Source organism: Cottoperca gobio, chromosome 4 (genome assembly GCF_900634415.1).
Source record: "Cottoperca gobio chromosome 4, fCotGob3.1, whole genome shotgun sequence".
NCBI classification, from domain to species: Eukaryota; Metazoa; Chordata; class Actinopteri; order Perciformes; family Bovichtidae; genus Cottoperca; species Cottoperca gobio.
The window spans coordinates 22,853,288-22,925,376 of record NC_041358.1 but is presented as its reverse complement, the minus strand read 5'-3'; the positions used below and the strand labels follow the sequence as shown (position 1 = coordinate 22,925,376).

At 38.9% G+C, this 72,089-nt stretch overlaps 5 protein-coding genes and 1 pseudogene across 5 annotated transcripts in view; 1 reads left to right on the top strand and 5 right to left on the bottom strand.

Moving 5' to 3' along the window:
- Positions 1–4,054: 4,054 nt before the first annotated feature.
- On the bottom strand, positions 4,055–5,783 carry LOC115007335 (granzyme B-like). The gene is made up of 5 exons (XM_029430146.1): positions 5,704–5,783; positions 5,402–5,561; positions 5,059–5,191; positions 4,578–4,805; positions 4,055–4,479 (listed from the first exon to the last, which is right to left on the bottom strand). The coding sequence occupies exons 1-5, from the start codon at positions 5,759–5,761 to the stop codon at positions 4,327–4,329; spliced, it is 732 nt and encodes a 243-aa protein (XP_029286006.1). The 5' UTR covers positions 5,762–5,783; the 3' UTR covers positions 4,055–4,326.
- An 11,145-nt stretch (positions 5,784–16,928) lies between these two features.
- Positions 16,929–26,179, bottom strand: LOC115007265 (cystatin-A1-like). The gene is made up of 4 exons (XM_029430052.1): positions 26,137–26,179; positions 17,491–17,579; positions 17,302–17,403; positions 16,929–17,092 (listed from the first exon to the last, which is right to left on the bottom strand). Exons 1-4 carry the CDS (start codon positions 26,162–26,164, stop codon positions 16,949–16,951), a joined length of 363 nt encoding a protein of 120 aa, XP_029285912.1. The 5' UTR covers positions 26,165–26,179; the 3' UTR covers positions 16,929–16,948.
- Positions 26,180–34,730: 8,551 nt separating this feature from the next.
- On the bottom strand, positions 34,731–36,796 carry LOC115007259 (granzyme-like protein 1). The gene is made up of 5 exons (XM_029430045.1): positions 36,638–36,796; positions 36,288–36,447; positions 35,983–36,115; positions 35,577–35,804; positions 34,731–35,471 (listed from the first exon to the last, which is right to left on the bottom strand). Exons 1-5 carry the CDS (start codon positions 36,693–36,695, stop codon positions 35,319–35,321), a joined length of 732 nt encoding a protein of 243 aa, XP_029285905.1. The 5' UTR covers positions 36,696–36,796; the 3' UTR covers positions 34,731–35,318.
- A 2,507-nt stretch (positions 36,797–39,303) lies between these two features.
- LOC115006980 (ovochymase-2-like) lies at positions 39,304–45,957 on the bottom strand (annotated as a pseudogene).
- Positions 45,958–63,687: 17,730 nt separating this feature from the next.
- LOC115007629 (Rieske domain-containing protein) lies at positions 63,688–67,004 on the top strand. The gene is made up of 3 exons (XM_029430574.1): positions 63,688–64,053; positions 64,367–64,482; positions 64,981–67,004. The coding sequence occupies exons 1-3, from the start codon at positions 63,864–63,866 to the stop codon at positions 65,101–65,103; spliced, it is 429 nt and encodes a 142-aa protein (XP_029286434.1). The 5' UTR covers positions 63,688–63,863; the 3' UTR covers positions 65,104–67,004.
- A 159-nt stretch (positions 67,005–67,163) lies between these two features.
- Positions 67,164–72,089, bottom strand: part of cilp2 (cartilage intermediate layer protein 2) — an 18,705-nt gene continuing 13,779 nt past the window's right edge. The window contains exons 9-10 of the mRNA XM_029429852.1: positions 71,226–72,089; positions 67,164–71,135 (exon numbers count right to left, since the gene is read on the bottom strand). The exon at positions 71,226–72,089 is cut by the window's right edge and continues 1,563 nt beyond it. Of these exons, the coding sequence (XP_029285712.1) occupies positions 71,236–72,089 (854 nt within the window). The 3' untranslated portion in view covers positions 67,164–71,135; positions 71,226–71,235. The remainder of the gene's footprint in view (positions 71,136–71,225) is intronic.

Sequence of the window (72,089 nt, the reverse complement as noted above, 5' to 3'; positions counted from 1 at the left end):
TTTAGTAACGTTGACCTGTGGACATTATGCCTTTCAGACTTGATTATAACTTGTTTGTAATTCTAACTCATCCTATTTAGTTACACATTTCCTGCCCTGCCATATTCCAAAGCAACAATCATTTATATTATAATATTTTCAGCACCTGGCCTACGTACCACTAAACAGGTGAAGTGTCAGGAGTCCCTCAACCCTAAAATTAACCAAACTATGCAGAAAATGTAATGCAAAAGCAAAGTGTCCAGTGAGGGATTTTGTCAAGATTCAGTGCTGCCACCCAGTGTACTATTGTAGAATAGCATCAGTTTGATCAAGCCACTTACTGTAATATCTGTAGTCACCCGTTTCTTTGGCAGAGACTATTTTAGCAGCATTCTCATGCTCAAATCAAACCTCAAGTAGATGTATCTACCATTAAACGCCCTGCATTTAAAATAGCATTCAAGGTTTTACATGTAAACTCTTAATCTGAAAAGTACTAACTGTAGTTGTAAAGTAAGTATAGTGGACTAACAAGTAAAGATATTCTGGTGTTGTGGATGCAGACTCATTGGCATAGCTAACTGAAACACTGAAACACTGAAATGGAGCCATCACTTTATTATTATTATTAGTTCCACTTGTGCCGTGCGTGACTTTTTTGCTAGTGTCAGTCTGCTGAGAAATAGGTAAGGGGCAGTGCTATCAGGTATATGTTAAAATGTAATCAATGAATTCCTACAATATAAGCTACACTACATCCTTGTTTTCTGCCAGTTTTAGTGCTACTGTGTCAGCCGTACGCTATTTGTTTGCATAAAGTTACTCTCGCTAATTATCTTTCCCTTTACCTGCTCAAATTGCCAGATAGGAATATATTTCAAGCTGTTAAAAACCAATTGTCTGAACTCTGTTTAGCTAGCTAACATGACACATAACATTATCATGGCTAAGTTTTTTTATCAACTGAAATAGTGAATACAACATTATTGTGTCAGGACTAACAGTGTTGATGCTAACGTTAACTAGTTAGCATTAGTTGCTAAGAGCATAACGGTTTGAAGTTTAGCCGTTAGGAGTATTGTGGTGGGTAATCTCCTACAGTCCTATGTCAGGGGTGGGGAACCTTTTTCCTATCAAGGGCCATTTTATTTTTTACAACATCCTTTGAGGGCCATAGTAATTATTAAACTCATAACCTCAGCACATTTTTTTTAAGACACAGCCCATTCATTTCACTTTTCTTTTATGCTGTGCAAAAAAGCAACTTTTTTATCCATGTATCTTTCCGTTTTATCAGTAGTCAACAATCCTTTATTAGTCCCACAACGGGGGCATTTATCTTGTCACAGCAAAAGAACATATGAAGTAAAATTAAATAGAATAAAAAATAATATAAGTACCAAGAGGTTGATAGAAAATAAAGTGAATATTGTACATGGCAGTGATAATTGCACAGCAGTGGTGGAACAGTCTGTTCTTGGTGTGGTGGTCTACCTCTCTACCTCTCCATGTTTCTATGTTACGCTCTGCAGAGAGCTGCTTGTTGGGCCAAACTCCGCCGAAGAGCGTTAACTTGATCCAAACGCACTCGTCCTTTCAGCTCGTGCAGTTTGGCATGTTTCGTGCAGGAATGACGGTTGAGATTATTTTTCTTCACCGCAAGCGCGTCCGCACAAACTAGACACACTGGCCTTTTACTTCCACAAAGAAACATTCCGCATCCACCTTTCTCTGTTTTACACTCGCCATGTTGAAAAGGCAGCAAACTAAATAAAAGTCTAAAAAAACAATAAAGCCACATTTCACCACACAATTTAACCCACAAATCAAATGAACCACGACCGTTTAAGAATACCACTTGTTTGATAAATAGATGTTGAGGGGGTTATTTTCATAGTAGCTGGTCTTGGTAAGTTGATTCCCGTTATGTTTTAAGTGCATATACAGTAGGCAGAAGCACAGGTGCTTAGATATCTCTAATATTACTTATATTGTTTTTAAAAAGCCAGTATATGGTGCTTTATACTAATATTGAAAATATTAAGAAAACCTTCCAGGTTTTGTCACTTTTCCGTGGTGAAATATTCTCGAGGAGGTCATCTGATTATACATGGGGCTTAAGATGACAAACATGTTTTAAAGAAGCACACAGGAAGCACTTCTTAGTAATATTTTCAATAAAGCTGTTTGAAGAAGTACTCGAGTAAAAGTACTAATACAACAATGTAAAAATACTCCATTACAAGTAAAAGTTTCCACTTAAGTAAAAGTACAAGTAGTTTTGGCAACATATGCTTAAAGTAACGGGATTCTGCTGTTTATATTTGACATTATTAGATTGTTGGCACTGATGCATCATGTGTAAGTATAATTATATTTTACTGTTGTAGCTGCTCAAGGTGAAGCTAGTTTTAACCACTTCATGGGCAGTTAGGTAGTTTTCCCCCCAGTGGTGCTCAACCTAGGGGTTGGTAAGTGAAATGATTAATTGGAGAGAAAATAAGAAAAAACTCATTGCTGACACCTAAATCAGCTTTACAGTATATCTTCTTAATATTTAAAAACATACAGTTGTTTATGTTAATCAGTATTTTTTAGGGGTATTTGTTTTGTGCAAAAATATTTTGGGCCTTAAACAGTTATTCAAATTCAAACATCTGGTTTGGGGGGAAATCTTGGTGGAACTGCTAACAACACACAGAAATCAGAAATTTGACAAAGGCCCCCAAACAGTTACTGCTTTTTTGTAAGAGGGTAACGAGCCAGAAATGGTTGGAAGTTATGGTTCAATGCGTTGTATTTCATAAGCTCATCATAGCGATGTAAAACATACTAGTAAAGTCACAAATAACTGGAGCTTTCAGATAAATGTTGTAGAGTAGATGCGTAAATAACATACAATGGATGTACTCAAGTACAGTACTTGAGTAAATGTACTTAGTTACTTTCCACCACTGCTGGCTATTAGTCGTTGTTTCGCCTACATTTATAGGAGTCAGGGATGACATGGAGATCCACTACAGAGCCTGCGGAGCCGCTATGGTAAGTAGGTTGTTATGTAGCGTTTCCACTGTTAATGTGCAACTATACAGAAATATGAAAAGTCATCATCATGCCTTGCTACGACTTTCTGACAACTCTTAAAGCACTTGTCCCCATTTATTAATAGGATAAATGTTTAACGTTCCCTTAAATACGTTAAATAATTTAGTGGTACAAGATCTAAAATGGCCCATGGCTTATATTGTTCTTCAACATAACACTATATTACTCCAATATAGCTGTGTTATGAAACATTGTGCTTTAAGGTTTAATGACTTTTTATACTTGCGTAGCAGTGTCTGTACCCATATCTAATTATATCTTAACCGCGGACAACCACAGGATCATTGCAACTTGGAGCAATATTTTTTTTCTCAATGTTTTTATTGTTATATCTGGAAATTCAATAAGGCATACTGTATCAAACATTAAGATATACTTGTTCTGTTCATATGCACTTTCAAAGCCACTGATACATTTACAGTACATCAAGCACTAGGTAAGGACAATCAGCACTCAATGAATCAGGCCATTATACTAGAGTGGCTACACAGAAGGCCCTCCTGAGTAAAGAAGCATGAGGTCATTTTGTGATTGACAAACAACTATTTGGGGATGCAGCAGTGCTAGACATTTTAAATGCTTTAAATGCTTTTAAATGAGAAGAAAGTTTCAGCTCTGACTGAATTGAACCTCATTGCTGCACATATGCCCTTTGTACACAAGGAGGCAGTGTTAGCCAAGTACAACAGCAACAAGAGTTTATTGTTTAAACAGATGGTACAAAACAAACAGAGAGAAACCTGTGTTTTCATTTGATCGAGTCAAAAAATAATGTGCACAAAGAGTAATGTATTTAATGTTGTATTTAATTAAGAGCAGGATGACTTATAGTATCTAACATCAATAGACATTACATGTATTAGACAGCAATAAACAGCAAGTCTACAATTATTTTTCAGATTTTAAGCCATACTTATTTGTGTGCTTTTTAAAGTGTAGCATTGAGAAAGCGTTTGTGTGCCTGGTTTATATTTGCTTAGAATAATTTCAAGTTTATTCACACTAAATTTAGTTGTCAAGTTCCCCAACAGCAGGAAAACAATAAACAATAAAATAATTTGTATAATTTGAAAACATCAAAGTGAAGCACATTTTCATTAAATCTGTGTAAAGCAAGCAAATCCAGACTTTGGTCTGACCGAATAAGTTGTGATAATAATATCTCAATTATCAGCTCTCCAAAGTGTCACAAACAGTACATTCAAATGTTATGATTTGATCTATCAATAGTTACACGTCTCAGATTTCCATAATCAAATCAATCCAGCTTCTGTATTCAGGAATCTTAGTATAACTATGTATTGTTGGGCCTTCTGGTGCGGGTGTGAAGTTGAAGGACACCACCCCGTATGCCTTTCCATCTTCGCAGATCAGTGGACCACCAGAGTCTCCCTGGAAGTACATGCACAGTATGCAGACATTGTTTCAACACCAAATTAATTATAATTGTTGACCAACGTTTGTTTGTCCGTGTGATGTTACAAACATACCTTCCATGGTCCAGTCTCTCCCTTGGAGCAGTATATGTTGTACGCAACACACCGCTGATCGTCAATCAGTGTTACATTGGCTTCTCTAAGTACCGGAGACATATAAGTGGTGGTCCTGTCAGCTATTCCCCAGCCGGAGACTTGACATGATGTTGGCAGAGAGCCATCACTTTGGCTTGCGAGAGCAATGATTCCCACATTGTTGTTTAATTTTGCCTTGGAGCTCAACTTAAGGAACAGGGACAGACACATATACACATAATGAAGCTGAAATATCAATTCCAGTGCTCACATTTGCCTGTATAATACATTTCCTGATGAACTATTGTTCAGTGATGATCATGCAAACTGTACTTCAACCCTCATATTGATTAATACATTTAAAAGGACATTTTCAAATAACAACATGAGAAACAAACATTGGAAATGACTAAAATAGAATAAAGCTAATTTCTACTTTTAAAGGCAATACTTTTCTTACCTTAAGAAGCATTATATCATTAATGTGATTTGTTTCATCGTAGTCTTTGCCTGGAAATGAGTGCTCCACCTTTATGTTCTGTATTATCTCGTCTTTACTGTTCTTGTGAACTCCTAGTTTGACAGTGTAGGAGCTGAAATGACAAAATTAAATGCAAAACATTATCTAAGAATTAAACAATATTTTTTGAATAGAAATATTAAGAGGTTGGAATTTATATCACAATTATTGAAGCCATCGTGACACTAATTTTCCAAATTGATCATTTGTTGGTGTTTTGTGAATTGAAGTCTCAATGCATTATCGTTAGGATAAATCTTAAAGATAAAGTGTGTAAACTGACCTGGCTTGGCAGTGGGCTGCAGTCATCACAAAATCCTCACTCAGAAGGAAGCCACCACAGCGTTTTATTTTACCACTCTCCATGTGCCCCTCCAAAAGCACCATGTATGGCCTGCTATGTGCATCAGCCTCGTGACCTCCAATGATTTTGCCTGTATGAACTGAGGGGAAATGTTTTACGTGTACATATATACATATATATACATATATACATATATACATATATACATATATATATATATATATATGTGTGTGTGTATATATATAAACCTATGATTGAAGAAGTAAATGTACTAAACTTACCTTGACCATGAAGAGTCAGCGCAAGTACCAGTATGAGCAGTTCACAGTGGATAGACATGGTGGCATCACAGTTCAGCTGAGCTACTGAAAAGCAGTGGCTCACATCTCTGACAATTTCAGTCTTTAAATGCTTCCTTGTGTTGTGAGGGGAAAGGAAGTGTTTGTGTACTGCTTTGAACCACATGTATGAGAAGGCTTGAGGTGCAGGGCATGACACGATAGATTTTAAAAGTACAAGTCTAAAGTCCTTAGAAAATTAAGTACTAACAGTATTGTGCATGTGGTTGACATACACAATACTATATTTTGCATTATACTGATATATCTGTGGCAACACGTAGAGCCCCAAATGAAACATTATTTTAATCATGCAAGGGGGTGCATAGAAATATGACTTGTGGAATGTGATCGCTGAGCTATATATAAATCATTCACAATAATGATGCTCCGACAATAGAAAGAAATTCACATATCTGAAAACTCTATATCAAGGCTGCTGCACCTCAGCCCTGTAATAAAATCATCTCATATTAAGCCTCACAGTTATATGATGAACGTGAAATTCAGATAGTTGCCTGAAATCACCGGATGAACTGTAGTACAGACACGTAAGGAAGTCTACTATGCCAACACGACTGCAGAGTAAATTGAAATATTGAACGAATGTTTATGATAAAGCGGATCAAGCCTGCGCTTTATCGGAGGTGGTAAAGTTAATGGTGTGGACAATAAGATACACAATGGTGATAATTATGCCTGATCAGAAGTGTTTCAGTTAGTTTCTGTTTTCAATACAGAATGACTGAGAGCCTCTGCTTTATGGTCTTCTGCCGGCTGTACAGATTTATTAATATTCATATCTCGATGTCCAAGAAATTGCCAATTTCTTATTTTCTATGATCCTCAATAACATTGCTGCAAAATAGGAGGTTGCACACTGCTAGGCAATAGGCATAGTCAGGTAGGCATTCACATGAACGTGCATCACTAATACCGTGCGGGTAAAGACTGGGCTTAAGTTGGGCTGGTGCAACTGACTTAAAGTCCATTCTAATGACTGGTCTTAACAAAGACAGACTAAGCAGTTTGCACCAGGCTTAGTAAGGCAGTTGGTGCCCCCCCCGCTTCTGCTTATTAGATGGAGGTGGTTAGGGAGGTTTTGTACATGACAATGTGCCAATGGCACTGGAAGTAGAGCCACATAGAAAGCCTGACAAAGGATGTTACACTCTAAAGAAGATACGATGATCTAAAAGATAGCCTAGCAAGAGACATATTGTTTACATAATAATAATAATAAATTGTATTTATAGGCGTACTTTTCATTTGCGTAAACAAAACTCAAAGTGCAATCATCATCATGCTGTTCTGAGAGAAGACGCTGTGACCACTAGGCTGCATGTTGAGTTAATAAGTAACAGTACCCAACCTCGAATTTAGATCTAATAAACATCTTGATAGAGTTTGGACTACACAAAACTCCTTACATTGTGACATCAAGAACATCACTATCATAAAGAGACAGATGCAGTGAGATATTTGGGGTTCACTAAGGAAAATAACAGGAAGCCATGAGAGCTGTGATTGATGAAAGTGTTGTTTGGCCATTCCTTCCTACTACCAGCCACTATAAGACATCTAACACAGTATGAATCAGAACATCACGCAAGTGTAAGACCATTAAAAATGTCCCTGTTTGTAAATAACCTTGTTCCTAGTTGTATACTCAGTTGCCCACCCAGTAACAATGACAGCAAGGATTATTATACTGGCTGCTGGCATGGAGTGTTGTCATTAGCATTAGTATAAGCTAATGCTAATGACAACACTCACACAGTTTGTTGAAATCTCTGCCTTCAGCTACATTTTTTATATCCAGCTGAGTCATTTTAATTCATGTTAAAGGTTTATACATATGCATATAATGACCACAGACATAATGCTAAAGTACGTAGGCTAAAGCTAGTAGCTTAATGTAAACAATTCAGTGTTATGAAGAAGTATGATGACATGGACATAATGTAAAGAAACAGCACTGCGTGTGTATTGCTGAGTAGAGCTATCTTAATATAGGAATACATGACAACAGTTATAGTTATGCTTTAGGTTCATACAAACAGTATTTTCTAATGTCACCTGTTACACCACATATAAATATATATAATATAGTATAATAATATACTATATCTTATAGCTGATGACATGCACCATGCCTTTGGAAATTGTGCCGGTTACTATTGTAGGTAGTTAGCTAGTCAGGCCGGCATGCTATCATTTGCAGTTCACGTTGAAGCAGATAAACAATCACTTGAATCTATTCCTTATACTTTTGCTCTTGTGTTCTTGGTTTTGGAAAGATGATACAAAAAGAGACACCACTTTATAAACATTTTTAGATACTGAGTATTGCTCTTTTAAGAGCCAGGTGGAGAAATTTGTAATTATGTTTGCTTATCTCTTGTCAGTAAACTAGGGACTACAGCTGTAAGTTAGCATATAGCTAACTCTGGTAGAGCTAAGAAGCTAAGCACTGCCCTTGTCAAATAAATGAATAAAACACTGGGCCTTTAGTGAACAGTCAAATGTATGGTGTGTTGTGACAGTGTATTCATGTATTTGCATACAACTTCTATTTAATCAAAGTGTCTTTCATTTTAATTGAATGCAAATAAAATCTTTATTTTTGGTAAGGCAGGTTTTGATTCCAGATTACTCTGGGTCTCATGTATCTTGGTATCTCTTGGTCACATCTCTTGAAATGTTCTTAATTCATTAATCTTGTTTTCAATCAACAGGAAGTGTAGATTATATCATGAACAATTTCCTCTTCATGAGGTGTGAAGCAGCAGTGTATCTCTGCTTGGTTGACTCACAGTCTTTCAGGTCTTATTTTCCGTTAAATATGTTCAGAGGCCAGAATGGATCCCATGCCATTCACTTTCTTCTCATTTAAGTATGCCGATCAGTATATTGGAATGGCAGGAACAAATGAATTAGAGCTGGTAATAGAGGGATAAAAAATGGTTGTGAACTATATGACAAAAACATGGTCCTCAGGAGAAGCGTGATTGCTCAGTGTGGAGTTTACATAATCTTAGTCTGGCTGTTATACTTTGCTTAAGATTGATTGGGCCCCAGATAGGTGTGTCTATTTGAGCTCCATTCAGACAGTATTGAGCTGCTGTCCTGACAAACTCAATAAGGCCTGGATGATTTAAAATGGGTCTTCGTCTTCATTTGCAATTGTAAAGCTCACACCATGAAGAGACAAGGCCCACTTGAAGAGAGTGGAAGTTGTAGTTTGTACATATTATGTGACGAGCAGTTGTGGGTTCCTGTGGTGCTCTGGGGATGATACAATTCTAATTCTAAAAGTTATTTCCCTTTTAAAAAAAAAAAAATCCTTTCTATTTGTTTTTGTTTGTTAGATTTTAAAGGCAATCCAACTTCCTCCAACTTCCTTTAACAATTATTTTTGAATCATCTAGTCTCTGGGGTTGGGGCTGAGGTTACAGTTTTTTACAATTGCTAAAACACTAAACCCCATTCTCTGAACCAAATGATCAGTTTCCTAAACCCTTTTTTTCGAATCAACCTCTCTTTTAGCAAAACCTTAAACAAGTTCAAGTAGTTAGACACTATGTGCAAAACTCTAAACACATTCTCCTTTACTATAAAACACAATTCCCACTGTGATGCACATGTGTTAAAAAATGCCAAACACAGGCAGCAAAAGTTACAACACAGTGGTCATCGTTTAAACACAACGACTCAAAACTGTACACACTTGTTTCTAATGATGTGATCAACCGATTTAACACACTATATAAGCATGTTCAGAGTGCACATGTGAATACCGACAATGGATGAAAACATTTTGAGAGGCAGAGGAGGAAGAGGTGGAAGAATAAGAGGAGGAAGAGTACAAGTAAGAGGTGATGGGCCAAGAGGAAGATATGAAGGCCGAGGAAGAACCAGAACCATCACCTTCAGATGCAATCCGGGCAACGGTCACAGACCATGTTCTTGTTCATGGCTTGACAATGAGGCCATAAGTAATTGGGGGGTTCTCCACCATCATGCAACCCTGGGGCCTTACAACACCGAGCATCTTCTCACATATCTGAGTGGTCTTCGGGATTTTCTGATTGAGGTTCAGGTTCCTCATCATGCTGGGCATCCTATTTATGTTGTAGTTTGGGACAATGTCAGCTTTCACCGTGCAGTCCGCATACGTGAATGGTTCAACATCAACCAGCGCTTCATAAATGTTTGCCTTCCACCATACAGCCCATACAGAGGAGTTATGTTCTGCGTGGCGCTGGAGGGTCTGTGACCGGAACCCCTACACCAGGGTAAACCTCCTACAGGCAATGGCATTGGCCTGTGGTGACATAGGCGTGGGTGCTTGTCAAGCCTGGATCCATGCCAGAGTTTTTCCCCCGTTGCTTAGCAAGAGAAAACATTGCGTGTGATGTAGATGAAGTCCTCTGGCCGGACCCAGAACACAAGGCGTGATGCTGCTGAGGCAGAATGAATCGTACGTTGACGTTTTCTGCAGTTGGTTTTGGAATGTGCTTTTAATATACCTGTAATGTGCTTTACATTTACCTGTAATGTACTTTACATTTACCTGTAATGTGCTTTACATTTACCTGTAATGTGCTTTACATTTACCTGTAATGTGCTTTACATTTACCTGTAATGTGCTTTACATTTACCTCTAATGTGCTTTACATTTACCTGTAATGTGCTTTTCATTTACGTATGAAGTTTTCTTTGTTATTTGTATAAGTGTCACAGTCTTGATTTTTGTATATCCTGTTTTATTTTTGAAGTGTTTTAGCCTCTCTCCCCAGCTGTGTCTCGTTCCCCTCGTTAGTGTCTGTGTGTATATATCCCCGTCTTTCTCAGTGTTCCCTGTCAGATCGTCATCTAAGTGTCACCCTTGCATATGTCTCCTCGCGCTTCCTCGTTTCATCCTGGCTTGTCTTTTCAGTTTGCTGTTTACCTTTTGTATTTTTGTTGTTTTGTAAAGCTTTTTGGAATAAAGCCCTCTTTTTGTTAATCTCCTCGTCTTGCATTTGAGTCCTCACCTTTTCGCTACCGTGACAATAAGTTGGGATAATTGTACTTTTGTTTAGTTTTGCAATTAAACTAAATCAAACTACATGCACTGGATGCAGTGTTTACATTTATTGTATGTAGTGTCTAATGAATGCTCTGTAGGTTTTTCTATTTTGACTGGAAAAGTGTATGATCTGAAAGCATTGTTTGATTTGTTCCAGAGGAGTCTGTGGTTTTGTGAATGTAGCTTGAGTTTTGTGTTTTGTGTTTAAAGTTTTGAGAAAATGGGTGAAGGTTTCAAGAAATGTGTTTTAGCAATTGTAAAAACTAAAGCTTTACAGGCATTATGATTTTTTCTTTTGATTTAATCCTTTAGAAAATACTATTGAATATAATAATGCGTAGGATGTCATGCAGAGCTATTGTACTGGATTGTATTTGATTAGCATGTGTATGGTACACATGAACATAGTGAAACTGATGTAGTCGGGAAGCCGTTTGTGACATGTTAAGGTTGGAGAGAAATGAGTTTGAATTAGGATCCTAATGGAGCTGCATGCAACTCATTCTATGAGGAGACTTTCGGTTATCCAGCAATGTAGTTAATCTGAGGGATATTCATCAAATGACATTACAGTTCATTTAGCTGACTCTTTTGTCCAAAGCGACTTATAATAAGTGTAAACAATCATGAGGATACAACTCAGAACATCAAGAATCTTGCAAGTACATTCGCTTCAAATAGGTACAATCCTTTACGTGCAGAACAATAGCTTCAAATAAGCCAAACAAAAGTGCAACATGCAGAAATGTTCAGCGGTCTGTTGAATCATGATAAAATGATTGAGCTCTAGTTGCATGGAAACATCAACACTCATATCTGCAGCTGGAAACTGTGGTGTCCGTGGTTCTTCAAGATCGTAACACTATTCAAAGAAATGTCTGGGTTGTGGGTTGTGTCAGATAAACAGCCAAGAACTTTTGTGATCTTCTTAATACATTTATTCAGCTAAGCTCATTTCATGTAGCCACATAGTAGTATGCACAAAAGGTGAGAGGAGAACCAACAAGGTCCAAAAAAGATATTTCTAAATTGGGGAATGTTTCAGATATATGTGCAAAAAAAGATTTGAATGAAATCTTGGTCCTTGTTTAGAAAACAATGACCTGACAGCCGGAGGTATTGGGGCTTATTTACAACCAAAACCTTCAAATCCACTTTAGCTGCCTTGAATTTGTATCCAAAACCATTAAAAGTGTTCACACTTGATCCTTTTGTAACGGATTGATGAGGGAGAAATGTTTTCCTATGATTTTGTTATTCTATATTTGTAATTTGTCAACATGCGTTGCGATTAAAAATGTGCATTAGAGTGTTTGTTTGTTTCCTTTGTAGCGTGAATTGCTACATTTTGATCCCACGCTACACCTTGTTTTTCTTAGTGTGTTATCCTGAAGTTCCTCTGAAATGTTGAGATTGAAATAACTACTATGTGCTGTTTTTTATGAAGATGTTTGATGATCACCAAGAGAGAATATAAGCATGTCTAATGTTAATCTTTGAACTAGTCGTTCTATGATACGCAAGTTTAACATTACAAAGTTTGCACTGCACATTCACTTGTTTATTTTATCAAAATAATTCTGAATATTACTCTTATGCCTGGTTGCCATTCTGCATTTAACATTCGATCGAGCGACGTCTGACTGAAAATCGTTATCTGTTATCTGATCAAACATTTTTGCTATATTGATATTGAGTCTCTCTATCTGTCTGTCTATCGCTCTCTCTGTAACATGCAGTCACGAAACTTTACAGATGTGTAGTTGAGATCAAAATGAAGGTCGAGTTTGAAAATGGAGGCCAAATGTGAAGATGGGTGTAGTATGAAAAGTAAGGGTATGAAGTGAGGAAGGGGCCATTGGGTAATTTCCCCCCCGCCCACTTTACATCCCTTGCCCGATTTGGCGTTGCGAATGGTCTGAATATCGCAAGATGGTCTCTCCTTGAAACTTTTTACATTGAAGAAACTTGTGATGATGCTCCTTTAGACCACTTGCTGTCAAATAACGATCAAAGCCATTCCAGTAAATAGCCTTAGTTTCATAACTGGTTCATCTGGCTCGTCGCAGAATTCAGAAGACATTTTTGGGAGGGCTGTTTTATCAAAGCTCCCCACACCCAAATGGTGACAGCTGAAAATCATTAGTATCTGGTATCTTACATAAATTATTTAAAAAAATTGATAATAAAAACATTGAGATTCTGCACTTATAGAGGGCGTGCACGTGACCTCACCATAGTTGCCAAGTCTGTTAATTCTCGTAAAGGGCAGTTAAGTTTTGTTATATTAATTCAACTAACACACATAAAACATGGCTTAACTGAAACCGCCTTTAACAAATATACAACATTTAGTTACATTATAACTCAAAAAGGATGACAGACAAGGCCAGTTCTTCTCATGAGCACTCTGCGCTCTTGAAAAGAACTGGCCTCATCTTGCCAACGTAGTAATCACATGGTGTACGTGCTTAGCAATGTTGAAAAATAGCATCTCCCGTAGGATGTGGTTGGAAGTCAAGATAAAATAGATGGCAATCAAATTGTTAGTTCAAATACTGCTGTAGAAGGGTAGACTTGACAGTCCAGATACAACAGGTCGATCATCACCATGATGGATGGTCTGTACAAGCTTCTGCTTTTTCCTGTTCTGGCATGCCTCGGACGAAACGGTAAGTTGCACATCTGACGACTTTCATTCAGCCTGCAAATGGGATGTTAACTCATTTGAACTCCTTTTTATTTTCTTCATATGTTTTATAGTACTTGGGAGTGAAATCATAAATGGGGAAATAGCCTCAGAGGACTCGATGCTGTATATGGCATCGGTGCAGGAGAATAGAACACACGTATGTGGAGGATTCCTTATCAGTGAAGACTTTGTCGTCACTGCTGCGCGGTGTAATGTGTGAGTTACACTTCCTCTTCCAGCCATCATTTTTTTATTTTAAGTTATAGAAACTCACTTTTTTTTTTTAAAGGAACAAATCATTTGTTGTTTCTTTGGATTGTTAGCATAACTTGAGAACATCCACTGACAACCTCTCATTTTTGCAGGGGTTTAGAAACCACATGGGTAATTCTTGGCACCCAGGATCTGAAAAAGGTTAACGTAATAAATAGAGCGATTGTAAAGAAGTGCAAACCTGCTCGTAAGAACAACAATGAATCGAATGACATCATGCTCCTCAAAGTAAGTTCCTTCAACCCAGTAGTCCGATGGAATTTTTACAGTCAAGTCATTTGCATTTGGTGCTTTGGTTGGTTTGATACATTTTAAACAATGAAGTGTTATTTCCTGTGAGGGTAAATGTAAAGAGCGACGCACCATCACAACCAGTGCATATATACTGTAACTCTGCTAACACTAACCTTCATTTAAATGATTCCTCAGCTTAAACTCCAAGCAAATGTTTACCTGTAGCCTGATGAAGAGTAAGACCGTGACTAGACAGACACACACTTTTTATGTTTTGCTTTCTGATTTTTGTGTCTCCAGCTACTTAAGAATATTAGAAAAGAAAAGAAAGTACCAACAATTCCACTTCCAACACCTGATATGAACGTACAAGAAAATGAACAGTGCCTTGTAGCTGGATGGGGTTTCACTGGTCCTGGTACTACACTTGATAACGAGCTAAGAGTGGTGAATGTGACTGTCATTAATCAGCAAGAGTGTAAACAGAAACTGCCTGCTCTCCGTGCCAATGTCATCTGTGCAGGTGGATATGATAAAGGATCCTGTAAGGTATGTGTTCTATCCTTTCATAGAAAATATGTTTTAGACAAAAAACAAAATAAACGTCATACATCATCTTGAATGAACACATAAAGATATTTCCTGCTCACAGGGTTATGCTGGTGGTCCTCTGGTTTGCAACGGGAAGGCTGTTGGGGTTGCGTCTTGCTACGAGAAGGAATGTAAATGCAGAACTGGAGCCCTCGTCTACACACACATCTCAAAGTTCCTTCCCTGGATCAACAAGGTTCTCGAGAAAAACGATTGTTAAATGTAACAATCTTTCACAAAGCTTTGTTTCAGCACTCTTTAATTGTATTTGAGAGGGGAAGTTGTGTCCGAGTGGCTTTGTCAGTATTTTGCCTAATAAATAAAAATGTCTCAAATGTCGTTTTCTCTTTCTTTCTTTCATCAGAAGACATAAATGGGGTTCAAATCACTTTTAATATAGCAACACATGTATCATTTACCTGCAACTTGGACAGATGTTCATTAAGGAGTTTGGTCAGAGAAGCAGGTCAGCGAGGACACTCAGGTTAAGGGGTTTACAGAAAGGCAGATTATTACAGAAGCAGTGTGTTGAAAACAATACAATCAGGAAAGAAAAAACAGAGCTACGTATTTCAACTTTTATAATCATAACCTCACCGTTATTCAATTTACTATCATGCCCAATGTGTCCTTAGCATAAAGCTATGTAACCTCAGCTTACCGTAGTGAAGGGCCTATTACAATGTGAGGAAGCTATAAGTTCCAAGATATGAATGCAACCTAATCGTTCCACTAATGGAATTATTAATGAGAATCAACTAAGAATGAAACAGTCCTACTGTTCAGTAAATCGCATACATTATCACCAAGAACAAGTTGCATTGGATTCATTCAGGCAAGAGGAACAGTTGTAAAATATAGTACCAGTAAGATATTAAAAATTAACATATTTATTTATTTGATGCAGGGGGCAGTATAGCTGAAAAAAGGTCAAAGGTCATCCACTTTAGCTGCTGTTTTTGTACGTCTCTGGCCTATAGCAGTATCCACAGTCTATAAGATCAATTTTGGATCCATTTTCATGACACTTAACTTGAAGTGTAATGTCTTGTGTGAACATCGACACTTCAGGGTCAGTTCCCGGGGAGCAACTCAGGGTTAAGTGCCTTGCTCAGGGACACAATGGTGGCAGCCCCCAGACTCACAGTGTTTGGAACCTGTACCACTAATTAATATAACTTTTTTTTCTTTTTTTAAACAATATTAAATAAGTGCAGGTTTTTATTTGTATTCTTTTTCATTTTGTTTATCAGTTTTTTCTCCTCTGTTGTAGTGTTGTGGCGACAGAAATCTCAGACGTGTGCATCTCTAAACTTATAAATAATCTGAGTCTCATATATAAGTCATATTTTTTCCTTCCTTGTCTCCAGTTAAAGCTAATGCAATCAGAGCTGAATGTTGAAGAGGTTGTCAAAGACAGAAGTCTGAAGGTATGCTCACTGTTCTCAGTACTGTCCTATAATCTCACACAAATGCACTCCACTACACGCCTCCGAAGGTGAAGTGAAGCTCCGTCCAATGAGAGCGGCTGCTACACTCGAGGTCCAAATCCAGACTTGAACGGAGACTGAGGGTCCTGCCTGCAGGCTGCAGAGCACCCATACCTCTCTGACCTCTTCTCAAACACTTATATTCCACTGTGATTGTTGTGTTGCATTGCCACAGCTGTAAAACCGTCAGTCGTGTGCTTCTTTAATGAGAAGAATTGTACGACAACGTATTTTCAAGTGACGTGTTGTCTGTGTTTTAAATCAGTTGTGAGTCTTTTGAAGAACTTGGTGCTTCTACTTCTAAGTGGTACAGTTTAATCCACTCTGTTATGACCTCTTGTACGGATTGAAAAGTCTTAACAACTGTCGTGTGGATTGACTTCACATTTTGTGAGGACTTAAAAAGAGTTTTTTCCTTCTCCAGGGCATCTACCAAGTAACTGACGCTAAGAAAATGTTTCCTGGTTTGTGTATTCAGAACTCACAACATGAGTAGTTTAACACAAACTAAAGCGGTTTATTAACCTTTTTATGTATTAATGTGTAACTATTTCTTCCAGCCAACACAACGTCTATTATAGGAATCAGACTTCACAAAAAAAAAGCAAATGCTGCATTTAAAAACCACAAGAAATATAGAGATTGTATGAAATTGTTTATCCTTTTTATTTCTTTAGAAGGCAGTGCATTCAACTTGCTGCTTCCCAACACCAAATATATTAATATCTCTGAGTGAATAGAATCAACATCAAATCATTTCAGGATAAAGAAGCAGAGCATTTTAATATGAGACTGCAGCCTGTAAGTGTTTCACTGTTGAAACAGGTTGTGTGATCAGTTGGTAAAAGGTACGAGGGGGTCCTCTTTGGTTTTGTCCTGCTCCACACCGACCAGCACCTCTTGCTGTTGCACCTCGTCTCTGAGTTTTAGGTGTTGGAAAACACTCAGATGAATGTAGTCCTTCCCTCCAACAAAAACCTGCAGGAAAAGGAGGAAACTGTGACATCTGAAAATAAATTCATCTGGATCTTGTGTTGCTGAACAGTGAGGATCTTCTACCATCAGATGTGTTTAACTGGTGTTTACGCTCCTGAGTTTTACATGACATTAGATTCAACTGGTTTTTAACATTAACTTGTATATTATACAAAGACACGCATCCTTCTTTCGAATATCACAACATTTACCTTGAAGAGGAAGTTTTCTCCATTCACAATCTGATTCCTGTATTCAACTGCTTTGTATTCCACATAGCTCTTGCCAGTCTTTTGCTCCACTTGGACTTTCACCTGCGTATGAATGAAATGAAACATGTAAATCCAGACCAAAAAGTTGTGTGTGGAGGTTGTGAAGAATGAAGGTAGATTGAAACTCACCTGATCACAAATGTTCTGGGTTTCCTCAGTGGCATCCTTTGTCTCACTCCATCCTCCAGGTTTAACTTTGTGAAACATTGTCATAAAGTCTGTTGAAGTGAACAGAGAAGTCAAGTGTCTGCTCTGATGTGTCTCAAGTGTTTCAACTGTCAAGTATTCATTTATTTATACAGATTAACCGCCCCTTGATACTCCTGACCTACAGTGTTGTTCCTCTCTGATGAATTCTAAATTCTATTTGAGGATACAAACTAGAGAAGTAAGATAAAAAGAAGAAAGTTTAAAATCTTATGAATCAGATTTCGATTGTGTCGGCCAGATCTAACACTCAAAGGTTCATAATGTTTTGAGGCCAAATGATGCACCATTAAGGCAAGAAGTCCATCCTGCTCATGTGACCGGCTGAACTAAAACATCCCCACACAGGGGCTGATTCTGAGTAGTTTGCTTGTTACATTAACATTCAATTCAAAACAACAACGTCCAAGTCTTCTGGAGATGTTCAAACTAGTGATTGTTTTGTGTCTCGACAAAGTCATTTCATTATAGTCCATATATCCTTTTGACCACTTTCAAATCAACCAAAAGTATGTAGCATCCCATAATCAGAAACTCCCCAAGAAAAAAGCAACAAATGGGAGAAATCAGCTTCCTGCATATCACTTTATTATAAAGGAGTATTATCTATAGTGTTTATCCCTGGTTAGCGTACCGAGTTAGGCGGGGGTCTGCAACTCAAGATAAGCCACCTGCAGGGGAAGGCACCGCGCCTATAGACGCAGGAGAATGTGACGCTTTTTTTAGTTGACGAAATATTTAAAAAAACATTTTATTTCAGTGTCACAATATCACCTCGAACTCCAAGATAAGAGATGTTCCCTTTGAAAGATTGTCCACTGTGCAACAAAATATACACGTTCCATGTTTTGTTTTGTCAAAGCTACAGGGAGCCACTACAGAGGGGTTAAAGAGACACATGTTGCAGACCCCTGCACTAGGCCATCACCACCCACCAACATTATACTTTTAATACAGCTAAAAAACTCATTTGCATGTTAGAGAAGAATTTGTTTTTGTCTGCAGTGTGTTGCATTACCCAAAACCACATTCTTTCTAAAGAACGCTCATTTTAACACAGACATGATGTAACCCGCTGAAAAGAGGAAAGTGAAATAACTCTTATAACACTTTGCAATTTGGCTTAAGATAAGACAATAATTGAAAAAATACTGACGTCCAAACTCCTTGCTCGAGTACTAATGCTAATACTAATACAGAGGAGTTATGTTCTGCGTGGCGCTGGAGGGTCTGTGACCGGAACCCCTACACCAGGGTAAACCTCCTACAGGCAATGGCATTGGCCTGTGGTGACATAGGCGTGGGTGCTTGTTCATGGCTTGACAATGAGGGAAGCAGGACAAAGAGTAGGTTCTCTGTGGCACCATCGTAAGGGCATTCAGAGAAGACAACAGGTACAGTTAGAGATGGCTTGAATTTAATTCTATGGAAAGGCTCCATGAATAAATTTTTGGAGATGAAGCAGGGTTCAATATGACGAAGAGGAGAAGGGGAGGCAGGAACATAATTGGCCAACGGGCCATTGTGGAAGTCCCTGGCAAGCGTGGTGGCAATGTCACCCTTTGTGTGGCCATAAGTAATTGGGGGGTTCTCCACCATCATGCAACCCTGGGGCCTTACAACACCGAGCATCTTCTCACATATCTGAGTGGTCTTCGGAATTTTCTGATTGAGGTTCAGGTTCCTCATCATGCTGGGCATCCTATTTATGTTGTAGTTTGGGACAATGTCAGCTTTCACCGTGCAGGCCGCATACGTGAATGGTTCAACATCAACCAGCGCTTCATAAATGTTTGCTTTTCACCATACAGCCCATACAGAGGAGTTATGTTCTGCGTGGCGCTGGAGGGTCTGTGACCGGAACCCCTACACCAGGGTAAACCTCCTACAGGCAATGGCATTGGCCTGTGGTGACATAGGCGTGGGTGCTTGTCAAGCCTGGATCCATGCCAGAGTTTTTCCCCCGTTGCTTAGCAAGAGAAAACATTGCGTGTGATGTAAATGAAGTCCTCTGGCCGGACCCAGAACACAAGGCGTGATGCTGCTGAGGCAGAATGAATCGTACGTTGACGTTTTCTGCAGTTGGTTTTGTAATGTGCTTTTCATTTACCTGTAATGTGCTTTACATTTACCTGTAATGTGCTTTACATTTACCTGTAATGTGCTTTTCATTTACCTGTAATGTGCTTTACATTTACCTGTAATGTGCTTTACATTTACCTGTAATGTGCTTTACATTTACCTGTAATGTACTTTTCATTTACCTGTAATGTGCTTTACATTTACCTGTAATGTGCTTTTCATTTACCTGTAATGTGCTTTTCATTTACCTGTAATGTGCTTTTCATTTACCTGTAATGTGCTTTACATTTACCTGTAATGTGCTTTACATTTACCTGTAATGTGCTTTACATTTACCTGTAATGTACTTTTCATTTACCTGTAATGTGCTTTACATTTACCTGTAATGTGCTTTACATTTACCTGTAATGTGCTTTACATTTACCTGTAATGTGCTTTACATTTACCTGTAATGTACTTTTCATTTACCTGTAATGTGCTTTACATTTACCTGTAATGTGCTTTACATTTACCTGTAATGTACTTTTCATTTACCTGTAATGTGCTTTACATTTACCTGTAATGTGCTTTTCATTTACCTGTAATGTGCTTTTAATATACCTGTAATGTGCTTTTCATTTACCTGTAATGTGCTTTTCATTTACCTCTAATGTGCTTTTCATTTACCTGTAATGTGCTTTTAATATACCTGTAATGTGCTTTTCATTTACCTGTAATGTGCTTTTCGTAATGTGCTTTTCATTTACCTGTAATGTGCTTTACATTTACCTGTAATGTGCTTTTCATTTACCTGTAATGTGCTTTTCATTTACCTGTAATGTGCTTTTAATTTACCTGTAATGTGCTTTTAATTTACCTGTAATGTGCTTTACATTTACCTGTAATGTGCTTTTCATTTACCTGTAATGTGCTTTTAATTTACCTGTAATGTACTTTTCATTTACCTGTAATGTGCTTTTCATTTACCTGTAATGTGCTTTTAATTTACCTGTAATGTACTTTTCATTTACCTGTAATGTGCTTTTAATTTACCTGTAATGTGCTTTACATTTACCTGTAATGTGCTTTACATTTACCTGTAATGTGCTTTTCATTTACCTGTAATGTGCTTTACATTTACCTGTAATGTGCTTTACATTTACCTGTAATGTGCTTTTCATTTACCTGTAATGTGCTTTACATTTACCTGTAATGTGCCTTTCATTTACCTGTAATGTGCTTTTAATATACCTGTAATGTGCTTTTCATTTACCTGTAATGTGCTTTTCGTAATGTGCTTTTCATTTACCTGTAATGTGCTTTACATTTACCTGTAATGTGCTTTTCATTTACCTGTAATGTGCTTTTCATTTACCTGTAATGTGCTTTTCATTTACCTGTAATGTGCTTTTAATTTGTAATGTGCTTTTAATTTACCTGTAATGTGCTTTTAATTTACCTGTAATGTGCTTTACATTTACCTGTAATGTGCTTTTCATTTACCTGTAATGTGCTTTTAATTTACCTGTAATGTACTTTTCATTTACCTGTAATGTGCTTTTCATTTACCTGTAATGTGCTTTTCATTTACCTGTAATGTGCTTTTAATTTACCTGTAATGTACTTTTCATTTACCTGTAATGTGCTTTTCATTTACCTGTAATGTGCTTTTAATTTACCTGTAATGTGCTTTTCATTTACCTGTAATGTGCTTTTCATTTACCTGTAATGTGCTTTTAATATACCTGTAATGTGCTTTTCATTTACCTGTAATGTGCTTTTCGTAATGTGCTTTTCATTTACCTGTAATGTGCTTTACATTTACCTGTAATGTGCTTTTCATTTACCTGTAATGTGCTTTTCATTTACCTGTAATGTGCTTTACATTTACCTGTAATGTGCTTTTCATTTACCTGTAATGTGCTTTTCATTTACCTGTAATGTGCTTTACATTTACCTGTAATGTGCTTTTCATTTACCTGTAATGTGCTTTACATTTACCTGTAATGTGCTTTTCATTTACCTGTAATGTGCTTTACATTTACGTATGAAGTTTTCTTTGTTATTTGTATAAGTGTCACAGTCTTGATTTTTGTATATCCTGTTTTATTTTTGAAGTGTTTTAGCCTCTCTCCCCAGCTGTGTCTCGTTCCCCTCGTTAGTGTCTGTGTGTATATATCCCCGTCTTTCTCAGTGTTCCTTGTCAGATCGTCATCTAAGTGTCACCCTTGCATATGTCTCCTCGCGCTTCCTCGTGTCATCCTGGCTTGTCTTTTCAGTTTGCTGTTTACCTTTTGTATTTTTGTTGTTTTGTAAAGCTTTTTGGAATAAAGCCCTCTTTTTGTTAATCTCCTCGTCTTGCATTTGAGTCCTCACCTTTTCGCTACCGTGACAATAAGTTGGGATAATTGTACTTTTGTTTAGTTTTGCAATTAAACTAAATCAAACTACATGCACTGGATGCAGTGTTTACATTTATTGTATGTAGTGTCTAATGAATGCTCTGTAGGTTTTTCTATTTTGACTGGAAAAGTGTATGATCTGAAAGCATTGTTTGATTTGTTCCAGAGGAGTCTGTGGTTTTGTGAATGTAGCTTGAGTTTTGTGTTTAAAGTTTTGAGAAAATGGGTGAAGGTTTCAAGAAATGTGTTTTAGCAATTGTAAAAACTAAAGCTTTACAGGCATAATGATTTTTTCTTTTGATTTAATCCTTTAGAAAATACTATTGAATATAATAATGCGTAGGATGTCATGCAGAGCTATTGTACTGGATTGTATTTGATTAGCATGTGTATGGTACACATGAACATAGTGGAACTGATGTAGTCGGGAAGCCGTTTGTGACATGTTAAGGTTGGAGAGAAATGAGTTTGAATTAGGATCCTAATGGAGCTGCATGCAACTCATTCTATGAGGAGACTTTCGGTTATCCAGCAATGTAGTTAATCTGAGGGATATTCATCAAATTACAGTTCATTTAGCTGACGCTTTTGTCCAAAGTGACTTATAATAAGTGTAAACAATCATGAGGATACAACTCAGAACATCAAGAATCTTGCAAGTACATTAGCTTCAAATAGGTACAATCCTTTACGTGCAGAACAATAGCTTCAAATAAGCCAAACAAAAGTGCAACATACAGAAACAATAGAATTCAAATTCAACCTTTAGCTATCAATAAGTACTTGTCTTCCATTGCTCTCCTATCACTGCTTGAGGTGCAGAGACTCTGACCCCTGCTGCACCTGAAAGGTCATACTGAGAGACCAACTTGTGTTAATGGTTTGCATAAGGCCTTCAGTATCCACAGTCCAAAGATATGTTTTATGACACTTAAAAACATGTTCAGCGGTCTGTTGAATCATGATAAAATGATTAAGCTCTAGTTGCATGGAAACATCAACACTCATATCTGCAGCTGGAAACTGTGGTGTCCGTGGTTCAAGATCGTAACACTATTCAAAGAAATGTCTGGGTTGTGGGTTGTGTCAGATAAACAGCAAAGAACTTTTGTGATCTTCTAAATACATTTATTCAGCTAAGCTCATTTCATGTAGCCACATAGTAGTATGCACAAAAGGTGAGAGGAGAATCAACAAGGTCCAAAAAAGAATAAAATCGAGCGAATGAAAATGTCATAAATGCAAAATGAACATGAGTGGTGGGGAAAGCTGTGGGATGTATTTGCTCTTCTCTGCATGCCTCTGTTCTTTGAAACCGTTCTCATAAGTTCTTATGTGTGAGTTATTCCAAACACATTTCTGATTCTTACATGTGATTGAGTTATGCCTCCTCTGCACATATTCCTTATTTTACCTCACACTTGATAATACACAACACTTACTCAGTTACGTGTAACGCACTTAATTTAGACAAGCTGTCAGTCAGTGATCACATGACTTCACAGAATTAGTTTCATACTTGAGAGCGTGAGAAGACTGACACTCAAACCTGAAGCTGGAAACTGCGTTTTCTGTTACTCATTTGGTTTGTGGTGCAACATCGCAGTGATAAAAGCCAACTTCCCAAAAGTCACAGCTATAAAGGAGATCCATAACAAATAATTCTGTTTTTTTCTTCAGTTCATAGAACTATAGGTCACTTAAGCTTAAGTAGCTGTGTGACCTTTTTTGCTCTCTGTCCTGGTATTGTTGTGTTTTGTCTTTTGTTTTGCATCTGCTGTGTACAATTGTGTATGTCCGTTTGTATGCTTGTACGAAATATTTCTTTATTATTGTGTTATCCAAACAGTGAGAGAAGAAGGTCGAAGAATTCCTAGATATTTAAAGTGCCATAGATTCAAAAGGGAAAGTGAAAGTATTGAATAACATCAATGTCGAAGAGAGTAAATGGGTTAAAGTTAAAGACTGTGTGAAAATCAGCCCACGATCACGTTATGCATGTGCTTCAGGCTGCTGAGTCAGCAGAATTACAGGCTTTATATTTACTGAAGCAATGACAATACTTTCTTTACTGACCACATGCACTCATCACCATAAGACCATTAAAGGTTAAACCGACATACAGGGACTGGGCGAAAAAAGTCTTGGTGAAGCACGTAAAAAAGACCACAGGGTCGCTTACTGAGGAAACTGGTCTCTAAAAAGGAGTCAACTCAACACCCCAGAGACAAAAGGTTGAGTTTGCTGCAAGCATGATGCATGCTCTGCAAAGGTTTCTGCTTTTTCATCTTCTGGCGTGTCTTGGACTTCACGGTAAGATTCCCACATCTAGTTATAAGTCTCTGATCTAACAAATGCGATAATAACTTCATCCTCCTTTTCCTCTTTTCTTTTCAGCACTTGGGAGTGAAATCATACACGGTAGAAAGGTCCCGGAGAATGAAATGACGTACATGGCCTCGGTGCAGAACAAGGCAGGTGATCATGTATGTGGAGGATTCCTCATCAATGAAGACTTTGTGGTCACTGCTGCACATTGTGTTGACGCGTGAGTTACCTTACCTCTTTCAACTATTTATGATTCATGTTATTAGAAATCAAATACAAAGAACTTTATATGTTTCCAAAATATACAGCAGTTTTTAAGTAACACTACCGACAGCCTCTCGATGATCATGCACTCAGGAATCCTACAAGTGTCGTTCTTGGTACCCACAATCTCAAGAAGGCTGATCACAAAATGAGATACAAAGTAAAGACGTGCAAGTTTCCATCTTATGTGAATATCACAAAGGGGCGTGACATCATGCTCCTCAAAGTAAGTAGATATTTTATTTATTTTTAAATCTGTTACTTTCATGTTCTGTTTAATTCAGTTGTATTCTCCACAAAACTGTAAAACAAAACACTTACATAAACACTCTTCTGTTTTAGCTTGATGTCTGATGGAGGATAATAAGTATGCTATAAATCGGTCTTTGCTAGTTTTTAATTTCCACTTTGTGATTTTGTGTGTCTCCAGCTATCTCGGAAAGCTCGACTGAACAGAAGATTAAAACGTATTAATCTTCCCAGTTCTGAAATGAACATACAAGAAAACACACAGTGCCGTGTAGCTGGATGGGGTTTCACAAGTACTGGTGGTAAATCTGTTGATAAGCTGAGAGCGGTCAATGTATCTCTCATGAAGCGGCACGAATGTGAGAAAAAATGGCCGGATCTTCCTCTCAATGTCATCTGTGCAGGTGGATATCCCACAAAACAAGGATTCTGTCAGGTATGTTTTTTGTCTGTTAATACAAAATGTCATCTATTATAGAAATGCTACAAATATCTTGAAATCAAATAATGAATAAACAAATGAAGCTTCTTCCTCCTCACAGGGTGATTCTGGTGGTCCTCTCGTGTGCGACGGGGTAGCTGTTGGTGTTGTGTCTTTCAACAAAGGGGGAAACTGTTCCTACCCAGATGTACCGAATGTCTACACAGATATTTTTAAATACCTTCCCTGGATCAACAGTATCATCTCACCCTAACTCATGAGTAAAAAGATCTTGCACCAAGTGTTACTTCAGCATACATTCATTGTGTTAGAGGTTTTGTGATGTCTTATATTGCTGTCAATGCGACTGAAATTCTAAATAAAGTTTTATTTCAAATACCATGTTTAATTTCCTTCTGTAACAGCCTCATCAGAAGACGCTCATTTTGTTTTTCAATTAAAAAAATGTAAATAATAAAACTTATAGAGGGCGTGCACGTGACCTCACCATAGTTGCCAAGTCTGTTAATTCTCATAAAGTGCTGTTAAGTTTTCTTAAATGAATTCAACTAACACACATAAAACATGGCTCTCACACACTGCACTTTTTTATGCCACATTAATGACTTGGAAATACGTGTTTTTCATACAATGTGCATTTATATAGCATTGTTTCTAGTCTACCAACCATTCAAAGTGCTTTACAATGAATGCCAACATTTACCAATCACACACACACACACACACACACACACACACACACACACACACACACACACACACACACACACACACACACACACACACACACACACACACACACACACACACACACACACACACCTTGATAGCGACGAAATCCAGGACACATGCAGAGATCTAATCCAAAATGACAATCACACACAGCAGAGGATCTCACTCAGACACAGGTAACCCAGGGTCAGAGATGTGGAAGACAGGCTCGAGGTCGGGGACAGAAGGCTGGTGGGTACGAGGCGGGTAGGTCGGAGACAGGCAGGGTTGGTAACAGGAGATCAGTCCGGGGGTAATCGCTGGAGAGTCTAACATAACGTAGAGAACAATCTGGCACTGAGTGAGTGACTGGGAGAGGGCTTGATTGGGAATTGGCAGCAGCCTGAGCACACGGTGAGGTGATGAGGTGGGAGTGGCTGGCTGGTGAGGTGAGGTGAGAAGGAGGCGGGGTGTGGAAAGGTACCGGGCTGAGGTAGGAAGCACTGGAGCAGACTGTGACCGAACCCGCCCCCCCCCCGCTCTCGAGGGACAAATTCCAGACGTCCCAAAAGTAAAAAATCCAGCAGGATGGGAGGAGGGGGTCTGGGGGTCTGGAGGAGGGAGAGGGTTGCTCTCCCTGAGGTTTCTTCCTTTTTTCCCCCCTTTAATTATGGGGTTTGTTTTAGGATGTTTTCCTTGGGCAATGCGAGGGTCTAAGGACAGAGGGTGTCGTATCCTGTACAGTCTGTAAAGCACACTGAGACAAATGTATAATTTGTGATATTGGGCTATACAAATACATTTGATTTTAGTTTGATTTGTTTTGATCTAAGGAGTAAACAAAGCCAGGAAACTACACTGGAAGGGGAAGACCGGGCAGGAAGTCGGGGGAGCCCAGCGAGACGGGGCTGGAGGCCGTCGAAGCAGGGGTGGCCGGAGCCGCTCTGGATGCAGATGAGGTCGCTCTGAAGGACCATAATGTTTATTTTGTTCTTTACTATAGACGCATATGTAGACAGATTGTCGAACAGTAACAGTGACATTTATACTGAAAGCATTCTAGCAAGACAGCTGTGTCTAAGCTGTAGGGTTCAACTGCAGGCCAAAGTCAATCCCTCCTGGCTCGACACCTTTGTATATTATATGAAGCTTTGAAAACATATGGCAGTGATACAGTGTCTTTAAAATCTTTCTCAATGCTTCTGTGTCTACAGAGCAGCCTCATAACGTCTCTAACAAGAGTCAGAGTAAAAATGGACGACTGTATGGGGAGCACAGAAAGATCAATCTCAACCCTACTGACATTTACATTAAAACCAAAATCACCACCAATGAGCTAGAAAAGAAAACGATGCAGTGGCTTTCTGGTACCAGTGCACTGACTTCTGCCATCCTGTCCTTCACTTCCTCAGCCTCAGTACCAGACTCAGAGAATTCAAATTGATCTCTGAGGTCTTTTGTTATATCTCAAAAAAAAAAAATCATGTAGCTGCATCACATAATCAGATATCAGGCTATAGGCCTTCTTCTGGATGTTGAACAGATCTTATCTCGACTTTTGATTGTATTTGAATGTCCTTTTATAATGTACTTATTTTGCACTTTGTCTCTATGCTTTTAATGTTTTATGTTTTCTCTAAAGCGCCTTGTTTCCAAAATGTGCTTTATAAATGAACTTGCCTTGATGTGGACATCTCAAATCAAATCAAATTTATTTGTATAGCCCAATATCACAAATTATACATTTGTCTCAGTGTGCTTTACAGACTGTACAGGTTACAACATCCTCTGTCCTTAGACCCTCGCATCGCACAAGGAAAAACTTCCTAAAAGAAACCCCAAAATTAAAGGGGAAAAAATGGAAGAAACCTCAGGGAGAGCAACTGAGGAGGGATCCCTCTCCCAGGACGGACAGACGTGCAATAGATGTCGTGTGTACAGGATAAACAACATAGTACAAATACAACATTTGACAGAAATTATGTTGTGTTGGAAAAAAAAAAAAGAAATAGAAAGTTTGGATGAATCCAGGAAAATGTCAATAAGGCTTCCCGGTGTCCAGCAGGACCAGGTCAGCAGGCGCTGTCACGATTCATGATCCTGACGTAAACTTTATCAGTGGCAACCTGCCACATGAGAGACAGACACTCCGGGGATGATACCCCGGATGGTGAGTTAGTAACATATATTTACATAAATGCATACAGATAGAGAGGGAGAAGAAGAGAGGGAGAAGAAGAGAGAGGGAGAGAAGGAAGAGAGCAGGGAGGTGTCCCCCGGCAGTCTAAGCCTATAGCAGCATAACTAGGGGCTGATCCAGGGCAAACCTGAGCCAGCCCTAACTATAAGCTTTATCAAAAAGGAAAGTCTTTAGCCTACTCTTAAATGTGGAGAGTGTGTCTGCCTCCCGAACACAAACTGGAAGCTGGTTCCACTGGAGAGGAGCTTGATAGCTGAAGGCTCTGGCTCCCATTGTACTCTTAGAGACTCTAGGAACCACAAGTAACCCTGCAGTCTGGGAGCGTAATGCTCTAGTTGGTTTATAAGGTACTATGAGATCTTTAAGATATGCTGGAGCCTGACCTTTAATTGATTTGTAAGTCAGGAGAAGGATTTTGAATTCTATTCTGTATTTTACCGGGAGCCAGTGCAGAGCAGCTAATACAGGAGTAATATGATCCCATTTCCTTGTTCTAGTCAATACACGTGCCGCTGCATTTTGGATCAACTGAAGAGTCTTAACCGACTTTTTTGGACAACCTGATAACAATGAGTTGCAGTAATCCAGCCTTGAAGTAACAAATGCATGGACTAGTTTTTCTGCATCATTTTGAGACAGGATGTGTCTTATTTTTGCAATGTTACGTAGATGAAAGAAGGCAGTCCTTGAGATTTGTTTTATGTGGGAGTTAAACGACAGATCTTGATCAAAGATGACGCCAAGATTCCTTACAGTGGTGCTGGAGGCCAAGTTAATGCCATCCAGAGCTTCTATGTCATTAGAAAATGCGTTTCGGAGGCGTTTAGGGCCAAGTATAATAACTTCAGTTTTGTCTGTGTTTAACATCAAAAAGTTGCTAGACATCCAAGTTTTTATGTCCTTAAGGCATGCTTGAAGTTTAGCCAATTGATTGGTTTCATCTGGTTTAATTGATAGATATAATTGGGTATCATCCGCATAACAATGAAAGTTTATAGAGTGGTTCCTTATAATATTGCCCAAAGGAAGCATATATAAGGTGAATAGAATCGGTCCAAGTACAGAACCCTGCGGAACTCCGAGACTGACTTTGGCTGTCATGGAGGATTTATCGTTAACAAGTACAAATTGAGATCGCTCAGATAAATAGGACTTGAACCAGCTTAGTGCGGTTCCTCTTATGCCAACAAAATGTTCCAGTCTCTGTAGTAGAATGTCATGATCAACAGTGTCGAAAGCAGCACTGAGGTCTAACAAGACAAGAACAGAGACGAGTCCTTTGTCTGAAGCCAATAGAAGGTCATTGGTAACTTTCACCAGTGCCGTCTCTGTGCTATGATGAACTCTAAATCCAGATTGAAAAACCTCAAATAAACTATTATTATGTAAAAAGTCACACAACTGTTTTGCGACTGCTTTCTCAAGGATTTTAGCGAGAAAGGGAAGATTAGATATCGGCCTATAGTTGGCTAAAATCTCTGGATCAAGACCAGGCTTTTTAAGAAGTGGTTTTATTACAGCTACTTTAAAGGATTTTGGTACGTAGCCAGATAATAAAGACAGGTTGATCATATTTAATAACGAAGTGTTAATTAAGGGTAAAACTTCTTTAAACAGTTTAGTTGGAATCGGGTCTAAAAGACAGGTTGATGGCTTAGACGATGAGATTGTTGAAGTTAGTTGGTTAAGGTTGATTGGAGTAAAACAGTCTAGATATATTTCAGGAGTTACAGATGTTTTTAAAATTCCAACAGTTGAAGTTAAGTCATTACCAATTGAGGTCAGGAGGAGATTAATTTTGTCTCTAATAATTATAATTTTATCGTTAAAGAAACTCATAAAGTCGTCACTACTGAGAGATATAGGAACAGAAGGCTCTGTAGAGCTGTGGCTCTCTGTCAGCCTGGCTACAGTGCTGAAAAGAAACCTGGGGTTGTTCTTATTTTCTTCTATTAAGGAAGAGTAATAAGCTGCTCTGGCATTACGGAGAGCCTTCTTATACGTTTTAAGATGATCTAACCAGACTAAACGAGATTCTTCCAATTTAGTGGAACGCCATTTACTTTCAAGATTTCTCGACTTTTGTTTTAGTTTGCGGATTTGTAAATTAAGCCATGGAGCTTTCTTTTTCTGTTTTATGATCTTCTTCTTAAGAGGAGCGACAGAGTCGAGTGTTATTCGCAGTGAGGCTGCAGCGCTATCAACAAGATGATTAATTTGGGAGGGACTAAAGTTAGCATTGGAGTCCTCTGTTATATTGATATTGAGTCCTGGTATTGAATCAAGTGCTGATGGAATCACTTCCTTAAATTTAGTCACAGCACTTTCAGATAAACATCGAGCGTAGGATATTTTGCCTACTGGCTTGTAGTCCAGTAACAGGACTTCAAAAGTTATTAAAAAATGGTCTGATAAAAGAGGATTATGTGGACACACTGATAAACTTTCAATTTCAACACCATATCCCAGAACAAGGTCCAGAGTGTGGTTTAAACAGTGAGTTGGTTCATGTACATTCTGACTGAACCCAATTGAATCTAATATTGAGATAAATGCATTATTAAGGCTGTCACTATCAACATCCACATGAATATTAAAGTCACCTACAATAATTACTTTATCTGTTTTAAGGACTAAATTTGATAAAAATTCTGAGAATTCAGATAGAAATTCAGAGTACGGACCAGGAGGGCGGTACACAGTAACAAATAAAATTGGCTTTATTGTTTTCCATGTTGGGTTTGAGAGCGTAAGAACAAGGCTTTCAAAAGAGTTATATTTTAGTTTAGGCTTAGGATTGATCAAGAGGTTTGAGTCAAATATGGCCCCAACTCCACCTCCTCGGCCAGTACCTCGAGTACTTACTTACGCCAGTACCTACATCTGTAAAGCTACTCTCGTTCTTTTTGGTCTTTGCTACATGGTTCCATGTCAAACCTATGTCATACCTTCTTATATGTGCTGATTATAACATACAATCGTTTAATTTAATATAGAATACAGTTCACAGAAGGATGGCTCCTTTTCATATATCACTGTCCCACTTAACAAACAACCCAAAGGTCCCAAACTGTGAGACACGACCCCTTGCATTTTTAGTGGGGTGACATGCTCCCTGCTCTGCTTAAAACGAGGGAGTCGACTTTAATACAGAAGGCCGACAGATGCTGTTAGGAGGATTCATCAGACAGCTCAATTTGTGACTTTACATTAGATTTGCACTGATGGAGAAGCGGCACCCTCTGATGGTGGAAAAGCAGAGCAATTTTTAAAGTCTAGTTTTGAACTCTGGCTCTCTCTGCTGGATATCATGAAGTACTAACAGAGTAACATAAGAGACAACATATTGTAGTAAGACTTGCATCAAACTTAATTGTACTGTCGCCCCTCTCTCCCCATTAAAGTTACACTCAAATGTAACAAATCTTCTAAGATTAGAAGTGGTACAAATGTTTATTGGTGGTAGTGAGTACGTTGTATTTGTGTTCAGTATCTACATGTCATTTGGGACTTTTCTTTAATTTGGAACATTAGCCGGTGTGTCATGCAGATGAATAAGATTGGTATGATACAACATATATCCACTGTACAGTAGATGGCGAAGCTGAGCAAGGAAATATCAGCACAGGACACAGTTGCCACTGGCTAGTACTAAACTATTACTACGTAGTAAAGTAAGTCACACTCAAACAGAGAAGGTGAGAGCAAGTCATCATATTACAGTTTTTTACAATTGCTAAAACACTAAACTCCATTCTCTGAACCAAATGATCAGTTGCCTAAACACATTTGTCGAATCAACCTCTCTTTTAGCAAAACCCTAAACAAGTTCAAGTAGTTAGACACTATGTGCAAAACTCTAAACACATTCTCCTTTACTATAAAACACAATTGTGATGCACATGTGTCGCAAAATGCTAAACACAGGCAGCAAAAGTTGAACACAACTACAACACAGTGGTCATCGTTTAAACACAACGACTCAACATTGTACACACTTGTTTCTAATGATGTGATCAACCGATTTAACACACTATATAAGCAAGTTCAGAGTGCACATGTGAATACCGACAATGGATGAAAACATTTTGAGAGGCAGAGGAGGTAGAGGAGGCAGAGGAGGAAGAGGAGGCAGAGGAGGAAGAGGTGGAAGAATAATGAGGAGGAAGAGTACGAGTAAGAGGTGATGAGCCAAGAGGAAGATATCAAGGCCGAGGAAGAACCAGAACCATCACCTTCAGATGCAATCCGGGCAACGGTCACAGACCATGTTCTTGTTCCTGGCTTGACAATGAGGGAAGCAGGACAAAGAGTAGGTTCTCTGTGGCACCATCGTAAGGGCATTCAGAGAAGACAAACAGGTACAGTTAGAGATGGCTTGAATTTAATTCTATGGAAAGGCCCCATGAATACATTTTTGGAGATGAAGCAGGGTTCAATCTGACGAAGAGGAGAAGGAGAGGCAGGAACATAATTGGCCAACTGGCCATTGTGGAAGTCCCTGGCAAGCGTGATGGCAATGTCGGCCATAAGTAATTGGGGGGTTCTCCACCATCATGCAACCCTGGGGCCTTACAACACCGAGCATCTTCTCACATATCTGAGTGGTCTTCGGGATTTTCTGATTGAGGTTCAGGTTCCTCATCATGCTGGGCATCCTATTTATGTTGTAGTTTGGGACAATGTCAGCTTTCACCGTGCAGTCCGCATACGTGAATGGTTCAACATCAACCAGCGCTTCATAAATGTTTGCCTTCCACCATACAGCCCATACAGAGGAGTTATGTTCTGCGTGGCGCTGGAGGGTCTGTGACCGGAACCCCTACACCAGGGTAAACCTCCTACAGGCAATGGCATTGGCCTGTGGTGACATAGGCGTGGATGCTTGTCAAGCCTGGATCCGCCATGCCAGAGTTTTTCCCCCGTTGCTTAGCAAGAGAAAACATTGCGTGTGATGTAGATGAAGTCCTCTGGCCGGACCCAGAACACAAGGCGTGATGCTGCTTAGACTAGTGTGCATCGCAGAGCAGCAAACTGAGCTTTAATGTGTTTCCTTTTTGCACTTTTTTCTTGCTACCACAGGGCATGTTTGGTTTTTCTTTGAAGGAAATTATTTTTTGGCTGTTGTTGGCCTGTGGAAAAATGTTTTCATTATAAATTACTCTGGAAAAGCTGCAGATAGAGCCATAAGAAATGTATGCAACTGATATTTCATTTATTTAATATTTAATGTTGTTTTTATATACAATAACTTATAACCACATCCTCTGCCTGAGTTGAGACGCAGTAGAATATTAATCGCTGCTTATCTCTCAATCTTTACTTTTTTTTTTTTTTTACCTATGGTACATGTTTAGGAGCCAGAATCACTGGGGACATTTGAACAAAGCATTCACAAGTGGACCTTTTCATTTGCTGTCACATTCTCAACAATCAATTGTACTCATGGCCAGATGTCACTCACTGTTTCACCAGCTTTGTATGCAATAAAACAACAAACCAGAAGAAAAAAAAGACAAAATATATATATTCATAGTGTATTTACCAGGTTTGCTTGTGAGATATGGAGTTGCATCTGATTGACCAGCCATTATTTTTCTTTCACAGTTTGTTGCAAGACCAGTGATATTGCTGCTGAATTGAAGTGAAATAACTAATAATCATACTCTTATACTGCTGATAATCAACCAGCCTGTATATTTAGGGGCCAGCGAAAGCCCTACATTTATTGTGTGTCTGTTGGCTTGTAGTAAATTGAAGTTTGTTGGTGTTGCCGGTATATGATAATACAGTTATCGTGTTAAAAAAGAGAAGTGGGTCAAAGCCTCAATAAGTTTAAGGCACTTGCAGAGTGGCTTCAACATTCGTTCGTAGGTAGGCAGGTTCTAAAACACCTGTAATTGTGATGGTGTCTGCAACAGGTCTGAACTTACCACTGAATTGGAATGATTACAACTGATCCACAAGGATGATAGGTATGGTGATTTTCTTTCAAAAGCAGGTGAATCTGTTCTATTTCCCCAATCTCTCCTCCATATGATACCGTATTAGCATGGTTTGGTAGACCTCTGTTATCCTGGCAACACCCTCCTGTATCGTCTGATCTGCACCACTCTGTTGAATTCCTTCTTTCTTTTGAGTGTCATTTTAATGTATACTGGTACGGATGACAAACCTCACTAATCACTGACAGTAGGTTTATTCTGTTCTTACATCTTATTGTATACATGACTTGTTATTTAGATTTGAATGGTTTAAGCATGCTTTAGCTACATTTTGAGTGGTAATAGCACTCTTTAATTTGTACCTCTCTGTCAGATATAGCTACAAATGCAATTACAGGATCTGTTAAACAACAGGCAGAGACCTGATTAGGTTTAGAAGGAGAGAGTTTCAGAACCTAGTGTCCTTCGTCTGGCTGCACCAATGCACTTTGTTCACAAGGGGACAGTGTTGTGTTGTTACGCTCAAACATAGAAGTGTACAGAGGTACTGAGAGAACATGGTGAGAGAAACAGTTTATTGTTTTAAAAGATGGTACAAAACAAACTTAGAAGATCCTGTGTTCTCATTTGATGATGCATTTATGGTATATAATGTATTAAAGAGCAGGATGACATACTGTATGTAATACCAATCAACAAACATTTATTCAACAGCATTGAGTGTACACTTATTTTTCAGATGTTAAGCCATACTTAATTATTTGTGTGCCATGGTTGGCTTGTTAAAGTGTAGCATTGAGAAAGCCTTTGTGTGCCTAGTTTAAATTTGCTTAGAATAATTACAAGTGTATTCACAAAAAATGTAGTTGTCAAGTTCCCCAGCAGCAGGAGAAGAAGACAAAACATTTGACTTAAAAGACCCAAATCACATTCATATATCATTTTCTGTCTTTTGACTCAATTTGCTAAATAATAAAATAATTTGTATAATTTGAAAATGCACATTTTCATTAAATCTGTGTAAAGCAAGTCCAGACTTTGGTCTGACCAAAAAAGTTGTGATATTAATATCTCAATTATCAGCTCTCCAATGTTTTACAAACAATACATTCAAATGTTATGATTTGATCTATCAATAGTTACACGTCTCAGATTTCCATAATCGAATCAATCCAGCTTCTGTAGTCAGGAATCTTAGTATAACCATGTATCTTTGGGCCATCTGAGGTGTATTTGAAGTAGAAGGACACCACCCCGTATGCCTTTCCATCTTCGCAGATCAGTGGACCACCAGAGTCTCCCTGGAAGTACATGCACAGTATGCAGACATTGTTTCAACACCAAATTATAAATTATAATTGTTGACCAACGTTTGTTTGTCCATGTGATGTTACAAACATACATACCTGACCCGGTCCAGTCTCTCCCTTGGAGCAGTACATGTTGTTCTCAACACACAGCTGATCGTCAATCAGTGTTACATTGGCTTCTCTAAGTACCGGAGACATATAAGTGGTGGTCCTGTCAGCTCTTCCCCAGCCGGAGACTTGACATGATGTTGGCAGAGAGCCATCACTTTGGCTTGCGAGAGCAATGGTTCCCACATTGTTGTTTAATTTTGCCTTGGAGCTCAACTTAAGGAACAGGGAGAGAGAAAAAGTATATTAAGAAACATAAACATCAAGTATGTTAATGCTCCTCTTGATTAATGCGTTCAATATGACATTTAATGAGAAACACAAATTGGTAATCACACATTTCTGCTGTTAAGTACAAGGATTTCACATGCAATACAATTCTTTTTTCTTTCACCTTAAGAAGCATGATGTCATATCTGTAATGACTTGCATTGTAGTTTTTATGTGGATATGATTGTTCCACAGATACATGCTGTCCATTTTTCATGTTACGGACTCTGTGAACTCCTAGTGAGACTTTGTAAGAGCTGAAATGAGAAAAGTCCAGAACAGTTATCTGGCAGTACGTTCTTTTCCATCAGAACATCCTATTCATAAAATTAAAATATGACAATTATTGAATTTATGTCACAATTCATGAAGCTCTTATCAGGGGCCCCATAATTCCCAGTAGGTAAAATATACAGTGTGTAAACTGACCTGGCTTGGCAGTGGGCTGCAGTCAACACAAAATCGTCACTTAGAAGGAAGCCACCACAGTTTTCTATTTCACCATCCTGCATGTGCATCTCCAAAAGCACCATATATGGCCTGCTATGGGCATCAGCCTCGTGACCTCCAAAGATTCTCCCTGTATGAACTAAAAAGAAGTGCGTTTGTGACCAAATCTAAACTGACCAACTGATTAAATACGTCGATCTATCCTCTAGCACTGTATGTCTAGCAGTACTGACAGTGGAATGTAGTTCCTCATGTGATTTGGTTGAACCTGCTTGCTAAGATACAGCTCTAAACAATATAGTATATAATGCCATAAAAACTAAACTTACCTTGACCATGAAGAGTCAGCGCAAGTACCAGTATGAGCAGTTCACAGTGGGTAGACATGGTGGCATCACAGTTCAGCTGAGCTACTGAAAAGCAGTGGCTCACATCTCTGACAATTTCAGTCTTTAAATGCTTCCTTGTGTTGGGGGGGGAAAGGAAGTGTTTGTGTACCTTTCATAAGCAAATGATGTGGCTTTGAACCACATGTATGAGGAGGCTTGAGGTGCAGGGCATGACACGATAGATTTTAAAAGTACAAGTCTAAAGTCCTTAGAAAATTAAGTACTAACAGTATTGTGCATGTGGTTGACATACACAATACTATATTTTGCATTATACTGATATATCTGTGGCAACACGTAGAGCCCCAAATGAAACATTATTTTAATCCTGCAAGGGGGTGCATAGAAATATGACTTGTGGAATGTGATCGCTGAGCTATATATAAATAATTTCTGTATCAACCAAATTAATCCTGAATTGTGAAACAATAGTGGAACAGTTAGTACAATTTCAAGAGCTAGATATATAGCTACTGAGTAACATTATATATGTGCTGATTTCTAGATGATGAATGGCAACATGAGTTTATGGCAGGTTTTTTGGAGCCAGTGCAAAACTGCTATTCACAATAATGATGCTCCGACAATAGAAAGAAATTCACACATCTAAATGCGTAGCACTCACTTCAAAAGATACCAATTATGATTCAGCAATTGATTTACTGCAGAACAGATTTGGAAGAACGGACCTCATGGTAAATTCACATACACTATTTCAAGGCTGCTGCACCTCAGCCCTGTAATAAAATCATCTCATATTAAGCCTCACAGTTATGTATATGATGAACGTGAAATTCAGATAGTATCCTGAAATCACTGGATGAACTGTAGTACAGACACTTCAGGGAGTCTACTATGCCAACACTACTGCAGTCTGCAGAGTCACAGGGTGAATGAAACGGGCCGGCTCTCTCCTCTGTGCTGCTACGATGAAACAGTGCGGATTAAATATTGAGCAGAATTTGATTTGAGATTTAAATTGGTTTATATCTTTTACAATTTAAATGTGCTTTTGGAATATAGCTCACTAGCACAACCACAAATAACACTGCTAGTTTATGATAAAGCGGATCAAGCCTGCGCTTTATCGAAGGTGGTGAAGTTAATGGTGTGGACACAATGGTGATAATTATGCCTGATCAGAAGTAGGTGTGTGTGCGCATGTGTTTGTGTGTGTGTGTGTGTCGGGTGCAAAGCCCCGCCCTTTGCGAAACACAGCGGAGTGAAGCTGCGTCTGGGCCCGCGGTCCGCCTGCTAGTGACCCCTGCTTTACACCGTCTACGCAAGTCTTTTTGGCATTGGCCCAACTCTGCTCACACATAAGTCATCTTGTTTCTAATTTACAAGAAGTATAGATAAATATCTTATAACCACATCCTCTGCCTGAGTTGTGACCCATTAGAATATTAATTGCTGCTTATCTCTCAATCTTTATTTTTTATTTTTTATTTTTTACCTATGGTACATGTTTAGGAGCCAGAATCACTGGATCCCATCCCCTTCAGCTTCTTATTTTATAGAAGTATTGATTTTGACCATCACTGGACCTCATGGCCTCCCTATATTAGACTCACAGACATGTTAAAAGACTTGGTACACTGTGACTCTGATGCTCTTGTCATTTTTAGAAAATATATAATGATATTCATGGTGCATTTAGCAGGTTTGTTGCATCTGATTGACCAGCCATTGTTTTTCTTTCACAGTTTGTGGCAAGACCAGTGATATTGCTGCTGAATTGAAGTGAAATAACTAATAATCATACTCTTATACTGCTGATAATCAACCAGCCTGTATATTTAGGGGCCAGCGAAAGCCCTACATTTATTGTGTATCTGTTGGCTTGTAGTAAATTGAAGTTTGTTGGTGTTGCCGGTATATGATAATACAGTTATCGTGTTAAAAAAGAGAAGTGGGCTCAAAGCCTCAATAAGTTTAAGGCACTTGCAGAGTGGCTTCAACATTCGTTCGTAGGTAGGCAGGTTCTAAAACACCTGTAATTGTGATGGTGTCTGCAACAGGTCTGAACTTACCACTGAATTAGGAATGATTACAACTGATCCACAAGGATGATAGGTATGGTGATTTTCTTTCAAAAGCAGGTGAATCTGTTCTATTTCCCCAATCTCTCCTCCATATGATACCGTATTAGCATGGCTTGGTAGACCTCTGTTATCCTGGCAACACCCTCCTGTATCGTCTGATCTGCACCACTCTGTTGAATTCCTTCTTTCTTTTGAGTGTCATTTTAATGTAAACTGGTACGGATGACAAACCTCACTAATCACTGACAGTAGGTTTATTCTGTTCTTACATCTTATTGTATACATGACTTGTTATTTAGATTTGAATGGTTTAAGCATGCTTTAGCTACATTTTGAGTGGTAATAGCACTCTTTAATTTGTACCTCTCTGTCAGATATAGCTACAAATGCAATTACAGGATCTGTTAAACAACAGGCAGAGACCTGATTAGGTTTAGAAGGAGAGAGTTTCAGAACCTAGTGTCCTTCGTCTGGCTGCACCAATGCACTTTGTTCACAAGGGGACAGTGTTGTGTTGTTACGCTCAAACATAGAAGTGTACAGAGGTACTGAGAGAACATGGTGAGAGAAACAGTTTATTGTTTTAAAAGATGGTACAAAACAAACTTAGAAGATCCTGTGTTCTCATTTGATGATGCATTTATGGTATATAATGTATTAAAGAGCAGGATGACATACTGTATGTAATACCAATCAACAAACATTTATTCAACAGCATTGAGTGTACACTTATTTTTCAGATGTTAAGCCATACTTAATTATTTGTGTGCCATGGTTGGCTTGTTAAAGTGTAGCATTGAGAAAGCCTTTGTGTGCCTAGTTTAAATTTGCTTAGAATAATTACAAGTGTATTCACAAAAAATGTAGTTGTCAAGTTCCCCAGCAGCAGGAGAAGAAGACAAAACATTTGACTTAAAAGACCCAAATCACATTCATATATCATTTTCTGTCTTTTGACTCAATTTGCTAAATAATAAAATAATTTGTATAATTTGAAAATGCACATTTTCATTAAATCTGTGTAAAGCAAGTCCAGACTTTGGTCTGACCAAAAAAGTTGTGATATTAATATCTCAATTATCAGCTCTCCAATGTTTTACAAACAATACATTCAAATGTTATGATTTGATCTATCAATAGTTACACGTCTCAGATTTCCATAATCGAATCAATCCAGCTTCTGTAGTCAGGAATCTTAGTATAACCATGTATCTTTGGGCCATCTGAGGTGTATTTGAAGCAGAAGGACACCACCCCGTATGCCTTTCCATCTTCGCAGATCAGTGGACCACCAGAGTCTCCCTGGAAGTACATGCACAGTATGCAGACATTGTTTCAACACCAAATTATAAATTATAATTGTTGACCAACGTTTGTTTGTCCATGTGATGTTACAAACATACATACCTGACCCGGTCCAGTCTCTCCCTTGGAGCAGTACATGTTGTTCTCAACACACAGCTGATCGTCAATCAGTGTTACATTGGCTTCTCTAAGTACCGGAGACATATAAGTGGTGGTCCTGTCAGCTCTTCCCCAGCCGGAGACTTGACATGATGTTGGCAGAGAGCCATCACTTTGGCTTGCGAGAGCAATGGTTCCCACATTGTTGTTTAATTTTGCCTTGGAGCTCAACTTAAGGAACAGGGAGAGAGAAAAAGTATATTAAGAAACATAAACATCAAGTATGTTAATGCTCCTCTTGATTAATGCGTTCAATATGACATTTAATGAGAAACACAAATTGGTAATCACACATTTCTGCTGTTAAGTACAAGGATTTCACATGCAATACAATTCTTTTTTCTTTCACCTTAAGAAGCATGATGTCATATCTGTAATGACTTGCATTGTAGTTTTTATGTGGATATGATTGTTCCACAGATACATGCTGTCCATTTTTCATGTTACGGACTCTGTGAACTCCTAGTGAGACTTTGTAAGAGCTGAAATGAGAAAAGTCCAGAACAGTTATCTGGCAGTACGTTCTTTTCCATCAGAACATCCTATTCATAAAATTAAAATATGACAATTATTGAATTTATGTCACAATTCATGAAGCTCTTATCAGGGGCCCCATAATTCCCAGTAGGTAAAATATACAGTGTGTAAACTGACCTGGCTTGGCAGTGGGCTGCAGTCAACACAAAATCGTCACTTAGAAGGAAGCCACCACAGTTTTCTATTTCACCATCCTGCATGTGCATCTCCAAAAGCACCATATATGGCCTGCTATGGGCATCAGCCTCGTGACCTCCAAAGATTCTCCCTGTATGAACTAAAAAGAAGTGCGTTTGTGACCAAATCTAAACTGACCAACTGATTAAATACGTCGATCTATCCTCTAGCACTGTATGTCTAGCAGTACTGACAGTGGAATGTAGTTCCTCATGTGATTTGGTTGAACCTGCTTGCTAAGATACAGCTCTAAACAATATAGTATATAATGCCATAAAAACTAAACTTACCTTGACCATGAAGAGTCAGCGCAAGTACCAGTATGAGCAGTTCACAGTGGGTAGACATGGTGGCATCACAGTTCAGCTGAGCTACTGAAAAGCAGTGGCTCACATCTCTGACAATTTCAGTCTTTAAATGCTTCCTTGTGTTGGGGGGGGGAAAGGAAGTGTTTGTGTACCTTTCATAAGCAAATGATGTGGCTTTGAACCACATGTATGAGGAGGCTTGAGGTGCAGGGCATGACACCATAGATTTTAAAAGTACAAGTCTAAAGTCCTTAGAAAATTAAGTACTAACAGTATTGTGCATGTGGTTGACATACACAATACTATATTTTGCATTATACTGATATATCTGTGGCAACACGTAGAGCCCCAAATGAAACATTATTTTAATCATGCAAGGGGGTGCATAGAAATATGACTTGTGGAATGTGATCGCTGAGCTATATATAAATCATTTCTGTATCAACCAAATTAATCCTGAATTGTGAAACAATAGTGGAACAGTTAGTACAATTTCAAGAGCTAGATATATAGCTACTGAGTAACATTATATATGTGCTGATTTCTAGATGATGAATGGCAACATGAGTTTATGGCAGGTTTTTTGGAGCCAGTGCAAAACTGCTATTCACAATAATGATGCTCCGACAATAGAAAGAAATTCACACATCTAAATGCGTAGCACTCACTTCAAAAGATACCAATTATGATTCAGCAATTGATTTACTGCAGAACAGATTTGGAAGAACGGACCTCATGGTAAATTCACATACACTATTTCAAGGCTGCTGCACCTCAGCCCTGTAATAAAATCATCTCATATTAAGCCTCACAGTTATGTATATGATGAACGTGAAATTCAGATAGTATCCTGAAATCACTGGATGAACTGTAGTACAGACACTTCAGGGAGTCTACTATGCCAACACTACTGCAGTCTGCAGAGTCACAGGGTGAATGAAACGGGCCGGCTCTCTCCTCTGTGCTGCTACGATGAAACAGTGCGGATTAAATATTGAGCAGAATTTGATTTGAGATTTAAATTGGTTTATATCTTTTACAATTTAAATGTGCTTTTGGAATATAGCTCACTAGCACAACCACAAATAACACTGCTAGTTTATGATAAAGCGGATCAAGCCTGCGCTTTATCGAAGGTGGTGAAGTTAATGGTGTGGACACAATGGTGATAATTATGCCTGATCAGAAGTAGGTGTGTGTGCGCATGTGTTTGTGTGTGTGTGTGTGTCGGGTGCAAAGCCCCGCCCTTTGCGAAACACAGCGGAGTGAAGCTGCGTCTGGGCCCGCGGTCCGCCTGCTAGTGACCCCTGCTTTACACCGTCTACGCAAGTCTTTTTGGCATTGGCCCAACTCTGCTCACACATAAGTCATCTTGTTTCTAATTTACAAGAAGTATAGATAAATATCTTATAACCACATCCTCTGCCTGAGTTGTGACCCATTAGAATATTAATTGCTGCTTATCTCTCAATCTTTATTTTTTATTTTTTATTTTTTACCTATGGTACATGTTTAGGAGCCAGAATCACTGGATCCCATCCCCTTCAGCTTCTTATTTTATAGAAGTATTGATTTTGACCATCACTGGACCTCATGGCCTCCCTATATTAGACTCACAGACATGTTAAAAGACTTGGTACACTGTGACTCTGATGCTCTTGTCATTTTTAGAAAATATATAATGATATTCATGGTGCATTTAGCAGGTTTGTTGCATCTGATTGACCAGCCATTGTTTTTCTTTCACAGTTTGTGGCAAGACCAGTGATATTGCTGCTGAATTGAAGTGAAATAACTAATAATCATACTCTTATACTGCTGATAATCAACCAGCCTGTATATTTAGGGGCCAGCGAAAGCCCTACATTTATTGTGTATCTGTTGGCTTGTAGTAAATTGAAGTTTGTTGGTGTTGCCGGTATATGATAATACAGTTATCGTGTTAAAAAAGAGCAGTGGCTCAAAGCCTCAATAAGTTTAAGGCACTTGCAGAGTGGCTTCAACATTCGTTCGTAGGTAGGCAGGTTCTAAAACACCTGTAATTGTGATGGTGTCTGCAACAGGTCTGAACTTACCACTGAATTAGAATGATTACAACTGATCCACAAGGATGATAGGTATGGTGATTTTCTTTCAAAAGCAGGTGAATCTGTTCTATTTCCCCAATCTCTCCTCCATATGATACCGTATTAGCATGGCTTGGTAGACCTCTGTTATCCTGGCAACACCCTCCTGTATCGTCTGATCTGCACCACTCTGTTGAATTCCTTCTTTCTTTTGAGTGTCATTTTAATGTAAACTGGTACGGATGACAAACCTCACTAATCACTGACAGTAGGTTTATTCTGTTCTTACATCTTATTGTATACATGACTTGTTATTTAGATTTGAATGGTTTAAGCATGCTTTAGCTACATTTTGAGTGGTAATAGCACTCTTTAATTTGTACCTCTCTGTCAGATATAGCTACAAATGCAATTACAGGATCTGTTAAACAACAGGCAGAGACCTGATTAGGTTTAGAAGGAGAGAGTTTCAGAACCTAGTGTCCTTCGTCTGGCTGCACCAATGCACTTTGTTCACAAGGGGACAGTGTTGTGTTGTTACGCTCAAACATAGAAGTGTACAGAGGTACTGAGAGAACATGGTGAGAGAAACAGTTTATTGTTTTAAAAGATGGTACAAAACAAACTTAGAAGATCCTGTGTTCTCATTTGATGATGCATTTATGGTATATAATGTATTAAAGAGCAGGATGACATACTGTATGTAATACCAATCAACAAACATTTATTCAACAGCATTGAGTGTACACTTATTTTTCAGATGTTAAGCCATACTTAATTTGTGTGACATGGTTGACTTGTTAAAGTTTATCCCTGAAAAAAATCTGCATGTGCTTAGTTTAATTTTAATTTCCAAAGAATAATATAACAGATTTTTTAGTTGTAAAATGTGTAGCCCCCGGCTAAAACAAAACAGCTATATCATAATAAAAGCCAAAATATATCACTTAAATGTACCAAATCACATTCACATATTGTTATTGATTTTACTCAACTTGCCACACAAACTGTTCATTTATTATTAGAAAACATCAAAGTGAAGCACATTTTATTAAATCTGTGTAAAGCAAGCAAGTCCAGTCCGACAGTCTCATTGCTATGGAATAAGTTGTGATATTAGTGTCACAATTATCCAATCTTATACAAGCAGTAAACTGCAATTTTGTGATTTGATCAATTAAGTTCCAAATGCATCAGAACTTTTTCAAGCAGTTGTCATGGTCAAATCGATCCAGCTTCTCTGGTCAGGAATCTTAGTGAAGTAATAGAGATTATCCGGGAACTGTTCAAAGGAGGACACCACCCCGTATGCCTTTCCATCTTCGCAGATCAGTGGACCACCAGAGTCTCCCTGGAAGTACATGCACAGTATGCAGACATTGTTTCAACACCAAATTGTTCATAATTGTTGACCAACGTTTGTTTGTCCATGTGATGTTACAAACATACCTTCCATGGTCCAGTCTCTGCCTTACAGCAGTACATGTTGTTGTCAACACACCACTGATTGTCAATCAGTGTTACATTGGCTTCCTTAAGTACCGAAGATATGACATTTGTGGTCCTGTCTGTGTATCCCCAGCCGGAGACTTGACATGATGTTGGCAGAGAGCCATCACTTTGGCTTGCGAGAGCAATGGTTCCCACATTGTTGTTTAATTTTGCCTTGGAGCTCAACTTAAGGAACAGGGACAGACACATATACACATAATGAAGCTGAAATATCAATTCCAGTGCTCACGTTTGCCTGTATAATACATTTCCTGATTAACTATTGTTCAGTGATGATCATGCAAACTGTACTTCAACCCTCATATTGATTAATACATTTAAAAGGACATTTTCAAATAACAACATGAGAAACAAACATTGGAAATGACTAAAATAGAATAAAGCTTCTACTTTTAAAGGCAATACTTTTCTTACCTTAAGAAGCATTATATCATTAATGTGATTCGTTCATCGTAGTCTTTGTGTGGAAATGATCGATCCACCTTTATGTTCTGTATTATCTCATCTTTTTTGATATTGTGAACTCCTAGTTTGACAGTGTAGGAGCTGAAATGACAAAATTAAATGCAAAACATTATCTAAGAATAAAACGATATTTCTTTATATCTGAAAGCATTTTATTCACATAATAGAAATATTAAGAGGTAGGAATTTGTTGGTATTTTGTGAATTGAAGTCTCAATGCATTAATCTAGGTTATTGTTAGGATACATCTTAGCAGGTAGGTAAAAGATAAAGTGTGTAAACTGACCTGGCTTGGCAGTGGGCTGCAGTCATCACAAAATCGTCACTCAGAAGGAAGCCACCACAGTGTTTTATTTTACCACTCTCCATGTGCCCCTCCAAAAGCACCATGTATGGCCTGCTATGGGCATCAGCCTCGTGACCTCCAATGATTTTGCCTGTATGAACTGAGGAATTCTTTTTTTTGCACACACACATACATATATATATATATATATATATGTATGTGTGTGTATATATATATAACAACTATGGATGAAAATGTACTAAACTTACCTTGACCATGAAGAGTCAGCGCAAGTACCAGTATGAGCAGTTCACAGTGGGTAGACATGGTGGCATCACAGTTCAGCTGAGCTACTGAAAAGCAGTAGCTCACATCTCTGACAATTTCAGTCTTTAAATGCTTCCTTCTGTTGGGGGGGGAAAGGAAGTGTTTGTGTACTTTTCATAAGCAAATGATGTGGCTTTGAACCACATGTATGAGAAGGCTTGAGGTGCAGGGCATGACACCATAGATTTTAAAAGTACAAGTCTAAAGTCCTTATATAGCTACTGAGTAACATTATATATGTGCTGATTTTTAGATGATGAATGGCAACATGAGTTTATGGCAGGTTTTTTGGAGCCAGTACAAAACTGCTATTCACAATAATGATGCTCCGACAATAGAAAGAAATTCACACATCTGAAAACTAAATGCTTCCTTGTGTTGGGGGGGGAAAAGGGAGTGTTTGTGTACTTTGCATCAGCAAATGATGTGGCTTTGAATCGCATTCATCTCGCCTCCAGATCATGACAAGTTACATTTCGACACTACAAATGTAACATTTGAGTTGAGATGAAAATAGAAGCACTGGGTATAACTTTTATTTATTTGTACTAGGTAAGTAATGCTTTTCAATAAAACCTCTTTCTTTCAGAAGTATCTATCTAAAAAATGAATTTCAATAATTTCACATCACATGAAAAGCCGCCTCATGTTCATCACCGCAGGTTGATTTGTAATTGAGTTAAATGGTGCAAACTGGATCAAATTTCAGACCAGTGGAATGAACTGTGATATAATTGGTCATAATATATCCAGTGATGCCTTTGTGGTCACTTTCACAGCCTTGAAGAGCTCTATTGGCATTTCATGTTCAAAGTCGTGGCTTTCTCAGAGGAGCCTCTATGTCTCCCACACAGCCCCAAAGGTAACATTATTCTGATGTTATCACATCATGAAACAGTGTATAAAAATAGGATTTGTTTGAAAGTGAAGTTTGTGGAACTTAAAGTGAAATGTGACCCTGAGCTAGCAGAGTAATGAAGAAGTCTTTAGGTTTCTGTGAGAGGAGATTTTATAAAGCAGCATTAAACCTGTAAAATAATATTTCAGTCTTTTTCTTTTAAGCAAGGAGCCACTATAACAATTTCTTTATTAGAAACGTAAATCAAATTTATAATGTGTAGCTTGTGGGCTCTGCAGACGTATTTGTTTCAGTTTGGCAAAAATCAAGGAAAATACACTTGTGAGGACCTGACTGCTGTATTTTTGTAACCAATGAGAGATGAAAAGGAAAGCTGGATATTAGCTCAGAACAATGACTGTGGATTAAATGTAAATGAAGCTCTGTAAAGAAAAGATATGAAGAGATTTGCAACACTTAACATAGTGGTGGTTATAACCCATTCCTCTTTTTTCACAGTGTAGTGAAGCCAAAGTATGTAGCCTACTGACCACAGAGTACAGATATGTCTGTTAGCTCACTTCCTCAGTCTAGACTCAAGTATGTCTCTCTTATGTCTATGTCACACACTTTATTGTAATTGTTTTGAATGATGCACAATAGTTTTCATGTGTTGAAGAAGAGGGGAAAAAGAGGAGGTGGGAGAGGATGAGAGGAGAAAAGAGTGAACAGGTTTTTTCGAGGCTCCTGGAGTCCAGGGCAGTAATGGGAATTACAGGCGGCGATGCAGAGAGGAACTTGCTTGGTAGAACAGGGCCTTTACGGTCAGCCCGTCACTTTTATGGGGACCACGGGGCTGAGAGGGCTGGCTGGTTTAGCCATTGGACACGGCAACAAGGAAAGAGGAAATGTATTAACAGCCATGAAACACCATAAATCACAATACAAATTACATGTTTATTAAGAAGAAAGGAAGATGACAACAATAAAAGCCAACAGACAGAGAAACAGACATTCCTAGAACAGTGATGCTGGATCAAGCCGTGGGTTTATCGAAATCACATATGGTAACAGGGGTTTATGGCCCGAAGGCCCTGCTGAAGTGACACTGTTCAACAATTATCCTGATATCAGCTGACTCATGTCTGTGCTGGTCTTACAAATGATCTTTTGTACACACATATAGTCAGAGAATCACACAACTAGATGCTCAAAGGTTCTTTTCAGGTGGTTCCATCATGTTTATGGACCACCACTTGTCTCCATTGAAGCAATATGACATCCCAATTCAAACAACACTAACTATAACAACTTGTGAGGAAACAGTGATTTCAATGTTTAGTCGTATGTATACGTGTGTGAGTATTTGCAATAAGCATGCATTGCTTATATGTTCTTTCTCACTGCAGGATGAAGGGCTTACTGATCGTGTGGTTGACCAGCGCTGTCCACCAGAAAGGACGGGACAGATCTGACCTTACCTTACTGTCAGGAGAAATAAGACTGTTCCCACACAAAAGTAAGACGGCCTTCCCAAATGGCCTTATTTGAGCTAAACCTCACAAGATGGTAGAGCAACGATTACTTTAGAAAAATGCACAACCAGAAAATTACACAATTTTGCAATTTCCCACATAGTTTATAACTTGTGATAATCCAACTGAGCATATACCTCTATGAGCATACACCCCGTTTGTATACGCTGTCAATTTGGGTAGCTCTGTTTGATCTGAGTTGTCCTGCTGCGTTCATATTTGGTAATCCTCAGAAAATGCTTGAGATCCTGAAAGCCTGTTCTCGCCAAGTACCATCTCCTCTGAATAACACACAAAGTAAAAAAGTGTCTTCCCTGACAACATTGCAGTTAGGCTTTTTTTTTTCCCTGGAGAACCACTCCCCGTTAAATAAGATTATTACCAGCGGTTTGGTTTATAACAATATCCCATGTGTGGTTGGGACCGCAGTGTTTAATCGCAAGTTTTTCCTTGAAATTCAAAAAGTTGTCCTGTAGAACATAATCAACATCGTTCACAGTGAACAGAAGTTACTATGTGCTTTAAAAGAAACACTAACTTCTGCCAACTTTGAGCAAATGAGACAACAGTACTAAGCAAATAGCCAATGAAATTGCAGCAGAGCAACAGGCAATCAGTCCCACTTGGCATCAAATGTGTACCACCCGCTTTCATGCCAAAGGCTTTGGGCATGCATATTGTTATTTCCCACACTGGGACACTTGACATTGTGAGTGTCGGGTTCTCCCCACATAGCGGGTTCTCCCCACATAGCGGCCTCTCGAGCACAATTAATATACCATTTTAAAATGATTCTATTCAGCCACCGACTTTTTTAAATTGTAGAATAATGATCATTAACGGCAGCAACCGACGATTCCTTTGTCATGAATTAATCCCAAATTATATTCATTTCTACATTTCTCGGTATCTCCAGAGCCGCACTTCTTTCTGCTGCCAGCAGGTGGCCTTTGCCTCAAATGACCCGTTGACTACATTTACTCTATTGACATTACTGTTCTTCAGTTGCTTAATATGATGCCAACAGAACTCTGATGCATGATCTTGTACTTTTATCAGTTTCATTATTGCACTATAACCCAAGTTGTTGACAGCAGAACTGAGTCATTAATCATTATTATCATCATTAATGAGTTTGAGGTACAAAATCCAGATGCTCCTCCAATTATGAAGGGATGTTCTAACGTTGCAAAATACGACATTTGTGAACGCTTTTAATAGTTTCGTAAGAACTAGTGCGTTTACTGGCCCATTCATTTCATCATTTTCTTTCCCTATTCTTCATTCTGCATTTTGATTCAGAAGAAAAGTTGTATTTGTCTAACATCAAGAATCGAAACAGCACTTACAATATGTTCTCATATCTGCCAACGACTAGATAGTTTTCCATATGTGATGCTAGAGACACAATTATCTGACATAGACCACATTTAACTGCTATCTTTATTGCGATCTTGATGTTTTCCGTCATCTACTCACTGAACAGGAAACTACAAAACGAATGAGGCATGCAGGCATTTGGTTACTAAGATTGTCATGCAATCAATGAGGAACATTTACTTTCTCAAGATGAAGAGATTAAATTGCATTTTCTGTTTTGCTAATGCATGAATAAGAATTCATAGAGCCTATATTTGAAGATTGTTAAATCTACTAGTTAGTAAGATATGAAAAAAACGATGTTTTATCAAACTGAAATACTCATTACAATGACTTGATAACTCAATACTACATTCTTATATTACCTACTAGTAATGGAGTAGCTGGCAAACAGAACGTTTGTTAACACACCTTTTTATTTTAAGCCTCTATAGATAATAATTCATGCTTTCATTATCAGTATTTTCACAGCTGGAAAGGTAATCCTACAGCAATATTCATAGCTGGCTGTTGATGCCTGGAGACAGTCTACAAGCAGAGAGAGAATAGAAAGCATTCTTATGTGCACCTGTCATTTCAATAAAATATTTTCTCTTCCAAGTCAGGCATTGACTGTTTATACTTTATTAAAGTTGAATATGTGCTGTTCAAATAACTTTGACAGACATTGCACAAAGAAAACATCCATAAAAACTGTAATAACGATGTAGAATTTAGAAGTTATTCTGATTTTGCCAGGGGCTTAATTGGACCCGACATACTGTGAGTGTGTTTTTGTGTGTAGTGCAGCTTTTACCTGACAGACATCTCACTCTGTAATGTAACTGTACAGTGCACAAGTTTTATTCAAAATCAAAAGATGGAAAAATCTTGTATGTTTACATCCTTTCAAGGACAATCGTGTTTATGTGTGCTGGACACAAACTTTGCCTCAGTGCTGCCGTACTGACTGAAGCGTTAGGAGATAAGATCGTGTGATTCCAACCTCTGTGATCTTATGTTGACTTATGTTGCTTCTGCTTGTTTGACAGCTTTCTGTGAAGAATGTGCTGTTAATCTCAAGCAGCAAGTCTCCAGCACATCAGCTGGTTATTTGCTCCAGCTGTATGAGGCCATACGTTTAAGCCGCTTGTGCTTCAACAGGGGCACATCCTTAATTTTCTGCAGTTTGGTTCACAAATCACAGCTGGCCAATGTGGTTTTGTAAGCACCCAGTCCAAATATTGACCTAAACAATAACAATATAAATAGGGAGACAGTTAATTACAATATGTAATTAAATAAGAAAACCACAGGTGACTTCTTGCCAAAAATCCATCTTCTACTAAAGTAACATGGCCAGCAAGAAGAAGAGAGAAAAGAGGCAAATCATTTGACTGAGCCTGGAACCACATAAATTATGTCAGCTCTGGGTGTTTTTCTGTTCTGCTTGAACTATTTCAATCCAAAAAACATATGGTGTCTATCCGCTTTAGACATGGGATTCATATTTAGATGTATCAAATTTAAGCCAGTATAATGAGAGGATGGGAATTTACTTCTTCTACCCCCTTTTCATTTAGAATGAAGCTTTCCCAACAAAACAGTTGGGCCTCATTTCTTTTTTGCATGAAAGATGATACCAGTAGCTGAAAGCTTTTGTGTCTTAAGTTGTGCTATTCATCAGGCCTTTGAAGAGGTCCTGTCCAAAATTAGGAAACAGTATGAACCCCCTTAGTGATTACTAAAGTAAAGAGCAAGTTCTCACAAGGCTCCTAAATAATAATGTAGAGTTGAAGAAGTGAAGTTCTTATTTCCCTTCCTCACAAAATAAAAGACACAAGCATGTGTGGCTGGCGTTGTCCATACGTCGGTGGTCACAGAGAGTGTGTTACCCTGCAGTATAGCCTTTACATTTTCCCATTTGGGGTCATAAACTGCACTGGGTGTCTTGAGTCCAACAAGGTTGTACACTTGGGTTGCAAACTCGCCATCTATGGTGTAGAATCCAAAATACTTTCACACACTGCGTCTCAGATGCTTTGGTGTTGTGATTATTAAATCAGGATGGCTTTGGTCACTAGTGTCCTCCCCCATTTGTATTTATAGGCTAGTTAGCTGCACATGCTAGCATGCTAACCCTAACCCTAACCCTAACCCTAACCCTAACCCTTTTAACATTCGGCTAAATCTAAAGAGTTTCCTCATCATCAACGACACACACAGAAAGGGTCTTTTTCTTTACAGTATGTAAAGCCTGACTGAGGCATATAGAGCCTCCAGGAATCAAGAGAGGTAGTGGAGGGTGACAACAGCCCCTCTTTCTCTGCCTGCACACAGATATGCATACACACATACAGAATACCTTTACAGTGTGCAGCGTCTCCTCATCAGTCTGTCTGAGTCAGAGCGTTCTGACCACAGAGAGCGCCTCTGAAAGAAAAACGTGTCAGTTAAACAGTGTGGAAACAAAAACAGACCTTTAGAAAGGGGGATGTATATAGGTTTTCACTGTGGTGCAAAATAGGTCTGTAAGTAGCAACAGAAGACTAATACATCAGCCCTTTTCATAGAGGACAAACTAGGGGTCGGATGTAATAGATAGGAATGGTAAACTGATATTTAGACATTCCTGTTAGCCCCGGTATAGCTCAGGGAAATGATCGAAGTGCCAGATGTGGAAGTTATAACTAGTTTAGTCTGACAATGTCATATTGTATATGCATATATGTCATGGAGCCTGTTCAACTCAGGGTATCTGTTGTTTTATCTATCTAACGAGCAGTGAACTGAGATAGGGAGAATTGAAAAAGTCATCTTTACTGCGAGAAGGACAGGTCCCGGAGGAGAAGGGGTGACATGTAGTCTCTTTGATTCTGAGCTTCATCCCCTCTAAGCCATAACTCTTCTTGCCTTCTCCACTTTGGCTGGCTTAAGTGAATTTCACAAGACGTAATTTTGCATCTGTTTTTACGTGTGTGTGTGTGTGTGTGTGTGTGTGTGTGTGTGTGTGTGTGTGTGTGTGTGTGTGTGTGTGTGTGTGTGTGCGTGTGTGTGTGTGTGTGGTGACGTAATTTTGCATCTGTTTTTACGTGGCTGCTTCGTGTGTGTCTGTCTGTCTGTCTGTCTGTCTGTCTGTCTGTCTCTCTGTGTGTCTGTCTGTGTGTATGTGTGTCTGTCTGTCTGTCTGTGTGTCTGTCTGTCTGTCTGTCTGTCTGTCTGTCTGTGTGTCTGGTGTCTGTCTGTCTCTCTGTCTGTCTGTGTGTCTGTGTGTCTGTCTGTCTGTCTGTCTGTATGTCTGTCTGTGTGTCTGTCTGTCTGTCTGTGTGTCTGTGTGTCTGTCTGTCTCTCTGTCTGTCTGTGTGTCTGTGTGTCTGTCTGTATGTCTGTCTGTCTGTCTGTCTGTCTGTCTGTCTGTCTGTCTGTGTGTCTGTCTGTCTGTCTGTCTGTGTGTCTGTCTGTCTGTCTGTGTGCTGTCTGTCTGTCTGTCGTGTGTCTGTCTGTATGTCTGTCTGTCTGTATGTCTGTCTGTCTGTATGTCTGTCTGTCTGTCTGTATGTCTGTATGTCTGTCTGTCTGTCTGCTGTCTGTCTGTCTGTATGTCTGTATGTATGTCTGTGTGTCTGTCTGCCTGTCTGTCTGTCTGTCTGTCTGTGTGTCTGTCTGTCTGTATGTATGTCTGTCTGTCTGTCTGACACAAAATTTGAGTGGGTGTGTTAAACGTGTGATTAGAAAAGTTCCCACCATGTGTTACATTAATTTCTTTAGTGGTTAAAAAAGATAAGATAAAAAAATTAATTAAAAAAATAATGATCTGTTAGCAGTAATATCTGCAGTGCAGTGTGGCTGCCTTTTATTCAGACCAAGCTTCCAATTCCCTTCTTCCCTTTTTACACAGGAAAGCTTGAGTACATTGGTCCCACCTGATGGAAAAGGACACTGGTATTCGGAGGAATTTGACCCTCAGTGGGGGAAGAAAAGAGAGGTATTTAGAGGTATTTGGATACATAGTGGACAGACAGGAGGCGGTTCAAGGATGAGAATGAGAACTGAGAAATGAGAGTGTGTATCTTAAAAGTGGCCTGCCTCGGGGTGGAAGAAGAGTCAGACAGTCTGTGTTTGTCATTAAAGGAGATTCTTCAATGAAGAAAACAGATGAGCACTTCTTATCTTATGATTCCTGGCAGCTGTGATCAGACAGGACGGGGGGGGGGGGGGGGTCAGTGTGTGCACCTACACTATTAGTCTGTGTGGGTACATGTTTGGTGTGTCCTTTAATGTACTGTTTGAATGTGACATGGCTCATTTTCCCCCCCAAAGACCACCCATGCACCCACAAACGTGCTCTATGTTTTCTTCCTTTTGACTGCCGGTGGTTGAAGTTACAACAATAACACTGAGCATCATAATCTTACAACTGCCGGAGTCATTTAATTGCTGAGCTGCAATTATTTCTCCTGGCCACATGCCTGGATGTTTTTTGTTAGGCTTTGTTGTGTGCCCCTTCTTTCTTTATGATTTAGTGGTTGAGTAGCATGAAATCAACAGTTCAGTCACACTCTTAATAGCTGCTATTTTTCACTGTCACACTTGCTGTTTACTGACCCAGCTCTGACTCCATTTGTCTCGGTAAATCATGGCCATTTAGCGCAACTAAAAAGAAATAAGGAAAGAAATAAACAGAAGGGAGCATGAACAGATGAAGTAGAACCATGAGCTGATAGATATACAGATGATGGGATACCTGAGGTGTTGGGGATGACTGCTCCCCTCGGTATCTCGTTCCCATTATTACCAAATTGAGGAGGCTATTTGTGTTCCTTCACAGTGTGTATTCAGACAAACATTGATGAGTGCCTGATTGTAGATCAGTCTCTAGATCCCCAGCTTATATAGTATGCACATTAACCATCCGGCGACCGTGTCACCTCATTATGTTAAATTATACATATAATGACAAATTGTTTGTGTGGTGAAATGTCAGTTTTCAAATATGCGCAGTTCTTGCACATTATGGAAGAAATAACAAAGTCAAAACATTGACTGAAGACGTGAACTTCCTACCGCTCCTGCAGAAGTGTTTTAGCTGCATGAGCAGTATAACCTTGTGGAAAAGAACAGTAAGCAGTCAGGATCGAGGGATGGTATTAGGAGCAAAAGAGACTGCTTGAATTCACCTCTTTAAAGAAATATTCATAACTGCTATTTCAAACAACTATGTGCCATGAATACAGCTTCACAAAACTCATATAAGAATTCATTTTTAACGTGGAGGAAGTGGAAATTTCATATTAAGTCAGTAATAAGTCATTTCAGTGTTTTGCCCATTTGTTTTTATTTCCCATTCTTCAGCATTTATCCCTTCCTAACCCTTCAGACAAGTTTAATTGAAAAGGAATGAGAGTGTATGAGGCCATATAACGAGGTCATGTTAAGTGTCAGATCAGATCATTATGAGACCATTGCAACACCAAAATGAGTTCTTAGAATGATATGTGATATGGTAACCTATTTTGCAAGGTCTTGCGTCTAATCTGTTGTTTACGAGAAGTCTAGATTCTTATCATAAACCACTTCCTCTGCCTGAGTTGTGAAGCTGCAGAATGTCACGCCTTGGTTGTCTCTCATTCTTTAAGGGCTTACTTTTAATTATATTATATATGTCCAATGGATAGAAAAAGTACTCACTGGATCCCATTTCCTTCAGTTCCTTCTGGAAGTATTACATTGGACAACTGCTGGACCTTTGGCTCCAGATCTTTGAGTGGAAAGACACTCAGCACCTCATTGTTCCACTGTGACTCGCTCACACTCAAAAGGAAAGTTGGGGAGACATGGAGGATTCCCTGGGCAATGCAGATTATTCCAACCAGGTAGCTCCTGCCCTGACCTAGTTTTAGCCTAGTGCAACTTATTATATTTGCCAGATCTGAAGTGAAATCTAGGAACATGTGGAAGACAAGGTCGGGGTAGATTTTCCCCCCAGATGTTTGTGAAGTTAGACTAAACCAAACTGCATCTCCTCACATTCAATTGTATTCATGGTGACGCTCAACGTTCAAAAGACGCTTATGGATTCAATGTTTCATTATTGTCATTGTGTATTGTATATAATTAAGGGTTGCACACCTAAATGTAGTTATAACTCTTCCATGCTACACACACAGAACATGTGTATATAGAATATACATTTGCTGTGGTGTAGTTGGTGCACAAAAACAAAAATGTAATATAAAGAATTGACAATATATACAAAATATAGACAGTAGAGACAATGTACAATATGAGTGAGCGATATTAGGTCTACTTGAGATGCATGTTTGTGCACGGTTGTCTTTGCAGTTACACCCTCTTCGCGTTTCAACTTCACCACAACAAGATGTAGGCGATACGCACTTTAGGATGTGGACAAGTGATAGTACATTTTTTAAAGAAAACATGCCTTGCAGAAAGATATGAATTTAACATGTAGATGCATTTTGTGATGGGAAAACCACACAGTAAAGGGACATGCTGACAGCACTATAATAATACCATAACAGAATATTTAAATATGAATTTATATCATCTAGCAAATAATGACTAAGGACTGATTCTTTTACTTTTCATTATAATGTTTAGTATCCCAAAAAAGCCACATAAACTGCTGCATTATAACGCACTAACCCAATAATAACCAATACTTTCCTTGATAGAGATTTCATACTTTTGGATAAATATTGTTATGTTTTAATATAAAATGTTTTACAAAACATCTTACTGTCATTTCAGATGTCAGAAATGAACCTTTAAACTCAATAAATAATTGTTTTTACCTACGTAACTCGAAAGAGCACCAACTTTTACTGAATCTTTCATTCGTGATCAGTTCTAGTTTTGACAGCTAAATGATTTTTACCCGGAAATGCAGAGGGGACTTTTTCAGCTCTGACACTTGGAAATGACTCCCCTTGCATGACAGTCAATCCATTCTTGCTATTTTCCAAACAATCCTAAACCGTAGTACGAATTAAATCACTTTTACGTGAACATATTGTTTTCAAATGTATCATCATTTGTGTAAACACTGCGTGAGTCTCCCTGAAGATGGTACAAAAACATGCTGAGTTTCACTCCATGAGTCCTTTGTTTCTGAATGTTCACTTTGCCAGATGGACGGGTCCCCCCTAACAAATCGATCCCTCCTCCATAAGTCCTGCGTGCTCTCATCCCCTGGCTGGAGAGGCTGTTTGACCCGAGTGCTGTGATGTGGTTAGAAGCTGTTGGCCAACCTACATTTCATCTTTCCTTTCATGGTCTATCGAATGGCCTTTTATAGAGCTGAGCTTTCTTTTCTTAAATTCTTATGTTCAGTGTGACTAGCTTTAACATAAGATTGATAGACATGTCTATGCCGGTGTTGTTTTAGTGAGCTTTTACATCTCCTCTGGCCATTACACCATCCCCTCTGATGGAAACTACAGAACATGTTAAATCTGTTGATGCTTGAATGTAATTTAGGCTGAATTTATTCTTAATGCTTCTGTTGATCTCTCAAGCAAAAATAACTATGGAGAAGTATATGTCTCACAAGCTTACAGCCTGGGAGGTATGTCTTACTAAATGGACTGTTTTATAATAAAACAAGGGACATGAATTCAATTGCTGTTGTAAGAAAGCCATTGGTCTCCATTATCCAGTCTCTGATCTATCTTGTTCAAGACTGTAATATGCTTTCATAAAATTCACTCTATTGGTTTTTCGAGGGCCAGGGAGTACAGTATGTCCCTTTAAGAGGGTTGTTATGGGACATATGCAGATCAGTGAGGCTTGAAGTAGCCATGAGAAGAAAGACTTTGAGCCGGGGATAGAATCTACAGCAGCAGCAACAGTCTGTCAACAGACGAGAACAGGTTTAACATGTCTCCATGGGCCACTTTCAAATGCAATGTTCCAACAACAGTTTCTCTCTCTTTTTCTCTCTGTCATGGGGCCCTAGCTACCAATATTTTCAAATACACCTGAATCCATGCATCATGTATTTCATATCACTTCCTTAACAACCTGCTATATCTGGTAAGATTGCAGTGGAGGACAAAGACACGCATGTTGTGGTCATTTTTGTTATTCCATCCGGCTTAATCGGCAACTGGCCGCATAAAGTTGTTCAAGGCGTAACAAATGATGGGTTGTTGGCCTGATGGAGCCAAAATGATTGTATAAGTTGCTGGTCTCTGTGTGCCTCGGGGTAGAATATGAATAATATGTTGATGTGGAGGAGCTTGATGTATTTCAAAGGTTCTGGAGAAGTCTGCAGACGGAGGGCGGGTCAAGTGATTTATAGGCCTCTGAGTAGAACTCTGCGCCCTGTGCAGAGAAGAAACTGCTATCATGTTGTGTGTGTTTGTGTTTTCATCTTTTTTATTACTCCAGGATGGGTTCAGCCCCTTTTTTTTTTGATTATCGTGAACGTCATATCTCAGGAACGCCTTCAAAATTGGTACAAATGTCCTCTTGGACTCAAGGATGAACTGATTTAGATTTTATTAAAGGTCAAAGCTATGACTTCGCAAAACACGTTTTTTGGCCATAACTCCATAATTAATTTGCTAATTATAACAATTTCACACAAATGTCTAATAGGATAAACTCCAAATAAACACTCTTTTGTTTATGATGAATAACCTACAAATGACATTCCCAGCGGCCTCAGCGCTACTTTTTGTTAATTGCTAATTAGCAAATGGCTCTAGACAAAGTAATATGTTTAATAAAGTAAGGAAAGCAGAAAGAAAATGTCTCATACATGCTTTCCATATATTGCCTAGATAATAATGTTTATATTATATAAACATTATATATGTTTTGTGCCTCTTGCATTATACAGTTCCATTATTTAGCTCAACAATGTATGCAGAGGCCTTATAACCTCAACACAATCTGGAAGCTGCAGTTACTTATCATGAAGTATCATGAGTATCATGAGTATCACCCACTTAGTCACATACCATGAACTGATTCTGGGCTTCCTGAAAACTACACAATGCATCACCACCATCTTATACCTGATCCTATTTCCTCCAATCCACACAATATGTCAACACAATCGAAAACATAATCCATATGGCGCACCATAAAACCATCATAATAGAGGCACATAATGACAACTACACGTCTGCAATTTCAGATGCTGAACTCCTTCCTCCTCACTATTCAGACGCTACCTCCCCTAGCAGTCAGTCTGCTAAACTGGGAACCTTGAAGAACAAGATGTATTGTGTCTGGATACAATCAGGACTGAGGACATGAAGGAAGGAATGTAGCACAGTCTGATCTCTCCTGCAGACATATATGCAGTGCAGGTGAAGAGGTGGGGGCAGACTTAACAGAGAGTGACTCAGCAGCTCCAAGTCATGCCCTTGCTGTCTCTTGGGCACAATTAAATGATGTCTTTCCTCAACAAATTGGAGAAAAACATTCTAAGGTTTAAGATGCTTGCAGGTCAAGCAAGGTGCACTGAGCGGTGCCATTTGGAAAAATTGGTGTGAGTCTTGCTCTCTTTCCCCCGCATTGTCAGAATGTTACTTCATATTATATATATATAAATATATATATATATATATATCCGAATGTCAGCGCTAACCTTTATACACGAAGATTAACATTGTTAAAGAACATTAAGGATGTCAAAGTAAGTTTGTAAAGAGATGTATGTTGACACGTTGAGAAAGTAGACTGAAAATGTCCACTAAGTAGAAAGTAGGACGTGTCTGTGTTACATTTCAGCGCCATCAATCACACCAATGTCACAAAGTCCAATTTCGAGAGACGCAAACAAGGCCATTAATCCACATTTCAAAGTCGATGTTCTTCGTTTCTGTTTGAATGTTGATCCGCAGAAATAATCTTGAATGATAGAGGTAGGAAAAATAACCACAACACATAAAGAATGACCGACCTCCAATTAGATGAATCACAATAATGAGTCAGGCTACACATATTAAGCTGATTGCCAATTAGCTGCAAGAGGTCTGCTCATCCTGTTTTCTGCAAGTTCTCGTAATTGAGACCAAAATTTGGTCTGATGAGTCATCTCGCCATTCACCCTTTTTCCTTCGCTCAGGCTGCTTTATGTTTGGAAAAAACCGAAGCCTTCAGACAGCGTTGACTGCTGCCAACAATTTAATACTGTGGCTCTGTAATGGTGTGAGCTGCCATCTTGTGTCATTAGATCTGATTATTGCTCTGCATGGTCATATAGCAGCCAAAGAATGAGACTATTTTATAGGTCCAGGTGGTGCAAACACTGTTCCTGAATCACAATCCTGTTTTCCAGGATCCTAATGCGCCCATAAACACTGCTAAACAAATCAACGAGTGGTCTCATGAACAAGATCCTTCCATGGCCTCCTCAGTAACCAGATTTAAACAACCTTGAACCTTTATGAGACCGGAGCAGAGACTGTGGAGTTGCCTCCGTCCCATTCCTCACAGAACTGGAGGATTTCCTTCTTGACAAATGATCCCACCGCACTTATTTCAGGATTTGTGTGGCTTCCCTCAAAAGAGAGTTCAAGCTGTTTTCTAATTATGTGATGTTTTTATTTCATTGTCCATCCTCTTGACTTAAGTGTTGGTATGACCCAATAAATAATCCAGCAGTATCACCTCAAAACAACACCAGGCTGTGTCTCTGCTGGTTGTAGCTTCATATTTACAGTACAGACATGATGCTTGTCTACACAGGAGGCATTTCAGTTATCCATCTCACACGTGTCTGATGGAACAGATACACTTGTTTTTTTAATCAATCCAGCGACCTGAAGTATTTTCAACTTTGAGTCTATTGTCATCCGTTTAACACGTGAAACTGCAGTGATTGTGTGTTTGGAGGGCAGGTGACCCACACACAATACTGAGCATGAATGCATCCTCAGTATACAGACTGAGGACTGAACCTGCATCTGCTGCTCTGCTGATGTGCTGCTCACGCTACACCTCTCTTGTAGACACGTTGTGGGAGTGGTGGCGATGTTCTCATCTAACTCGGCAAGATCAGAGCAGATGAATACAAATCAACAGGATCGAGACTAACAAAAGACAGAGTGCTTGCTGCTATATGTTAACTTGCCCTCCTGTTATCCCTATTTTTAACATTAGAACGCTATGAATATGGGGTAATTCCCTTTAGCAAAGTCAGCAGCCTTGTAGGCTTATATAAAGTTTGCATAAAGAGCTCAAACGTTTATTAAAGGGCCCTCATTGTTTTCACAGTGGGACTGTGGAGCGCCTTTGGGCTTATTGGCAATGCAGGTCTGTGAGGGCAGACATTGGGACTGGGCCCAGTACTCAGTTGTGGGTTCAGTTTCCTGTGCACTAAACATCAAAGTTAAGTCTGGATTTACATTTGAAGGGACATAAGGACATTATGGCTATTCACTTCCACAGTTGTCGAGGTAATCAAGTACCAAGCAAACAATAGTGTTATCCTTAAATGAACTCCTTGTGGGAGCTGTAAAACGCTCAGTCCTCATATCGATACATGAAGCGAGAAGCACTAGAATGACAAGATCTATTGGAACGAAGAGCAAGCAGGTAGTGGAGTTTTGAGCTTGCCTGAATCATTTTCTTTAGCTAATAAAAAACATGTTGGCCGGAGAGTTTTTCTTCCATCCATCCTTGGCGAATGATTTAGGAGACATTTGAGGGTGATTGCTGGGTTGCGGACAAGATGAAGTTAATGATGGATGAGTTTGGGCTTCACTCACAGTCTAATATCTCATCCGAGTCAGACTTTCTCTGCACCAAATTTTGCCTTGTACAAATAGTTACACTGTCCAGTGGTCGGAGTACTGAAACGAGAAGTCAAAGAAATGTATGGACAGTGCTGACCTCATCTTGGCCCATCTCTCACTGTCTGCACCTTTTGTTTACTAATCCCATCCAGCCTACTGATTCAAACTTTCCATAATACATCACTTTGATGTCTGTAATTACCTTTTTTTAATTTGGGGCTTATTTCATTTGATTCACAACGTGTGCCCTGCAGTTTTCTCACCTTTCAGCATGCCAAAGCAGAGCTGTTGGTAATGCCTGTCAGTTTGTCAGTGCCACCTCAAACCTTCAGTCTGCTCACTTCACTGTACAGCTTTTTGGCTGAAATACTCAAAGGCCCATTAAAAAAAACTCAGGACCCCACCCTCTAATTAGTAATACTTGGCTGCATTGTTGAAAGTAAACACCTTTGGTGATTTTCCAATCAAACCCTGCTGAGTGGAGGCTGTATGATTCAGAACTACCTGTGCTAATTAGCACAGCAAAATATTCCCAGCTGTGTTTTACTGTTCCTATTTTGGCTTTTATTCCAGGGTATTTCTATATGCAGTTAAACACTTGCTGAAGTCAACTGAAAATCGTGTTAATTATTGAATTTTATTAAAGCTAATTTTGTCCTCAACCCGTTTCAACATTAATATTTGGTAAGTACATGTCAAGACTGAAGAAATCATGCATTGCTGAGATTCGTATTTCTTTATTTCTTTAGGGCACTGGTTTGAGATATTACACAGTAAATGCATACTGTATATTGTACAAAATAACCAAAATATCTCAAGAAACAAAAAGATTACTACAATACTATGACATGTTAGTCCGTAATATTTATATTTCAGTCCAACTTAATACATATACATATCAAGGTTTTACAGGTCAAAGGTTGAGTCGTATGTAGAGTGAAAGTAAGGTTTACATCATTATAACTCAATCTGCTTAGGGTGTTAGCCTTGAACACAATATATTTGAGAATTTTGTCACTCAGCTCATGTTTCTTTACACTGGCGCTCTTTATTGCTCAGAGATTTTACTTCACATTAACTCTGAGATCTAACTTCTGACAAGATACAGTGCACATTCTCAATTCCTGCACATGACATGTGTTCACGGCTCTCCTCTGCAGTCACGCTGCTGCCTTACATGAGTCTGTTTCTCAAAGTTAAGAATCTGAACAAGTAGCCTCTGTTAAGCATCACTCCAGTCTAGACAGTAACTTACATTACTTCTAGGCTAAACTGCCAGCAGCATTATTACTGGCACAATAAAGCGATGGAGACAAAGTGAATAAAAGTTGAAGAAATACAGATCATCATTTATGTCATTTCGTTTTTTGCCAATAGGACAAATTTGTAGGTGGCAAAAATCTCAATTTCAATGCTACTGGAAAGGTCAGTTTTCTACACTGGTGATAATTATGAGTCTTTAATCTTTTTTTGATAATATACAGATGGCCGACTCACAAATCTAAAAGGTCTCATTTAGGGTAAACTGACTTGACAGAAGTTGAAGATCCTGTTTCAAGACTTATCTTACTGAGGTTCTGTTCTATCAACTTGTATTTAATAAAGTGCTGCTGCAGCAGTAACTAAAACACTGGCAGGGACGCTGATCTCACGAACAATTTGTCACAATGTTAAGAACCTGCACTGTGGAAAACTCAACCTGAAGAAACAAGCCAGATACCTGTCTGGAGCACCGTACAGTATGGACGCTGCCAAGAAAGAACAAGAACAGGCTTTATAACTGATAATTAAGAAATGGTTTTGAACCTTTTGCACGGAACATAAAAATACATGTTCCACATTTACCACACACTCGAGGAACATGTCCAATACTCTGTATTAACATGTTCTCAATAAACTCAACTGTCAATAGGGCTACCCAGAAAGCCTGGAGAAGTGATATCTGCAGTTACATTGTTTGAACATAAGCAGTGTCAGAGACTGACCCCAATGAAAGAACAGGAAAAGCATGTCTGAATCCATTCTAAATGAAACTATTAATTATGACAGCAGTCCCTACGTTAAGCCCTTTCCTAAGGTTCATGAAAGGCCCATGGAAGCGTGTTCCGACAAGTGCTTTAAGCTTTGATATTATTTTTTTAGAGGGTATGTCTATGCATGTGAAACCGATAAACCAAACAACAGTATAATAAATATGTAGGTTTGTGAGGAATAGCTGCTCACTTATTACTAATTCGCATGTCGCTTGAATAAAGAGCAGCCATGCACCAGCGCGGAGCGTGCTTCTGTGTCACGGCTCGCTGGCAGACTGCAGCCCGGATGGATGCAGCGTAGTCCGCGTGGCTGCCCGTCGTACCTCTCGGCCTGGTTTGTTAATATGGAACATTTTCCCCGAGCGAACTGCCAAATGCATTTGAAACGGTGAAAGAAAAAGCATCGCTGTAAGAAAAGCAGTTAAATTCGCCGTTCTTTAATGGCTTCTGGCTCCGGAGATGAAGAGGGAAACACGGAAGGCATTTCATGGAGACTCATAGGCCCGGTCGAGGGACTCTCCAAGAAGCGCTGCCGACTAATGTACTCTTCCATCGGCTCCGACTCTGATGTCTGCCTCTTCTACGTGAAGGGGGAGTTCTTTGCCATGGATGCTCGCTGTGCACACTCCGGTAAATCCTCAACACATCCGTCGCTTATATTAACCATTTAGCTAAATACCATTTTTATTAATGTAATATAATACGTGTATTCGCCGTAATATGGAGCATGTCGTGTAAATACATCTGTGGGTCAGACTGTATTTCTCCCTCAGCTGATCGCCTCCTGAAAGGTCTAACGTGACAGCCCCCTGCTGTCACATAGCCTTATCGGTTTCACACCATGTTATGCAAGCCTTACAATCACATGTTCCTAGAAGGAAGACAACAAAAGTCCTTTGTTTTGAGAGGAAGAGAATGTGATTAACACATTCCTGTCTCCCAGGCGGTCCTCTGTGTGAGGGGGACATCGAGGAGGCTAATGGAGTCCTGCAGGTCTTCTGTCCCTGGCATGACTATGACTTTGACCTCAGAACTGGGAAGTCAGGGACCTCCTTACAGGTCAGATATGAAATATGTCCTTGCTGTATTATTTAGTCACCAAAATAGCTAAATGTCTTCTTGTTCTTTGTAAAGAAAGAAATAATAAAAATGTAATGTATAGTAGTGAAAAACATTAATAAGACCCCAAATGATGCCCAATATATTATCATGAATTACTTAAATATGTATCAAGCCTCCACATACATCATTTGAAAACTTTATTGTATACACAGGAGGCACAGGCTTCATTTGCTGACTGATCCTGGAAGTCCATGTGAATATTTGCAGTTATATGTAAACAAATCATCCACTTTTATTAGATTTAGAAAGTTCCATTGATTGACACGGCATGAGAAATCAAAGCTCAGGAGTCAGAGTTATGTTGCCCTTTTCTTCCCCTGCAATGAACAGTCCAAACAAGAGCTTCACTGTTGTTTCTCCCGTATGGTGCATTACTAGTGTTTTTACAGAGTTCCACAGTACATCATGATGGTGTGTTTATTTTGATTTTCACAGCAACAAGTGTATGAAGTCAAGCTGGAGGATGGCAACGTGTACGTGAAACACGCCAGTCCGTCTGTCTTTGGAGCCTTTTCCTGCAGATCAGAAGAGTTGAACAACCTCCGTGCTGCTGCCTGATCCTTCATGAGGCCGCTGTAGAGGTCTATTTTTAATACTTGTTCCACAAACCCAAGCCGTCTGAAACATTCCTAAGCCTTATCTATCATGTTCACAGACCGTTTCTGCTTTGATTTCTGTGAACTCAGGACAATACCGAGAGGATTGTCTGAAGAGGACATGAGATTGAGATTTTCTTGCTGCCGTTCCAGGTAGAGACTCATCACAGACACTGAACATGCTGTAAAGCTCACTGCTGACCTTGATAATACACCTGTAGCAAATATACAACAGAAAAACAGAAAGGTTAACTTTTCTCAGCAGGTTTTATAGAATAACCAGCATATTTAATTGGCTGCATACATTTTTTTTGCCTATTAACCATTTTCTAGATTTTTAAGGATTATTGAAGATAATAATATCATTATTTCTGAAGGAAATATTACCAAGTTAAATATGTTTGGAAGCTTTTTTTAATTTACTATGAGCTGAAACTCTCAAATCATTTCATCTCAATTCTCAAATTCTCTACTTGTCCATCTATTGCCAGTGTTGTTGCACTTGTATTTACTAGCTAACAATTCATTCCTGTTAGGGCGTACAAACAAAGCTCCCAAATGTTATCTCTGATTTAAATACAAAATAATAATTCACAAGAAATCTAACAATAATTGCAGTGAGGAGGTGAATTCACATGTTCTTTGTTTTAATGTTAGAGGTAATAGGAGTCATATATGCTAAATGCAGTGACAATCTAGTGATCTGTAAATGCAGTTCAAATAGACAACATGTGCAAAATGAACACTATCATCTTGATTTTTATGAGAAAACATGCAGGTTGTAATTATCAGTATGTCATTGTGAGGTCCTAACTGACTGCCAGTGTATTTCAATAAGTAATACAGCTCTTTTATGAACTTCCACTAATTAGAGTGGAAGAATTTGTAGAATAATGTAACAGCGGGAGTGTAATGACAGTTCTTGGTCATTACTAACAATAATAATGAGTTGTGGCCTTTGGATACATTTAGACACTTATTCCAGTGATGTCACAAAACAGAAACTCCCTTTTCACGATAGTAATTCTGGACAGTTTTTTAACCTAAATAGAGTTCCTGCAAGTAGAAGACACATGAAGGGCACTGCATTTACTATTGGTGGCAGTCTCCATCAGTTTCCATCAATCTCCATCAGTCTCCATCAACGATTCTCTCCGTTCCTGGTCTGTGCTCAGACAGGTTTGTCTGTTACTGACGCAATGGGACTCAAAAGAAATGGTTAGGGCGCCATAGGAAGGTTCATGACCTGAAATGCACCATTGACTCAAATATAAATATTTCTTTCCAGCTGTTTGTGTGTGTGTGCACTGATTTATACCTTAGTGTTGAGGGCACTCACTATATTTTCTGTCAGCTCCATTTTCTGGCTGAGGCGAAGGGCCCATCATGAAGGTGTCAGTGGCAGTGTGGTTCAACACTCTCCTTTTCTTCCCTGCTGTGACCCTTGCTGTGCGACTTTATTACAATAATAATTCCACTGGCTGGAAAATGTCTGTTTTGTGCAGCAGAGGTTTTTCTTTGTGCATTGTAACTCATCACCTGGAGGGTAATGGACATACACAATGGAGATGCAGCTATTTTGTGTCGGTAGAAAAGTCAAAATAAACTTTTATTCAGGATTCTGCAGAGGTCATGAGTCTCACTGAGAAAACCAACTGTTGCCATATGTTTCCTTAAAGTTATTTATTATGCTCTGCTAATTTTATTGCATTTTGTTTCTTGTTAAGGGAATTATGTGTCTGGCCTAGAAGTTGAAAATGTCTGCAGACTGCATACCCTGTAACTTTACGCACATTTCATTTCGACTATGCTGTTGTTTTGTATGTTCTAAACTATATTTATTGTTGTGACTTTTGCAAAGCTGAACATTTTCTCTGTATGGTTTAATTCACAAATTAAATGATTATATGTTTGCAATACTGAAAATAGACCAATGTTTCTTATCTTCAGAAATGTGAAATTGTGAATCCTTTTCTTTCCTTTTTCAGTATGTCCTTAATACAAAAAACATATATGAATCAAGAAGTTTACACAATTATTTATTTACAGTTCATACAATAATAGTAGATTTCATACAATACACAATTTACACATGAAAACTTAATTCAGAGAAAAACGAGATTGGCATCACCATGCAATAGTTAAGCGTTTACAGAGAATTATCAGGAGTGCATTTATGTAATTATTTTTACTCAAGCTCAGGAAGGCTTCCTGGAGCACAGTGGCAAATATACAACTCTCTTCACAAACTCCAGAAAGTGGTGGAAAGGTTTACGGATGGACTTCCTGAATAAATTATGAACTCCTTTAGACCAGTTGGACTGTACAGAAGAGGAGATGGATGAATCTGTTCATGCTTAAATCACGGATAAATTATTGGTGGTTTCTGGTGGATTGAATCTTTTCTGCCCAAAAGTGTAATAGTGCTGCTTAGCTTTACATGCACCCACTGCAATTATGTGACAAAGAGACACAATCTTGTTGAAGTATTTCAAAAAGAAACTTCACAGATTCCTTTTTCAATTATTACAAAAACAACCCAAGTTTAGCCAGTAAGTCTTAAGGGAATGAAAATGCCCAATTGCCAATTATGTAAGACTTCAGTACGGCTACATCTGTAACTATATTATGTATTAAAGGAATAGTTTGACATCTTAACAATGTGACAATGACATTTTGGGAAATGCACTTATTTTTTGTCGAGATAGATGAGAAGATTGTCATCACTTTCATGTCTGTACAGTAAATATGAAGCTACAGGCAGAAGCTTAGCTTAGCTTAACATAAAGACAGCTAAAAGAGCTAGCCTGGCTTTTTCCAAATATAACATTTAATGTACCAGACCTTTTAAAGCTCACTAATGAACATGCTATACTGTATGTAGTTTGTTTTATCTGTGCAAACATAATGTGTCCCCTGTTTCCAGTCTATATGCTAAGCTAAGCTAACAGGCTACTGGCTATAGCCTCGTATATTAAACAGACAGAAGTGAGAGTGCTGTTTATCTCCTCTTCTGTGAATAAGCCTATTTTCCAAAATGTGGAACATAGTCATATGTTATATATAATATTTAAAGGTGTGAATGAAAATATATGAAGCACCATTAAGCCATATTCATGATGTTATCATTGAAGGACTGTAAAATTAAACTGTTTCTACCTCTACTGCCAATTCAATGAGATAGACATTTTATTTCCGTGCAGTGTGTGTTATCTCTTGGATTCAGGCTCTAACTCTCTGTTTGATTCTAAAGACTTTGGAAAACTTTTTCCTAAGTCATTAAACCAAACATTGCCGAGGTTCTTTAATCTCCTTTGAAGTTCCCCTGAAGACAAAGTCACTGTTTAGAGAGCCCAGTTTACTTTCCCATGCAAAGCCTTACATAATGGCTTACTCAGCCTATTATTTGTTGCCTTGTCCTTCAAATTCCCCTGATAACTTCTCATGAATAAGACAGTTCTCCCGTCAAAGCATTTTTCCACACAAAACCTGCATTCTTCCATGTGCAACCACTTTTGAAGCCTGATAATCTTCAAGTGAGATGGGCTGTGAGGCCAAAGACCACTAATATTTTCCCTTCCTTTTTTCCCTTTACAAAACAGTGAACAAAAATGATTAAATCCATCACTAGATAATCTCGATGTTATTTCTCTTGAAGTCTCTGGTCTAACATTTCCTCCAGTTGTTATACAGCTGTTGGGCCTCCTCAGCTGACCTCACACAACCATTGCATTTTTATAGGACTTATCTCTTCTCACACCTGGATTCAATCATCTTTTGTTTTTTACAGGGTAGACGCTACGTCTGCTGCAGGGAGATGTTTGTTTTCATCTGGAGATCTGAATGGTTGAGTTGTGGACAGCACACAGGCCTGTGATTAGAGAGGTCAGTGATAGTGGCAAAGGTACTTTCACCCTAGACTACTGTTATGGAGTGTTTTTCTGGAGTGTTCTGCTCATAGGTCATCTTTTGTTTTTTTCGACTTGGGGCCAAGTACAAGTGAAGGGTTACAATATCCTGTATGGTTTTACACATACAGTGTAACTTCCCATTGGCACCTTCTTTGCAAACCAACAACAGGTCTATTCCACATTAGGAATACAAACGTAATCAGGCCTAGTTACCCGTACAGTGGTCTGGGTCCCATTTGAATGGTTTGAGCATAGTCCTCTTGGGCTCAGTATATTGTTGATGACTTAACTTCATCCTGCGTATATTGGAAATTAACTTGTGTGGCTGTTTGTGAAAGTCAGGGTCAATCTGTTTTAATAGTTCTCAAGAGAATATGTAATTTATTTTCTAATTAACAGCAGGCTTATATTCACTTGTCAGCCTCTCCTGGCTTCTCCAAGGACCACGGACCCCCTCATATGATTTTGGATTAGTTTAGTTTGAGGAGCTGAGTGCCTATTTTGCAGATAAACAAGTTTGGCGCTTTTATCGCAGAGACAAGGTTCTTCCTATCACCAACCTCAATAAAAATAGCCTTATATTTGTTATCTAAGTCTAATTGTCTGTCTCAGTTTCTATCTTATCAAGATGTATATACTTTAAATGTACTTATAGTATCATAGTGACAGGATTTAAGAAAACGTGGCCAGTAATGTTTTAGTGGGTCCCTTTTTCATTATCACTCTAGTGTAAGAATCATGCGGTGGGTTTTGTTAATGAAGAGAAGGCTCCACTGAGAGTTTTAACTCCCTCTAACAAGATTGCTCTCTGAAGTCGAAAAGATTACTGTGGTGTACAAAGTGTAAAATCAACTGAGTCATGCAGCAAAGTATGAAAAGGTTAATAGAATCTACGCAGTTCAAAGAGTCAAAGAATGATTACATAGCTGTTCAATTATTTGCTTCAAATAAGTCCTGTGCAAGATCTCCTACACACACCTTAACCACACTTTCTGCCCCACTTACTGAAGAAGTTATTGCTTCATTCACCTGCACTTTGTATGTACTGTAATAGTTTGTAACATGCTGATCTTTAAGAATTCTTAAGTTAAATTATATATTTATTGCACTTCAAGATACAAAGGCAGCTCACAAGCACATTACCCGACAACAACACATTTTTAAAAAGTCCATTTGGACCCTGAATGAGTCTGTAATGGTTTCTGAAAAACTGGGATATTTGAGAATATTTGTATATTTAAGTAACATTTTCTTTGGTGACGCTGATTTGGAATGTGCATAGGACAAAAGGAAATGATGCTATACTTCTAAATCAACTATTCTCTTTTTAGACTGCCTGCCAGTAGTGAGATCCATGCTCGTCTTGGCAGAGGCCTTGGTCTTGCACATTCTAAGTAGGTGTGAAAGGACGTTTGGCTGAATCGCATTTGGCAATGTGGCATGCTAATGAAAAACATTAAGAAGCATGACTGAAAACATCCTCTGTTACCTGGGTGGCATGCCTCACCCCGCTGTATGTGTGTTTTGCCTTCCCCTTGGTGGAGAAACCTTCCCAGTTTGTAGAAAACGTACTCAGTGTCTGCCGCAGACAACAAGGGCCTCAAGTTCAGTGGAAAGCAATGGCCAATTATGAAGTTTTTGGGGCCTTATGTAGTATTTACAGTTTTTGATGGTTCAATTTCAACTCAAGAGTTGAGAGACGTCAGCAAAAATAAAATCAAAACACCGTTGGAGAAAGTGGAATGCTACAAATTAAAACTATAAAAGTTACATTGTCAAACGTCAATTTAGTCTATTCATACATAAAATCAGACCAAAGCTAATTAAGAAAATGCCAGTCACCGCGTTACACATAGTCAAATGATGCATGGCTTTTAGGAGGGAAGGAAGAATATACCAAACCCTTCAAGTAAGTATACTAGTAAGTGTACAGAATATCTTCAATCACTCTCATTGATTTTCTGAATTGCTGTCTGCCTCGGTTTTGTGGTCTCCATATTCATGAAGGAGTTCATACTCATCAACAGACTGGCAACTTTTACTTCCTCGATTTAATGTCATCATTTCAGTCTTGACAGAAGACCTATGAATGAAAAGAAAGTGGCATTTAAATCATTCTGATATTACTGTTGATGTAAAGATACCTCAAATATGTGTATCTAAACCTACGTACCTTCAAACATCTATTGGCGTTGCTGCGTGCGCATGGAGACTCTCCTTCTGGTTGTAGAGCTGACTCTGCGACTCTGGGCCCTGCCCTGCTGCTGTGATGGATAGGCTACTATCTGGCTGGATAATCTCTGTACCTGCTGACCCTCTGACTCCCTCATGTCCCTCGCCATCTGAGACAGAGTCTGACCCGGGTTGGTCTGCAGACGTTGGAAAAGACTTTCTCTGTTAATTTTCCTCTCTGGACAGCTGAAGGTCAACGCCACTCCAGAGTCTGACTTCATCTCCCTGGAGAAACCATCTGAGGTGCCATCAAAGCAGCGACCTATAGCAATCTCCTTGGCCACCCTGGGGTTCTGGTCTGTGACTGTGTAGATACCATAGTTGTGTCCCAAAGGATCAACAGGGGCTAGCATGGTGAATCCATGGGACTCGTTGTTTTGAGCGACTGGTGGATGTTTGATGAGATACTCTTGTAGGAGGCTGTTGGTCACAGTCCTGCGACAGTTCCCCTGTGGAAGCACTGCTATGATGGATCTGTCCACCTCAGCTTGATCAAACAACATGCCGCTGCATTTGAACTCTAAACAGGCTGCAGAGATGTTGGCCTCTCGCATGTCCCGGGTGCTGCGAATGTCTCTTATACCATAGAGTTTGCCTTTCGTTTCTCGGTGTGTTCCTCCCAAATTCTTCGACCTGACCATCACTTCCTTCTGTCCATGGATCTTGACCTTAATGAAGCATGCTCTGAACTCTTGAGGATTAGGCCACCAGGAGAGGTAGTCTCCTGTCCAGGTCGTCAAATCATTCTCCTCAAAGGGAACAACATTGTATTCATACTTATCCTTTTCCACTCTGAAGAATCTGA

Coding starts and splice junctions, on each gene's coding strand:
- LOC115007335 (XM_029430146.1), bottom strand. CDS start 5,761: ATGTCTATCCACTGTGAACTGCTCATACTGGTACTTGCGCTGACTCTT. Junction 5,192..5,401: donor GCAGCCCACTGCCAAGCCAG/GTCAGTTTACAC, acceptor TTGTCATTTCAG/CTCCTACACTGTCAAACTAG. Junction 4,480..4,577: donor GAGAGACTGGACCATGGAAG/GTATGTTTGTAA, acceptor ATGTACTTCCAG/GGAGACTCTGGTGGTCCACT.
- LOC115007265 (XM_029430052.1), bottom strand. CDS start 26,164: ATGTGTCCTGGATTTCGTCGCTATCAAG. Junction 17,404..17,490: donor CCCAGAACATTTGTGATCAG/GTGAGTTTCAAT, acceptor ATTCATACGCAG/GTGAAAGTCCAAGTGGAGCA. Junction 17,093..17,301: donor GAGAAAACTTCCTCTTCAAG/GTAAATGTTGTG, acceptor CTTTTCCTGCAG/GTTTTTGTTGGAGGGAAGGA.
- LOC115007259 (XM_029430045.1), bottom strand. CDS start 36,695: ATGTCTACCCACTGTGAACTGCTCATACTGGTACTTGCGCTGACTCTT. Junction 36,448..36,637: donor GCTGACTCTTCATGGTCAAG/GTAAGTTTAGTT, acceptor ACTTCTTTTTAG/TTCATACAGGGAGAATCTTT. Junction 35,805..35,982: donor ATGACATCATGCTTCTTAAG/GTGAAAGAAAAA, acceptor CTGTTCCTTAAG/TTGAGCTCCAAGGCAAAATT.
- LOC115007629 (XM_029430574.1), top strand. CDS start 63,864: ATGGCTTCTGGCTCCGGAGATGAAGAGGGAAACACGGAAGGCATTTCA. Junction 64,054..64,366: donor TGCTCGCTGTGCACACTCCG/GTAAATCCTCAA, acceptor CCTGTCTCCCAG/GCGGTCCTCTGTGTGAGGGG. Junction 64,483..64,980: donor AGTCAGGGACCTCCTTACAG/GTCAGATATGAA, acceptor TGATTTTCACAG/CAACAAGTGTATGAAGTCAA.